This window comes from Lactuca saligna, chromosome 5 (assembly GCF_052625555.1).
Source record: "Lactuca saligna cultivar CGN05327 chromosome 5, ASM5262555v1, whole genome shotgun sequence".
NCBI lineage: Eukaryota > Viridiplantae > Streptophyta > Magnoliopsida > Asterales > Asteraceae > Lactuca > Lactuca saligna.
This window is the reverse complement of record NC_136421.1, coordinates 318320777-318392865: the sequence shown is the minus strand read 5'-3', so window position 1 is coordinate 318392865 and position 72089 is coordinate 318320777. Positions and strand designations below refer to the sequence as shown.

At 39.0% G+C, this 72089-nt stretch overlaps 1 protein-coding gene and 1 long non-coding RNA gene across 2 annotated transcripts; both read right to left on the bottom strand.

The window, feature by feature from the left end:
* Positions 1 to 40899: 40899 nt before the first annotated feature.
* Positions 40900 to 41664, bottom strand: LOC145045656 (uncharacterized). The gene is made up of 3 exons (XR_013681867.1): positions 41561 to 41664; positions 41367 to 41421; positions 40900 to 41281 (listed from the first exon to the last, which is right to left on the bottom strand). It is a non-coding gene; the product is annotated as an uncharacterized LOC145045656 (long non-coding RNA).
* A 6393-nt stretch (positions 41665 to 48057) lies between these two features.
* Positions 48058 to 54864, bottom strand: ABCC4 (multidrug resistance-associated protein 4). The gene is made up of 12 exons (XM_078997336.1): positions 54712 to 54864; positions 51795 to 54030; positions 51391 to 51711; positions 51115 to 51201; positions 50393 to 51019; positions 50126 to 50290; positions 49757 to 50051; positions 49454 to 49668; positions 49056 to 49361; positions 48879 to 48942; positions 48544 to 48783; positions 48058 to 48437 (listed from the first exon to the last, which is right to left on the bottom strand). Exons 2-12 carry the CDS (start codon positions 53922 to 53924, stop codon positions 48337 to 48339), a joined length of 4551 nt encoding a protein of 1516 aa, XP_078853462.1. The 5' UTR covers positions 53925 to 54030; positions 54712 to 54864; the 3' UTR covers positions 48058 to 48336.
* Between the last annotated feature and the right edge of the window lie 17225 nt (positions 54865 to 72089).

Genomic DNA, 72089 nt, shown 5'->3' with positions numbered 1-72089 from the left:
TCAGTTACAACAACAAGTTGTCTCTTAACATGATCATAATTTTCACATTTGTTGCTATACTCTTCCCGAAGTTTCCTAAAGTCCTTGGTTTTTGCTTCTAATTCAGCCTTCAGGGGTTTTTGTCATTTCCTGAGTTGATATCCTTCATATCTCAGGTCCTCAACTTCTCTTTTTAATAAATCAGTTTGTTCCCGAAGAAATTTAATCGTAGCTTCACAAGCTGGAGTACATGTAACTTCAGTGACCGAAATGTTTTCAGAACTCATTGTTTCTCTACACTTCAAAGCATCAAGTTCTTGAATTACATCAGCAAGACTAAGATGATTGAGATCTTTTGTCTTCTTGATGATAACCACGTTCATATCCCACAATTTCGGAAGTGAATTTAGTAGCTTTTTGTTTATCTCAAACTTAGACAAGAAGATCCCAACTATATTTATCTCAGTAGTAAGTGTAGTAAATCGCTGCAACTGAGTTTCGAGGGTTTCTCCAGGAATATAATCGAAAATGTTGAAATTTTGTCTTAACATATCCTGACGACTCTCTTTCATATGTTCAACTCCCTCGTAGACTTCAAAAACTATTAAAAGCACAACTAGAACTTAAAAGTCAAACTTAAATTTAAAAATGCCCTTTGATTATAAACCTCAAAAATCAACCTTAAAAGTCAAATTTAAAAAGTCAAACCGAAAAACTAAATTTGAAAATTTAAAAGTTAAACGAAAAAGTCAAAGTTTAAAATCAAAGGTCAAACCTGAAAGTCAAAATCAAAATTTGAAATCAAAATTCAAAAATAAAAACAATTATGAAATGTGCCTGAGGGAGATGTTTTAGGAAGTGATATTATCAAGTGATAACAGGCAACCTGAGTCTGCATAACGTACCTGAAATTGAAGGGTCTATGCTCTGGTTTGATGCGTCAGTAGGCACGAAAGATTCTAAATGGACTTGACTAGGCAGAGTTGAACTTAGGAAATTTATAGACTTGACAAATTTTGACCTAGTTAGATCCACTGACAATACGACGCTCATATAGGTTGAGCAGGGAGATATATATGGGAATCTACTCGTCACATTAATTAAACCCGTACTTGGAACCGTGGTTTAACTTTTCCTCGATGTGCGGATTCTGTCCTTAATTCCGGTTAGATGGGGCGACTGGTAAATTCCGATAAATTAGGTCTGTAGAATATCATTTTCTTTCTTTCCGTCTGTTAGTCATATGTTGCACCCTTTGCGTGATTGGAAGAGATCCGGCCTGGATTGAAACATATGCAACTCTATTTCTCTGCATGTTACATCTATGAAACTCCTCCTATCTGTTAGTCATATGTTGTCTCCTTTGCGTGACCTCAAATCCGGCCTGGTACACAGCATATGCAACTTTCTACTTCTCACCCCTCTAAAGTGATAAGTTATTAAATTCTGAATCTATCTTCTCTCTGAATGGTTGTCTGCTCACCCGGTGTAAGGAGTACTCTGGAAGTTCTTGATGGCTGGGGCGTATCTGGAAGCGGGAAACACGTTCCAGTACACTTAAAATTGAACACATACATATTGTCTGTAGATCTCGCTGCTCGATTTAGGTGGACAACAATATCCCTGGTTGTAGTCAGTTAAATAGTCATAAGAAAAATCTATTTAAGAATTAGGGCCAATCATGATAATAAAGTTATAATTAGATATATGCATGTATCATGTCATTGGTAAATTGTCCAAATATTGTCACAAATTTTTCGTGTTTAAGTGGACCACAATACTGGCGATCGATCAGACGAAGATGTGAAGATAAGGGTACCGACAAGTGGAATAAGGTTGTCCAACAACTTTGATCCCAAATCACTCTTAAAGTTAGCTATTATTTTTGTTTTTGTTAAGTTTGTTTATAGTGTTTTTCTAATTTAAATATTAGGGGAGAATTAAAAAAAAAAAATCAGAAAAATTCAAAAATCAAAGAAAAATAAAAAAAAATTAAAAAAAAAATCCAAAAATAGTGTTATTTCTGTTTTATTTATTTTTCAGAAAATATGAAAAATCCAAAAAATATTGTGCGCTAAAATTTTCTTTTAGTTTTGTTTTGTCTTGAAAAGTGATTTCAGGTGTAGATAAGACTCATGGAGTTTGTGTTGAAGATTTCTAAGTCAATGCTTCGTCCGTGAGCATCGAAGAATTCACATTCGAAGGACCAAGAAATGAATATTATTCTTTCGACATTCCATCCTTCAACCCAGAAGCAAGGTGAAGTTGCAATTGAAGATTATGTAATAGATTGCATTGAAGCCTCCTCAATCAGTCTGCTGTTGTCGTTGTACCTACTGAAGTGATCCAGAAGATTTGTTCTCTCTGAAGATTCTCAAGCTAAAAGCGCCATCTTTCAAGAATCAGTACGTCAAGCCTCCTCACCCAATGTGCGTTCAATGCCAAATTCTGAAGAAAACCTCAAGTGCTCAAGATGAAGTCATTCACTGAAGATTAATATGTTCATCCTGATGCTGTGAAGAAATCGAAGGTTAAAGCTAAGCCAAGCTCCCATTGAAGATTGACAAGAAGAGCTAGCTACCTTTTAGGGGGAGCTTGTTGGGTCATTAAGAAAATAAAGCTATAAACCAAGGGGGAGATTGTTGGGTCAAGATATGGTTTATACTTTGCTTTTCTGGGAAATTATATTTTTCTGTAATATTTCTGGAGTATACGGCCCATGTTTACGGTTGAGTTTACGGCCGTAAACACCTTATGGCCGTAAACCCATTTACGGCCCATGTGTTATCCAGCCCATATTCCTAGTATAAATATAGGTATTAGGGTGTGAGGAATAGATTGATGAACCCTAGAGAGTTGACGGCCAGAAAGAGAGAAAGGAACGTTTGTGTGTGTGAATCTTATGTAAGGAACTTAATTCATATTATCAACACATACAAAGATTCATATTATTCTTCTTCTCCTTCTCTTCTATTTGATCTAACATCATCCGTTTGATTGGGATTCCACACCATCAAACGGATCTGATTGATACACAGGCAAATTAGGGACTTACACACACTCTCTCTAAGCTCCCTAAGCCCCCCCTAAAGTCTAGGTAAACGCCCTAGCATCCGAAGGAAGCCCCGAGGCTCCCAGAGTCCCGAGAAAAGAGCCTTCCGGATCGGAAATGTTGCTCCAGCAAAGTCCTGTTTTGCGAAAAACCCGTTGTAAGTAAGCTATGCCTAGCTTATCTTTAGTATAGCTTATGTTTTAATATAGTAACGTTATTAAGAACTTATAATGAGTATTTGGACTATTATTGTGAGTTATATAAGAGTGTTTTTTAATGCTTATATAATAGTAATAATATCTAGACTATTAATTACTCGCGATTAACGTTAGACTAAACTCTAGTGGTAATGATACTAGGTTTTGTCCGAGGGAAATTGTTTTAACAGTAATGAAGTGTTGTCCGGGTACCAAGTCATCACCTTCTCAGGTGAGTGCATGGTCCCTTTCATCTTACACATAGATATGAAGTATTTTATATAAACTACGTGCTATGTGTGCATATTATCTGTATACATGCTATCTATGCTGGATGAACGATTTTATACAAGTTTTAAATGATTTAAACTGTATATGTATTTTATATCTACGATAATGTTGGGGTAAAACATGGGTAGATGTAATAGATGGGGTATGAGCTGGATGATGAGTTGAGAGGTGAAATATACCGTGAGGTGAGGGTGAGAGGTGGACGATGTGAGAAGCCTTTTTCCCAAATGATGGCCCCATCTTTCAGCAGAGTATGGATGACAACCACGAACTATTCTAGACAGTCCAGTGGAACACTAGCAGGCTCGCAACCTGTAGGTGTTGTGAACGATGTGTTCACCGGTGTACTCTAAAAACCCATTGACATGTATTGCGAGTGGATATTGTCGATAAACGAAATAGCCCTGGCAGCTATGGATTTAGTGCCTGTTGAGTAAACCCTGGCAACGATAGATTTCGTGCCAATTCCTTAGGATGATCCTTAGGAATGAATTAACGAGGAGTAGCTGATTCTTAGGGTAGACCCTTAAGAGTAAAGAAGATAATGGGGATGGGTAATTAGGTTAACTGTTTGATGATTAAACATAATAATTATATTACTGTGGGTTGGAAACCTTATGTAATCACCAGGTTTCCCAACCTGACCCATTGAGTTTATTTATATCACAGGTGATGATATGAAATCATATTACACTAAGAGATTAAGGAGATATAGATCACTAGTGTAAATGAATGTAAGTTCTATTTATGCTTATGTTTCTGTATTGACGATGACATCCCGAATGTTTTAAAATGAATAAAATACATTACTTTGGAAATGCTTTGATGATGAAATTATCGTGTTTTTCTGGGAACAAATTCCGCAACATTTTCATTAAAAAGAGGTACCCTGATTTTCATAAAGCATAAACAAAATCGGTCTTTTCTGGCCGTAAAAATGGGAATGTTACATAAAAAATTATTCATTTATTAGAGAGGATTAGAATAGGGATATATATCTCCATTCTTAATAAAAAGCTCTCCTAGAAGCCACACGTCCATCTTTTAGACCTGCCTTCTACCACATGTCCATCTCTCCAGCAATTCTCTTTATTTTCTCCCGCCCAATTCATCATTCAATATAAATATAAAATCTATAATCAAATATGTATCCATATAATTCAGCTACCAAATTTGGTGCAATTTCGGTTTTCATCATCTATATTCCTAAACATCATCGATTAATTTTTAAATAAATGATTCCATACCAATTCATCTTTTAGACCTTCCTTTTGAAGTTGTTATTCCTTAAATATCGCCAATCCCTTATTTTTCTTCGTTATTTCATTTTTTTCAACCATAATCTTCTTTTTTCCTCTCTATTAATGGCTACGATTGCAAGAAACCTTAGGTATCGTCGCTGCTCTGAATGGTTTCCATTATAGGTTTTCCTTGATTTGTTGTTGATTTTTCTAATACACGTGAATGGTGTTGCTGCAACTTAGGTTTTGTATGAAATCTAAGATTCAACTGATTAATGATCTGCTTATTTCAAGATTTATAATTTTTCAAGTTCGTATTAATCTTCTTGATAGCAACTATTTCTTCTTTGAATTTTAATTCAAAATTTGAAGCTTTCGATATGTTTAGATCGAAAAAACTGAATGATAGTACGAATAAGGAAAAAAACCAACGATAAATTGTTAAAACGTGACAAGTTTGATTATGCACACCAAGTGCTCGATGAAATGCTTAAACAAGATCTTATTTTTAATTCCATTTAAATACTATTAGATAGGAAGAAACTAATTCAACCATTTATCTTCTTGAGGCCCCTATTTGTTGTTTCAGGTTAAGAGATATGACAGTGTTGGCAATTGGTAATATGTCAAATGACCATCTGAAGGACAATTAAAAAAGATTATATGACAGTGTTGGCAATTGGTAATATGTTAAATGACCATTGGAAGGACAATTTAAAAAGATTATAAAAACATGATGATGTTTGGAATCATTTTATGATAATAACAACCAATAAAGAAGTATTTTAAAAAGAATATTTCTTAACAAATTTAAATGAGGTTGTCATAATCACTTATAAAGTATGTAACCAAATTCAAAGGTTTTCACCTTATTGTGTTTTTTTAGTTCATAACTTCTCAAACGATAAAACTTATAAAATTAGTAATGATTGGTAAAAAATAACCAACTTAAAAGAAAAGTTTTCAATTCTGCAACTGTTAACCAGTGCCATCTTGACCAATAACAAAAGGGCATTTTGGTCAGTATAGTATTATTTTAGTAGGTACTGTTATATTTTTTACGAAAAGTTATGTATAAAAGTTGCAATTCATTTAATTTTATTTTGAAAAATAAATGCTATAAAATCCATTTATTAAAAAGTTAATATCGTTGCATTAACATGAAATACTAAAAAGGGTTGATGTCTTTATCACACGAGGCAAATTAAAATGAAAATTATAACTTCGAAAAATAGATCAAATATATGTAACATTCAAATTTTAAAAATTTAAATGCTTGAAAAGAGTAGCATACTTTCATTTAATTGTCTAATATAACATCACAATTTAGTTTATTCTTGTGAATTCCCAGATGAACATGGGTTGCTTCTGATTGGACCACTTCTGATTTTTATTATTATTATTTTAAAAACGTTTGTGCAGGCTAATAAGAATAAGATCGGTGTCCATACATGTGTTAAGCATCGCTTTTTTCATCGATTTTTGAGTCGGCTGATCTTATACGTGTTTCTGTTTGAATATTATCATCGATTATCTGTCTCCAATTACATCTTACACCCATGATTCTTCCAGTTTCTTCTCCACCGCCACTATCTCAATTCGTCTTCCCCAAACCCACACCACTTCACTTCACCTACGATATTGCACCACAAAACCTCTGATTCTACCCTTTTCTCCTTCAGTCGCTATCCATCGCTTATGTATTTCATTCACCGCCACTCAATTTAATCCAGGTATCGGTCCCACCACCTCTAATCGATCGTGGCTTTCTTTGGTTCAATACTTCAATTGATTTTTTTTACATGAGGAGGCCTACATCGGTTAAATCCTTTCCTCCAATTAGAAGTAGTCCCCCTACGCTTTTCATTCAGACTGTTTGTCTTCATAGGGCCGTTTAGGTTTAGAATAAAAATCGTTGTCACCGTTTACTGAAGCTATGACGGTGTCCGCTTTCCCCACCCCGGCTCTATCGGCTACATTGATTTTTCTTACTTCACACTCCTAGGTCTCAGATGTTTTTATCCGATACGGTTTCCATACCACCGATGTTGTCTTTTTCCGTTCCATCAAGTCCATAGGTTTAGAGATACTGATGAGCTTAAACACCAGGGAGAGAAAGAAAGCTTACCCTCATCCGTAATTTGTCCAGGTCATATGAAAATTGCTTTGTAGGTTTCCAGTATTTGCACAAACCCCTGTTAAGCTCGACATGATTGTAGATTGTTCAAAACTTCAATAAGCAAACAGATTACCCATGGAAGCGACCCCAACAACATCTGATGTGGTTTTTATTTTTGGTTGGTTTATTCGATTATGTAACATCCCCATTTTCACAGTCAAAAAAGACCGATTTTTTGTTTATGCTTTATAAAAATCAGAGTACCTCTTTTAATAAAAATGTTGTGAAATTTGTTCCCAGTAAAACATGATAAATACGTTATCAAAGCATTTCCGAAGAAAAGTATTTTTATTCATTTTAAAACATTTGGGATGCCATCGTCAATATAGAAACATAAGCATAAACAGAACTTACATTCATTATCACTAGTGATTTATATCTCCTTAATCTCTCAGTGTAATGTGACTTCATATTAATACCTGTGATATAAATAAGCTTGAGTGGGTCAGGTTGGGAAACCTAGTGAGTACATAAGGTTTTCAACCCACAATAATATAATTATTATGTTTAATTATCAAACAGTTAACCCAATTACCCATCCCCATTATCTTCTTTACTCTTAAGGATCTACCTTAAGAATCATCTATTTCTCATTACTTCATTCCTAAGGATTATCCTAAGGAATAGGTACGAAGTCCATCGTTGTCAATGACACAACTGTCAAGCACAACTACTAGTTCTATCACTTAGGCGCAGCTGCCAGAATTGTGAAATTCTCTATGAGGCGCAACTACCGGTATTGTCCTTCGGGCACAACTACTAGGGTTATCTCGTTTATTGACAATATCATTTTCTAGAGTCCACTCGTAATACATGTCAATAGGTTTTTAGAGTACACCGATAAACACATCGTTCACAACACCTACAAGTTGCGAGCCTGCTAGTGTTCCACTGGACTATTTAGAATAGTCTGTGGTTGTCATCGATACTCTGCTAGATGATGGGGCCAGCATTTGGGAACAAGGCTTCTCACATCGTCCACCTCTCACCCTTACCTCATGGTTTATATCATCTCTCAACTCATAATCCAACTCACATTTCATCTACCCATGTTTTACCCAACATATTATGTAGATATAAATACATATACATTTTAAATCATATAAAACTTGTATAAAATCGTTCATCCAGCATACGCTTCCAAGCTTGTGAGAAATATTGGACTTTCCTGAGAATTTTACACTGTGTCTAATGTTACTTTTCTAAATTAAATTAAGAGCTTATTTAGTTAATTCAGTAAACAGTAAGGTTTAATTCAAAGAGTTTGTTTTGGTTAAATGTTTAACAAGCACATACAACAGGCACATAAGACATCCTCCTAGATACTTAGCCCTAATCTAACATGCAATTTTCATACACATACAATAGGCATATAAGGCATCCTTCCTAGATCCTTAGCCCTAATCTAGCATGCAATTCTCATAATCATAGCATATATCATAGCAAACTTGTATGGGTATCTTGGTGAAAACTTATTTGAGCTCGACCGATTGCACGCATCACACTTCTTGTTCTTTCTCAAACCATTAATTTTTAATTTTTTGAAAAATTGTTTTCATTGTAAAAATTTCTCAAGCCCTCGACTTGAGTCCAAACATCCCCAAAGGTATGTCTTAATCCCTCAAACCAAGGCTCTGATACCAACTTGTAACATCCCAAAATTTTGGTCCAATAATTTCATTTTAAATTAAACAATAATAAAATCATTTGTATGAAACAATCAAAGTATCACTCATATCAAAAGCCAATGTATCAATAGTCAAATAATGTCACAATAAAACATCATCAGACTAATAATCCCAAAGATCTCTAGCGCAGAAAATGCAGTGTGATGCGCTGCGATCATGCCGACTCCTTTCCCTTCGAAGAGGAAGTACCTGAAACCAAAACTGAAAAGTGTAAGCACAAATCTTAGTGAGTTCCCCCCATCATACCACATATCATACAATAACATACTGCCTAACATATCTAGGTGCTGGCCTACCCCTTCGGTCTCTTTCAATCAGTAACTTCCTAGCATATCAGGGTGTTGGCCTACCCCTTCGGTCTCTTTCAACCGGTAACTGCCTAGCATAACTAGGTAATGGCCTACCCCTTCAGTCTCTTTCAACCGGTAATCGGGGACTATTTCACCCTACCATTACCACATAATACCCTAGCATATACATATAAATCACATACTACCTAGCCTATCTAGGTGCTGGCTTCCCCTTCGGTCTCTTTCAACCGGTAACAGGGTATATCCTACCCTTCCTACCACTATCGCATAACATAACATAGTAGCACATAAATCTTAATAGATAGTGGCGTACCAGACAATTATCACAAAGAAAATCATCTCAACTATAATCAAATACTTGTGGGCCGACATTAATGCCTTCGACCCGCTCCTACTGGAAGCTAACTCACCTCAATTGTCGTGAAGTAGATGAACTGTCCTCAGATCTGAAATCAACTCCACTCAATGTAACGACCCAAAAATTCAAAGAAAATTTTCACTTTTAATTAATAAAATATAAATTCATAAACCATGAAATTCCCATATAATTGTTTTCAAATCAACGGTTCATTACAACTTATTCAAAACATCAGAGTGTCCCCAGTTCCTAATAGTGAAAAAGAGATATAGAGTGCACGTCGCGCCATCATGCCTTGCCCTTGCCATTGGGCTCAGATGTACCTGAAACAAATCAACAACCTCTAAGCGAAATGCTTAGTGAGTTCCCTAGAGCATACCACACACCATACATGCACATATCCTGTTAGCTAATTAAAGTTACATACATATCACATAAACCATGCATACATAAAACCTGTAATAGTGGCATGTGCTACCCCACATGGTCTTTACCTAGGACTGCTATGAGCTACCCAACATGGTCTTACATCTAATTTCATGGGCTACCCCACATGGTCTTTACCTAGGACGGCCATGGGCTACCCCATATGGTCTTACATCTAATGACATGGGCTCCCCCCGGGGTCTTCATGAAAAACATGTAAAGCCCCGTTTATTTATTAAATCACTAAATAAAATGCTGAGCGAATAGTAGCCCTAAAATCGATAATTATATAGCAAGGTGTTGATCTCGAGAAGCTAGTTGTTATAATTTTAGAGATTTGGTGGTTAAAATGTAAGTTTCGATTTTATTTTGTAAGTAATTGAGAAGGCAGGGATCGCTTGTTATATTATTGGGATTTATTTTTTATGAAAATATTATAAAGTCAGGGTCCCCGTAGTAATTAGTGGAATTTAATTTAAAAGGATATAAGGTTGAGGGGCTGAAATTGCCATTATGGAAAATAAGTTAAAGGGACCGGGTATATAACCCATCCCTTCTTCTGGAACCCTAGAACACATTGCAGCCACCACCTTCCTCCTCACCTTCAACCGTCGCTTTGAGATCTTCGAGCCACCATCGAAGTCAGTCGTCGGAGTCCATCCTCCCCCACGTTGGAGCGAGAGCACGTCCCTCGGAGGATTGCTTGCCGACGTGAGACACCGGACCTCGGTCGCCATCTCCTTCATCATTCTCTTCCTCCCATATTTTCTCCGATCGCTGCTCCTTTGCCGCTGTACTCGTTGCTGCTGCCTTGCGCAGTCGTCGATGAAGCTGGAACCGACGCCATCAATCGTCGTTTGCATTGTTGAACTCGACTGTGATCGTCTCCGACGCTGCAATGCTTCTGTGAAGAAGACGAAGTCAGTGCCCTTCGCCACCTTCGTTCGCCGCCGTTAGCCATCGCTGGTGCCGCCTTCTCAAATCTGTGTTGTCGCATTTAGCCACCAGGTGGGTGGTTGGGTTCTTTTTCGAGCAGGAGATATGGGTGTGTGTGGTTCGTATGCTGTCATGGCGTGTGAATCACCGTTCCATCGTGTTTGTGTGTAGGTGATGTCGATTGGTTGCTGTGAAGAACCACCATGGCAGTCGGCCATGGTGGCTGCCACCTCAAGGACCGACATAGCGGTTGTGCATGCTAATGTATGGGTTATTTTCGTGTGTGTGTTCGTTTAGTATAGTGTGTGTGTTTTTAGTGAGTTCCTTGTAAATTGTAAAAGAAAATGGAATAATGAGAAAGAAACCATAACCACCACCGTGAGGTGGTGGCTGCCGCCACCGACCGTCGTGTCGGGTGGCGGTGCGCTTTGCCTCTTGTGATTGATTCGTTTGGGCTTAGTGAAACCCTAATGGGCTCAAAGGAGCTCTAATGGACATAATGAAGCTTAATGGACTCTATTGGACCCAATAAAACCCTTATGGGCTTAATAATATTTTAGTGGGATTAATAGGCCCATAAAGCCCTAATTGACATAAAAGGCCAATAAATTAATAAATGAGCTAGTATTTGGGTTGGAAACCTTAATGCCATCAAAACCCTAATTTTGGGGAAATTAATCGAGACACACGAGAATTATGTAATAACTTGGAATATTAAATAATAAACCTTGGCAGAAATTAATCTAAGCAATAATGGACTTAATGGATTAAGTCCTTAATTGATTAAGTCCCTAGTGTGTTAAGTCCTTAGTGGGTTAAGTAAGAAACACTTAACCTTAGTTATCATTTGATGTGAAACCCTAATTTCACTTGGGCCTTGTATTGGGCCATCCGAGAATAATCAAATGGACTAGAGTAATTAGTTGGGCGTTAGGGTAAGGCCCATATGAAGAATGGGGCCCAATTTGGAAAATTGGGCCATAGATGGGCCACAGTTGGGGCCGAGAGGATTGTATGATATTGGGCCCTTAGAATGGGACATGTTGGACTAAACTGGACATTTGGGCCTTAAGGGAAGTCCACGTAGAGGTTTGGGCCCAATTTGGAAAATTGGGCCATATGTTGGGCTTTAATCCCTAGTTGACTTTGGGCCTATGGATTGGGCCTTGGGCTTGGGTAAGCCAAGCTAGGGGTAATGTAGTAATTACCCAAAGCATGTATTTTTAGTTGTGTGTTAGAACCCAATTATTAATTGGGTGTTATTTGGTGTTGACAGTTCGGGAATCTGTCAGCCAGCAGCTGGGGTGGAGTCTGCGGGACATCAGCAGTTTGGGATTGTGTCAACGGGACTTCAGCAGTGTGAGGTGAGTTTCCTTCCAGTAGGGACGGGTCTAAGGCCACAATGCCGGTCCATCCAGTTAGTAGTAGTTTCCGGACTTCGGTCCGATGTAGTAGTTAGTATGTTTGATGCCTTCGTGGTTCAGACAGGATTTATGCGCTATGTGTTATGTGTTTTATGTTATATGTTCTGGGCTACGGCCCGATGCAATATGCAGTATATTTGTGATGTTAGATGATATGCTATGCTATGCTCAGTCAGTTCCGGACTTCGGTCCGATGCAGGGGACACAGTCCCAGTCAGTTCCGGACTTCGGTCCGATGCAGGGGACATGGTCCCAGTCAGTTCCGGACTTCGGTCCGATGCAGTCAGTTCCGGACTTCGGTCCGATGCAGTCAGTTCCGGACCTCGGTCCGATGCAGTCAGTTCCGGACTTTGGTCCGATGCAGTTAGTTCCGGACTTCGGTCCGATGCAGGGGACAAGGTCCCAGTCAGTTCTGGACTTCGGTCCGATGCAGTTTCCGGGCTTCGGCCCGATGCAGTGGGCAAGGCCCAATATGTGTTCATATGTTATTGTATGGTATGTGGTAATTTGGGGGAGCTCACTAAGCTTCGTGCTTACAGTTTCAGTTTTGGTTTCAGGTACTTCCGCAAGCAAAGGGAAGAGCTCGGGGTGACGGCATCGCATACACCACAGCTTTAGCTTTTAGCCTGGGATTGATTTAGTTTGTTTTGATTTGACGTAGTATGATACAGTTTTCCGCACAGTGTTTTTTTTATTATGTTGGAATACATCACGCATGGTTTCATTATATGACACTCTGATTATGGTTCTGGTTATATCGAAAAACGAAATTTTTGGGTCGTATTTTTGGGTCGTTTCAAGTTGGTATCAGAGCCTTGGTTTGAGAGATTCGGATACACTTTCGGGTGTATCTGAACTCAAACTAAGGGAAATAAAAGATTTTAATAAAATAAAAATGTGTTACAAAAAGAATTTTGAAAACACTTGGAAAGAAAGAATTGTTTTAACAAAGATAGAGGTGTGTGCATGCGGTCAGCCGAGCTCAAGTAAGTACTCCCAATTTACCCATACAAGTTATGTTATGATCATCATTATCAGTTTCAGTTTCAGTTTCAGCTTCAGTAGAACAGCACGCTAGAATAAGACTAAGGATCTAGGATGATGCCTTATGTGCCTGTTTTATGTGTTTCAGCTGATAAGAATTGCATGCTAGTATTGAGTAAACAGTAGTAGGATAGCCTGTGTAGGTTATGCCTGATAGCATGAGCTTAGCATTGAATGCTAGTGCAGTTTCTTGTTATAAGAATTGTTTTGCCTAAGTATGTTTCCTTTATCCGAATGCTGCTTGCTTTGTGCTTTGTGGGACTCTGAGTGATGGGAGTTAGCCATTAGGTGAATACGTCACATCACATGTGATTAGGGTTGGATAATCTAAGAGTGCTAGATTTGGCCCTACTGCGCAGCTCTTGTCTAAGTCCAACCGTTGTAGGGACAAGACTTTTACTCGAAGGATTATCCGAGCCTCATCACATGTGATGGTATTCAGGTGGTGGCTAATTGGCATTACAAGGAGGCCTTCAGCAGCTGAGGATTGTTTGGGTAGAGTCATAGGTTCCCTAGGGCAAGCCTAGGATGAGAGTAGCAGAGATCAGTAGAAGAGTAAAAGGGGACATGGTGGAGTTGAGGTAACTCTTGAGGAAAGTACGGATAGATGTGGAAGGTAGTAGGGGCCCATACTACTGAAAGCAGAGGATCCGTACTCGATTCAAGAGGGGCCGAGGCGAAACCAAGGAACTAGTAGAGTATGTGAGAGATCCCTCAGCAGTAGTATGTAATTGGTCAGGGATTGTTATATTTTCAGCATGGTGGCGTTGCGCGAGACATCAGTTGGCAGTTCAGGTGCAGGGGAGGGGTCTGGCTCGGGCTTTAGAGCCGGACAGCTTGTCGATCAGATGAGGGATTCATTTCTGCAGAGATTATGCACAACATCATCGATCAGACTCCAATGATTTCCGGTTCAGTTAGAGAGGCTATTGTGGAGTTTATGGACAGTCATCTTGAGGCCGTAGGGGCCGGGTTAGTTTCAGGACAGACTGGGGCTCGTCTAGGCCCCGATTCTTATGGAGTTCTGGGATCCATCAGGGAAGGAGATCCCATTTCTAGTTCTGCTATTAGGAGGCAGGGGTGAGTGGGGCATTCTATCTCCAAGAGAAACCATTGTATGATTGGATAGTTGAGGAAGTTTCGCGAGCCATTCGCGAGGGTCTGCCAGACATGGTCGTGAGGATCATTGATAGATTGATAGCGAGGCTTCAGGATCAGACATCTGTTGTTCAGACAACAGACATGGTCGTTGGGGTAACGCAGGAGCGAGAGTCGAGCAAGGAGTCGGAAGGGAAGAGGAAAATGGATGAGACACAGGTTGCCACAGGTTCGAGTAAGAGGCCCAAGAGTTCATATTTAAGGACGAGGAACTATCAGAGCCGCAGTCGACGCGGGAAGTGCGGAAGGACGCACATGGGTGCGTGTAGGCGTAGAAGTGGGGGCAATGTTGGATGTTTCAAGTGCGGCCAGATTGGTCATTTTAGCAGAGACTGTGTTGTCACCATCACCCAGAGACTTGATCCGTTGTGTTTCCATTGCAGTCAGGGGGCCACAAGAAGGCCCACTGTCCGAGTTGTATTCAGCAGGGCGGGCGCCAGCTCCTGCCCTTAGAGCTTCGAGTACCGTCAGTGGTTGTCAAGGCCGGGCAAGGGTGCCTACGGCTTGGATCCGAGTTTCTCCGGTAGATTTCAGCAGGGATTCGAGCAGCACTGAGTAATGGAGGTATAAAACTTTGTTTTTTCAGCTTACGTTATGATATATTGTTATGGTTCTGCATCATTATCGGTATGAGTATTTCATTTTGAGCGGTTTGATTGTGATCGAGTTATATGCCATCTGCATACCTTGGATTTTTGGTTAGTAGTCAAGGGTTGGGTTTTATCGAAAAGGGTACTTAGGGTGCAGTAAGTGTAGTATGCCTTGGAGGGACTCGGTATGTTCGCTAGTTCGGAGTCGTATAAGTTTTAGAATGGACAGGTTAGATCCCTAGCTATGGTAAGCCTGGGATTTCTCTTTTCTGAGCATCGAAGTGTAAGCAGGATCGAAGTGGGGGAGAATTCTTCGAGTGTACAAGGGTAAGAGCACGCAAATCTAGAACAAGTACGTGATTTCTGAGAAGGAAAAGAAATGGTTCAGAGTTTGATGGATTGAATAGTTCAGGGTTGGGAGTTTGAGAAACTCCCCATCAGTCCGTGCGTGTAGATGGTAATGGTGAGAATGTGGTTCGGATTGCGGTGAAAGGGCCGCCTGTAAGACCCGTGTGAGTCGGAAAGGAGGATCTTGAGAACGGTTAGCAAGAGATGTTTCTGTGCTAGCAGTCAGATAGTAGTAGAGTGTTGTAAGCCTGCGGGGTAGCCGTAGCATTCACTAGCAGTCAGATAGTAGTGGAGTGTTGTAAGTCTGCGGGGGTAGCCGTAGCATTCACTAGTAGTCAGATAGTAATAGAGTGTTGTAGGCCTGCGGGGGTAGTCGTAGCGTTCATTAGCAGCCAGATAGTATTTGGGAGTTGTGAATCCGCGGGTGTAGCCGTGGCTCTTATCAGATTGGTAGCAGCATGAGCGCGTTGTTGAACGCGGGAACGTAGTAATACCCACCCGTTCGGGTGCAGCAGTGGGAATATGGGAATCCACGGGTTAGATTCGGATTTCCCAAATGGTTCAGTTAGGGCTAAGTCAGCAAATTTTTTGCCATAGATCGTCACATCAGTTATGAGATCAGAGTAGCAGTGGACCGTTGGGACTCGGGTATGTTAAGGGCTACCGTCAGTCTGGGAACCATCATGTGTTAGCCATGGAATGGATGACGTCAGGATGTGATGTAAGGACCCGATCGGTTGGATCGGAAGGTTGTTAGAGCCACAGTGACAGGATAACTAGTGGAAACTAGTCCTTGAGGAAGATTTCATTCAGAAGTCGTGGAAGCAACTAAGTGAGGAGTCCCTTGACTCCACAGTTGGACTTGAGTTTAGTGTTTCAGGCAGTTCAAGTGTTTCAGGTAGTTCAGTATTTCAGGCATTTCAGTGTTCAGGCAGTTCAGTATTTCAGGCAGTTCAGTGTTTCAGAAATTTCAGTGCTTTAAACAGTTCAGTGCCTCAAGAAGTAATGGTATTTTGAGATTTCATGTATGGATAGAGTCACAGATAGCTTGGGCTATGCTAAGTCACTCACAGCGGGATTATCAGGACGTTGGCTAGGTATAAGTGAATTACAGGGATAAGTAGATTTGTGATTCTGTTTCTAGTGCGAGTTACCAGGAGCTGAGTAGGCAGCTGAGAAATAAGTGGATTGAATTTAGCAATCATGAATCAGTAGAGCGGTCTGTCAGGGGTTCGGACCATCTCAAGACATCAGAATTTAGATGGAGTGCATGTAATCTTGTTGCGAAAAGTTCGTTCACGTGAGGGTTTTAGGGCCTTGCGAAGATTGGTCATGGCTACCCTAGGAGGGCTAGGGTATGCCAAGGATGGTGACCATTTTACTAGAGTGGTTAGGCATGAAGGGTATGGTAAGGAATGATTTCGAGGACGAAATCTAATTTAAGTGGGGAAGAGTTGTAAAGCCCCGTTTATTTATTAAATCACTAAATAAAATGTTGAGCGAATAGTAGCCCTAAAATCGATAATTATATAGCAAGGTGTTGATCTCGAGAAGCTAGTTGTTATAATTTTAGAGATTTGGGGGTTAAAATGTAAGTTTCGATTTTATTTTGTAAGTAATTAAGAAGGCAGGGATCGCTTGTTATATTATTGGGATTTATTTTTTATGAAAATATTATAAAGTCAGGGTCCCCGTAGTAATTAGTGGAATTTAATTTAAAAGGATATAAGGTTGAGGGGCTGAAATTGCCATTATGGAAAATAAGTTAAAGGGACCGGGTATATAACCCATCCCTTCTTCTGGAACCCTAGAACACATTGCAGCCGCCACCTTCCTCCTCACCTTCAACCGTCGCTTTGAGATCTTCGAGCCACCATCGAAGTCAGTCGTCGGAGTCCATCCTCCCCCACGTTGGAGCGAGAGCACGTCCCTCGGAGGATTGCTTGCCGACGTGAGACACCGGACCTCGGTCGCCATCTCCTTCATCATTCTCTTCCTCCCATATTTTCTCCGATCGCCGCTCCTTTGCCGCTGTACTCGTTGCTGCTGCCTTGCGCAGTCGTCGATGAAGCTGGAACCGACGCCATCAATCGTCGTTTGCATTGTTGAACTCGACTGTGATCGTCTCCGCCGCTGCAATGCTTCTGTGAAGAAGACGAAGTCAGTGCCCTTCGCCACCTTCGTTCGCCGCCGTTAGCCATCGCTGGTGCCGCCTTCTCAAATCTGTGTTGTCGCATTTAGCCACCAGGTGGGTGGTTGGGTTCTTTTTCGAGCAGGAGATATGGGTGTGTGTGGTTCGTATGCTGTCATGGCGTGTGAATCACCGTTCCATCGTGTTTGTGTGTAGGTGATGTCGATTGGTTGCTGTGAAGAACCACCATGGCAGTCGGCCATGGTGGCTGCCACCTCAAGGACCGACATAGCGGTTGTGCATGCTAATGTATGGGTTATTTTCGTGTGTGTGTTCGTTTAGTATAGTGTGTGTGTTTTTAGTGAGTTCCTTGTAAATTGTAAAAGAAAATGGAATAATGAGAAAGAAACCATAACCACCACCGTGAGGTGGTGGCTGCCGCCACCGACCGTCGTGTCGGGTGGCGGTGCGCTTTGCCTCTTGTGATTGATTCGTTTGGGCTTAGTGAAACCCTAATGGGCTCAAAGGAGCTCTAATGGACATAATGAAGCTTAATGGACTCTATTGGACCCAATAAAACCCTTATGGGCTTAATAATATTTTAGTGGGATTAATAGGCCCATAAAGCCCTAATTGACATAAAAGGCCAATAAATTAATAAATGAGCTAGTATTTGGGTTGGAAACCTTAATGCCATCAAAACCTTAATTTTGGGGAAATTAATCGAGACACACGAGAATTATGTAATAACTTGGAATATTAAATAATAAACCTTGGCAGAAATTAATCTAAGCAATAATGGACTTAATGGATTAAGTCCTTAATTGATTAAGTCCCTAGTGTGTTAAGTCCTTAGTGGGTTAAGTAAGAAACACTTAACCTTAGTTATCATTTGATGTGAAACCCTAATTTCACTTGGGCCTTGTATTGGGCCATCCGAGAATAATCAAATGGACTAGAGTAATTAGTTGGGCGTTAGGGTAAGGCCCATATGAAGAATGGGGCCCAATTTGGAAAATTGGGCCATAGATGGGCCACAGTTGGGGCCGAGAGGATTGTATGATATTGGGCCCTTAGAATGGGACATGTTGGACTAAACTGGACATTTGGGCCTTAAGGGAAGTCCACGTAGAGGTTTGGGCCCAATTTGGAAAATTGGGCCATATGTTGGGCTTTAATCCCTAGTTGACTTTGGGCCTATGGATTGGGCCTTGGGCTTGGGTAAGCCAAGCTAGGGGTAATGTAGTAATTACCCAAAGCATGTATTTTTAGTTGCGTTAGAACCCAATTATTAATTGGGTGTTATTTGGTGTTGACAGTTCGGGAATCTGTCAGCCAGCAGCTGGGGTGGAGTCTGCGGGACATCAGCAGTTTGGGATTGTGTCAACGGGACTTCAGCAGTGTGAGGTGAGTTTCCTTCCAGTAGGGACGGGTCTAAGGCCACAATGCCGGCCCGTCCAGTTAGTAGTAGTTTCCGGACTTCGGTCCGATGTAGTAGTTAGTATGTTTGATGCCTTCGTGGTTCAGACAGGATTTATGCGCTATGTGTTATGTGTTTTATGTTATGTGTTCCGGGCTACGGCCCGATGCAGTATGCAGTATATTTGTTATGTTAGATGATATGCTATGCTATGCTTAGTCAGTTCCGAACTTCGGTCCGATGCAGGGGACACAGTCCCAGTCAGTTCCGGACTTCGGTCCGATGCAGGGGACACGGTCCCAGTCAGTTCCGGACTTCGGTCCGATGCAGTCAGTTCCGGACTTCGGTCCGATGCAGTCAGTTCCGGACCTCGGTCCGATGCAGTCAGTTCCGGACTTTGGTCTGATGCAGTTAGTTCCGGACTTCGGTCCGATGCAGGGGACAAGGTCCCAGTCAGTTCTGGACTTCGGTCCGATGCAGTTTCCGGGCTTCGGCCCGATGCAGTGGGCAAGGCCCAATATGTGTTCATATGTTATTGTATGGTATGTGGTAATTTGGGGGAGCTCACTAAGCTTCGTGCTTACAGTTTCAGTTTTGGTTTCAGGTACTTCCGCAAGCAAAGGGAAGAGCTCGGGGTGACGGCATCGCATACACCACAGCTTTAGCTTTTAGCCTGGGATTGATTTAGTTTGTTTTGATTTGACGTAGTATGATACAGTTTTCCGCACAGTGTTTTTTTTTATTATGTTGGAATACATCACGCATGGTTTCATTATATGACACTCTGATTATGGTTTTGGTTATATCGAAAAACGAAATTTTTGGGTCGTATTTTTGGGTCGTTTCAAAACACATAATCACATATCATATAAAAGCACATAATGGCTAACACATATACCATAAACACATAATGGTCCGGCCTTGGTGCCTTAGGCTCATGGGTATGGTGAGAAGACTCACCTCTATCTGATGAAATACAATAACTGCTCTTCTAACAGTCCAAAACCTCCCAAGCTGAATGTTAATAATAATCCATGTTAGAACTTTGGTTAACCAAGGGAACCCAGATCCCCAACCCCTCTATAAGGCCCAAATATCCATCCTTTGCTAATGGGCCTAAAGCCTAAGTCCAAAATCCTTAAGGGGTTTCTTGGCCCAATAAGGCCCAACACTAATTCCATGGCCCACAACAATTATATGGCTCATAATTCCCAGATTATACCTGACCCAATAATCAAATGAGGCCCAATTTGCTTAAGGGCCCAAAATAGGTTCGGCCCATCTGCATTGCGTATGCTCAGCATACAATCTTGGTACACGCCGCGTACTAGGACATGGGACTACGCCCCGCGTACACTAAGTTACGCCCAGCGTACCCTCAGTTTAAGCACTTTCCCCATAAAGTGCTTAATTGTAGTGACAAAAGAACATGGTTTGGCATGCGGAATTAAAGTTTGCACAATGAACATGGTGATTTAGGTGCTAAAAGATATATTTGACCATAGTAAATGAGTACAAAAAGGGATCTAGTCTAGTACTTCATAAATATCTCATTCACTAATCACTATGACTACATCTCTCAAGCACACCTCTACAAGTGGTATGAACCCACCTTATATAAATGTGTTTACATATCTCTCTCTCTCTCTCTCTCTCACCCTCACTCTCAAATAGTCATTAGTCATAAGGCTAATGCACCACATGCAAGTGGGTCTACAAAATTCAAACCATCTACAAAGTTATACATGAAGAACATTGCACCATAACATTCTCCCCCTCAAAGTTAGGAATGCATGACCCACTTCAAATCTTCCAAAGTTGAGCAACTACGCGGTTCGAACCTCAAAGGTGACACATATTGAAATGAACTTCAATCTTCAATTCTTCCATGATTCTTCGATTTGGGCTCTAGGATGTGAGACCATACAATCCAAGCATCAACGAATGATCACGATCTTCTCAAACTCTAAATCGATCACCCTAAAGTTGAGCATAAAAACACACCCCAAAAATCTTCAATAATTCCAAACCCATTTCGAAAATAAATCATTTTCGAACTTCCAATTGCACCATTCCGTAGGCTTCAAAACTTCAAGATCACTTCGGTCTTCAAATCCGCGTAATATGAAAAATTCAAGTTCGAATTTCCATATAAACTTCTCCCCATTTTTATAATCGAAATTTGATTATAAAACCTTCAAGGAAAAAGAACGTGCTCTATTCGGAATTTTTCGTGTCAAAACTCCCCCTTAACTTGTGGCATAATCTTTGTGCTTCAATCCGGAAAACCCAAAAAATATTCAACTTTTAGCTTCGTTCACGGATCGCTTTTGACAAAATTTCTCAAAAATGGGTAGAAATTGTCAATTTCAAAATTCTGTAGTGACCTGTAACACCTCGAGATTTAGGTATTATTCTTTCACCCTTGTTCTTTGTGTTTGACCATGTTTGGCCCTTGAGTGGATTTTGTTGAGCAAGTGAGTACGCTGGGCGTACCATAGGGGTACGTTGCGCGTACTCAAGCACTTAAAAATGACGCGTCTTCGCCTAGGTACGCTGGGCGTACCAAGGGTTACGTCGGGCGTACCCGACCCAGGTGCAAAACCCTAATGTTGTGTTGTGCACTATTTAAAGGATGCTAAGGCTCACTTCTCAGCCTCCATATCAGTGAGTAAAACCCTAAGAGAGATCCTTCCATCGTCCTTAGTGAGTGTGTGTGTTCTTGGAGCTAATAGTGCCTTGGTGTGTTAGTAAAGAAGGAAGAAAGGAGCTTGTGGAGACTAGAAGCTTGAAGTGCAAGTTTGGATCTGAGATCTACAGAGAAAGGAGCTGCATTTAGAGGTATAAAGTTCAAAACTTTCCTCTTCATTTTGGTTTCATGTTGTATGTGCCATTTCTAGGGTTAAAAACCCTAAAAGGTGGAGACTTTATGAGTGTAGGGTGCTTCATGGTCCGAGATCTGTCCCTTTTCAGTGGTCATTGTTAGGAGTTCATGCTTGAGTTCCCATCTTGGTCATTGTTAGGAGGTCATGCTTGAGTTCTATGCTTCCTAGGGTTAGAGAATGAAATGTTTTGGGTGCTAGTGACTTATTCAGCCATGCAAAGGCTTAAAGTCATCGACTTTATGGTTTAAGAGGATTAGAAATGGTCCGATCTAAAAGTTGGACGTGGGTCGTAACCGTTTAAGACCTAAAAGAGTTAAGTGCTGAAACTGAGAGTACGTCGAGTGTAAATCCCAGTACGCAGGATGGCACCGCGTACTGGGTAGCGTCCCCCGTTTCTGAGAGGCAGCCGGGTACGCCCAGCGTACATATCTGGTACGCGCAGCGTAACCCGGAAAGTTAACTTTTGAGTTGACTTTTAGGGTATGGTCTATTGTGGGGCCTTTGAGATATGAGAGGTGTAAAATGGTCTTTTACCCTTCTGAGAGTATCATAAGAGGACATAGTCTAGCCTTTGAGAGTTATAATAATTAGGGTATTTATTTTGATTAGGCGGAGGTTAGACCAACGTTACCGAGTCAGAGATTACCGAGATACCCGAGGTGAGTTTTCTCACTATACTTTACCTAGTGTGGTAACAGAGTTATGTGATAGATTATTTTAGAGATTATATGCTAGTGTAATTGCATGTTATTTATGTGCTATGGTTTATTGTGATATGTTTTATGTATGATTCAGAGTTACATAGTTAGGACCTTCGGGTCCACAGAGTTAGGACTTTCGGGTCCACAGAGTTAGGGCCAAAGGGCCCACAGAGAGTTGGGGCTGGAGGGCCCCACTGAGACACATAGACCAGAGGGTCAATAGAGTTACAGCCTCGAGTGGCTATTATGTGTTAGAGTGGTATTTTGGGGAACTCACTAAGCATTTATGCTTACAGTGTTATGTGTTATGTGTTTCAGGTACTAGTGATGATCGCGGAAAGGCGTCGGCATGATTCGTACACACGCACATCGGAGATTTTATATATACATTGATCTTGGGTTTTGTACTAATACAATGTTGATACAGTGTTTTATTTATGATTTCAAATGATATTTTATGGGTTACAAAAGTGAAAAATTGTTCAAATTTTTACGGTGTTACAAGTTGGTATCAGAGCCTTGGTTTGAGGGATTCGGATATATCTTCGGGCGTATCTGAACTCAAACTTGGGATTTGAGGAAATTTTTAATAATAAAAAAATACTAATATTTTTGAAAAAGAGTAAAAAGAGTTTTGAGGTAAACAGAGCAGAGTCGTGTGTACAATCAGCCTGCGCCCGAACGGTGATTTCCCAAAATACCCTCATAATAAGTGATTATCAGATATGTTATGTATGCTATATGATGAGTTGCGATATGCATGCTAGAGTAGACTAGGTATTCTTATTAGGACAAGAGTGGCCTGATACATGATGCCTTAGTCTAGGGGTTTTGCTGCTAGAAATGCTTAAGAGCGATTTAGATAGCAGCGAGGTGCTGATGAGAGTTTTGTTAGTGAGTAGCACATGATAGAGAGAGTAGAGTACTTGGGATTTGTGGCTCAAGGAGGAGGACTTGGGAGTAATTACAATGCGGTATGGATGGTAGTATTGGGCCCGTACTACTGAAGATACCAGGATGGTACGCAGTCCAAGCAAAAATCCTTTGGGCACCAAGGAACGAGTAGGGTGGATTTATCGAGTGTGATTATACTCGAAAAGGGTCTCTAATATTCTTATGTTGTATTTCAGAGGGAGACCATGGTTGGGACGTGCCACAAACCAATGATCGGCAGTTCGGGTGATGAGGAGATCCGTAGGATCATCCAGGAGGAGGTGGCTGCGGCCATCAGGGCAGAGATACCAGAGATGTTCGGGCCTATCAAGACCACTCTGATGGAGACATTTGATGTGAGATATGCTGCTCTTTCTGAGGCTGCTGTTGCTGTGGCCACTGCAGCTATAGCTGTGACTAGGCCGCAGGGTGGTGATGTGTTATTGTTCTGAGAGTTCAGCAACACAAAACCACCAGAGTTTGACGGGACCTAGGACCCGATCACGACGATGAGATGGATTTCAGACATAGAGGGGTGTTTCTTTACTTGCTCATCTCGAGAGCATTTGAGAGTCCGGTTCGCGCTGAACCAGCTTCGCTTGGGAGCGAAGGACTGGTGGAAGTTTGTGACTGCACATTTTACGTTTGCTGAGCTTGCTGCGGTGACCTAGGAGAGGTTCACCACTATGTTCCGAGATGAGTACGCTCCCCAGGTGGAGAGGGAGCGTTTGGCCCAAGAGTTTCTGACCCTCAAGCGGGGTACTAAGTCTGTTACGGTGATTACGAGGATGTTCCATGAGCAGGCGATGTTCTGCCCAGAGCACGTGTCCTCCGAGCAGGCATGTATGAGTCGATTTTTGAGCATTCTGAGGAGGGATATACGTGAGTTCGTGGCGAACTCGACGTACCGAACATTTGTCGAGCTTCAGGCAAATACCCGGAAGAGGGAGATAGAGCTGGAGACTCAAGCCAGGGAGGAGGCTGAGTCTCAGGGAAGGGATCGGCGGCTGGCTCAGTCTCAGCCGGCAGCCAAGCGGGCCAAAACCGCTGATTCGAGATCTGGGAACCAGAAGGCCTGCACTTGTGGAAAGTGTGGCAAGGGTCACGATGGGATATGCAGAGCAGGGTCTTGCTACAAGTGTGGCAAGGAGGGGCACATGGCCAAGGATTGCCCCAAGGGTTTTTCAGTCTGTTTTCATTGCAACCAGATTGGACACCGGAAGGCAGAGTGTCCACAGTTGCGAGGGGCAGTGCAGGGAGCATTTCCGGGATCAGCCCCTGCTGCGGTGAGAGCTGCGAATGTTCAACCTGCGAAGGTTGAGACACCGAAGGCATGCGGGAGAGCCTTCCAGTTGACTACGGAGGAGGTTCGAGCAACACCCGATGTCGTGGCCGGTATGTACTCTTTCATGTATTATTTTATATTCTGTGATGATTGTGCTTATATATTGTTATGCGTAGGTACCTTCCTTGTGAATTTTGTACCTGATCTAGTGTTATTTGACTCGCGTGCGAGTCGATCTTTTGTATCGTTGGCCTTTTGCCGACACATCAGTATTAGTAGAGAGGCGATGAGTCGACATCTGAGAGTTTCCATAGCGGATGAGAGAGCGGTGTATGCCACCGAGGTGATTCGTGGTTGTGTACTCGAGATTTTCGGGGTTGAGTTTCCGATAGATTTGGTCCCTATTGCGATGGGGGATGTCTGTGTCATCGTGGGCATGGACTGGTTGAGCAGATTTGGAGCAATCATCGACTGCGAGCGGTAGTTGGTGACCATGCGAGACCCTAGTGGGGGGTTCTTACGGTATACGGTGAGGGTACACGTTCCGGTTTAGCATTTTGCTCAGCCGCCAGGGCGAGGCAGAGCCTTCAGTAGGGAAGTAAGGGATTCATAGCATATGTTATGGACACGAGGGTTGAGTCGGAGAGACCGAGGTCTGTGGGAGAGGTTCCGATAGTGCGTGTGTTCCCGGATGTATTTCCGGAGGAGTTGTCGGACGTACCCCCTGTGAGACAGGTGGAGTTCAGTATTGATTTGGTTCCGGGGGCCGCGCCTATCGCCAAGGCGCCCTATCGCCTTGCGCCTCCAGAGATGCAGGAGTTATCCTCGCAGCTGCAGGAACTGCTAGGAAAGGGATTTATTCGGCCGAGTAGTTCACCGTGGGGAGCTCCTATCCTTTTAGTCAAGAAAAAGGTCGGATGTGCATTGACTACCGGGAGTTGAACAAATTAACGGTCAAGAACCATTACCCGTTGTCGAGGATTGACGATTTGTTCGATCAGTTACAAGGAGCATCTTGGTTTTCCAAGATCGACTTGAGGTCTGGATATCATCAGGTGAGGGTTCGAGATGAGGATATTCAGAAGACAACATTTAGGACTCGTTACGGGCATTACAGGTTCGTGGTGATGCCTTTCGGGCTCACCAACGCACCAGCGGTGTTCATGGACCTCATGAACAGGGTGTGCAGACCGATGTTGGATCGCTCGGTGATCGTATTCATCGACGACATTTTGGTGTATTCGAGATCTAGAGAGCAGCATGAGGGAGATACTATGCGTTTTGAGATCGGAGAGGCTTTATGCCAAGTTCTCCAAGTGTGATTTTTGGTTACGAGAGGTCCAGTTCCTGGGACATCTCATTAACCAGAAAGGGATATTGGTCGACCCGGCCAAAATTGAGGCAGTGATGAGTTGGAAGGTGTCGAGGTCACCTACGGAGATCAGGAGTTTTCTAGGTCTGGCAGGCTATTATTGGAGATTCGTCAGGGATTTCTCCAATGTCGTTGTGCCGCTCACTAAGTTGACCCGGAAGGGTGTAGTTTTTGCTTGGGGCCCAGAGTAGCAGGCCTCCTTCGAGACACTTCGCCAGAGATTATGCGAAGCCCCGGTGTTAGCCCTTTCGGAGGGAATGGAGGATTTTGTGGTATACTGTGACGCGTCGATATCAGGGTTGGGAGCAGTACTTATGCAGAGGGGTCATGTGATAGCGTATGCATCGAGGCAGCTGAAGCCTCATGAGGCGAGGTATCCTACCCATGATTTAGAGTTGGGGGCAGTAGTGTTCGCCCTCAAGATTTGGCGTCACTATTTATATAGGGTCCAATGTACCATTTACACGGATCACAAGAGCCTGAAGTACATGATGGATCAGCCCAACCTGAATATGCGACAAAGGAGATGTCTGGATGTGGTAAAGGATTATGATTGCGAGATCCTGTATCACCCGGGAAAAGCCAACGTGGTGGCTGATGCCTTGAGTCGTAGGGCGGAGAGTGTTCCGATGCATGACATTTGTATGAGATTGACGTTGATGACTCCGGTGTTGGATACCATTCGAGGAGCTCAGACCGAGGCCGTTAGGCCAGAAAACCATAAGAGAGAGCGGGTTGTCGGGCAAGTATCAGAGTTCGTGACCGATGGTCGGGGGCTTATGACGTTTCAGGGTCGAATCTGGGTGCCGCATGTGGGCGGAACGCGTACCATTTTGATGGAAGAGACTCATCAATCAAAGTTCTCGATCCATCCCGGGGACACTAAGATGTATTTGGATCTGAAAAGGGGGTATTGGTGGCCCTGCATGAATAGGGATGTTGCATGGTTCGTGGAGAGGTGTCTAACATGTCGCAGGGTTAAAGCCGAGCATCAGAGACCGCACGGCAAGTTGCAGCCGTTGGAGATTCCCGAGTGGGAGTGGGAACAGATTACCATGGACTTTATCACCAAATTGCCAAGGACTGCGAGGGGCGTCGATGCAATTTGGGTGATTGTAGACCGGTTGACGAAGAGCACTCATTTCCTCGCTATTAGCGAGAGCTCTTTCGCACAGAGGTTGGCAGAGATGTATGTGAGGGAAGTGGTAACATGACATGGAGTACCCATCTCGATTGTTTCAGACCGAGATGTGCGTTTCACCTCTAGATTATGTAAGAAATTCCATGAGGAATTGGGTACTAGACTGCATTTCAGTACCGCGTACCACCCCCAGACTGACGGACAGAGTGAGTGGACGATTCAGACGCTCGAGGATATGCTCCGGGCATGTGTGTTGGACTTCGGCGGGAGTTGGGACACGTACTTACCCTTGGCGGAGTTTTCCTACAACAGCAGCCATCATTCGAGCATTGATATGCCACCCTATGAGCTTTTGTTGTTGGATAAGGTGTCTAAGTCCATAACTTATTTGGTATATACTTGACCCGACCGGTATGGTCCGTTTGGGTTGCATCTCATCCAAACTATTATGGATAATTTTATGAGAGTTATACACATATGTTTATTAATATATTATGAGTTATAATATATTAATATGAAGTTACGTTATTTAATTAGTTTTAGTCTTAAATTAATTATGAATTAATTTAGAGATTAAAAGGAAGACTAATTAGATTATGGGCTATTTGTTTTATATAGTGTGGGCTAATACTCATTTGTTAATGGGCTAGGCTTATGTGGAAGTCCATGGATGATCCATGGAGCTTTTAACCCATGGATCCTTGGAAAGGAAAAGACATGGGTTATTAGGGTTTCACCCTAACCATGCATACTATATAAGCATGCTTATGGAGCATGAAATGGAGCCTAAGAGAAAACTAGTGAACTAGTGTGTGTGTGCATGTGTGTGGCCGATTTTATACAAGGTGTATACTCTCTCAAAGTTTTCCAAGAGTTTGTGGTGTTTGTGATTCCATTTGAGGCATTCACACTATTGGTGCTTGGCCCTCAAACTCCTTAGAACCAAACTCACCAAAAGGTATGTAATCTCTTCTAACTCTTTTATGTTGAAATGTTCCCCATGCCATGTTAGATAGGTTATAAACCTTGGAAAATTATTATTTTGCATGTATTTAGACAAACATAGATCCAAGGTTTATTAGGGTTGCATGCACACTTAGGAAGTGTTAGATTGCTCAAAACCCAACAGTGGTACCAGAGCCTAGGCTTGCTTGTTTGATACTTGATGCAAAATAGTGAAAAAAGTTGAAATCGTTGCTGTCTGCATGGTGGACTCACCGAGTCCATTGGGGGGACTCGACGAGTCCAAGGCAAACTTCAACCTACTCGACGAGTCAGTTCATGCACTCGACGAGTAGGATCGAAAGAGTGCAGATTCTCGACTTTTTCTGCTGGAAATGGAATAGAAACATTACCCTAAATTGTTTTGGTGTTATAAAACTTATTTTAGTTGGTGTAATGGTTGTTCTAATCCATTTACAATAGCATATATCAAAATTCCATGATTTTATGTGTTCATATAATTCTTGAATTTTTGATGATCATGTTCATGTTCTTATGAATTTAGAAAATGATAGGAATTATTTGCTGAATTGTTTAGGATTAATTATTTATCATTTATGTGTTTTAATGGAGTCCATAATTTGTCCTCAAATTATGGATTTCCAAAGGTCACTCTTATTTAACACACACTTAAAACACATAAGTTACATGAAAATGAACAGTCTTCATTTTTTATGAACCTTTAATTCATAAGTTATGAAATGAAGAGTTTTGCAAAGTTACAAAACTTGCCCTCAAGTTTTGGAATTTGTAAAGTTTCACACACTTTAATAAACTTTAATTCCAACACTTAGAGTTTTAATAGTTAAAATTCAACCCTTATACTATTTATAACATTAATGGTTAATTATTATATATATGTATAAGAATAAGTCGTTTTACCGTTAGTAGGCCTCATTCACGAAGCCGGTCTATAAGGTGGGTATAAGGTTGTTGCCTATAAAATGGCGACTTAATGGGTGTATACTCTCACCCACCGCTTGCTTGATCGGTGGAGGGTCGTTAGCCGAACGGGTAGAACAATGACTTTAAATCCTCATTAAAAGTATAATGAATATTATAAAATAACTAAACTCTTTTAATTCCCAATCTTAGTTATTTTAGGAAAAATGTGAACATGGTGCTAGTCCATGGAATTCACACTTTGTACCTTACCAAGTCGTTGGTGGAGCGTGTGTGGTTAACCGGCACACTAACTAGGACTAGTAAGGATCACGAAGGGTGACTTAATGTTTGTCATAGATCAATGGAGCGTGTGTGGTTAACCGGCACATTGATTAGGTGATAATATTAAGGGTACCAAGTGAATTAGCATGGTTATTCACACCTTGTTTTGTGATCCTCGACATCCCAATCACAAAACTTGAAGGGTACAATCGAGATTGAAACATGCCATTGAAAAGTTCAATGAATCTCAAAAGAATCTAGGAATTTCAAATCCAATTAAACCTAATAAATCATTTCGTTTTCATGGTGGAAATTGGTGAATCGTCATTCACCTACCTTTCAAATATATTATTACTTAGATTACGACATCCCTCTTCTAAGTGTAATATATTGTGATTGGATCCTAGCCTTAATATTACATTTGGGTGTCTTATTAAGGATCCTTAATATCTAATCTAAACTCACTTTGTTCTTTCAGATGTCTTCCAACACTAATGCTTCAGGCTCTAACCCAACTGGTTTTTTCTCTCTCATGAATCTTTGTGGGAGGGTCATCTTTGATGGTTCCAACTTCATGGATTGGATTAGGAACATCAGGATGGTTACTCGTTACGAGGACAAGGAATATGTCCTCGATAAGGAGTTAAAGGAACTTGATGAGTCTACTACTACTCCTGAGGAGATCCCTGAATTCAGGACTCATGAGAGAGATGCTACTAAGGTGGCATGTATCATGATGGCCACGATGACAGCCGAGCTCCAAAAGTCATATGAAGATTTCTACCCTTTTGAGATGCACCAAGACCTGATGGAAAGGTACCATCAGAGTGCTCGTCAGGAACGGTATGAAATAATCTCCTCCATAATAACTACCCGCATGAAGGATGGTGAGTCCGTTACGGGCCACATGCAAAAGATGCAAAGGTATGTGGACCGTTTGCTGAAGCTGAATGTTAACATCCCTGAGGAGTTGGCAATTGACATCATTTTGCACTCCTTGCCTTCTTGTTATGATCATTTTCGAATGACATATCATATGAACAAGGAGGAAGTTACCCTCAGCCAAGCTTCAAGGACTCTTGAAGACCGCGGAATCCGGTCTTAAGGGTAAAGCGGTTGTTACCTCTACTACTCCTACTCCAACATCTACCCCTGTTTTAGCTATTGGGCAAGGCAAAGGGAAGAAAAGGAAGCACCCTTCAAAGGGTACCAAGGGAAAGTCTCTTGAAGGCTCCTCATCAAAGACCAAGAGCGGTTCTGCCACTCCTTCTTCCATTCCCAAGGATGTTGAATGCTTTTATTGCCATGAAAAGGCACACTGGAAGCGAAACTGCCCTAAGTACTTGCAGGATTTAAAGGATGCGAAAGTGAAACCCACCCATGCAGGTATTTACACTATATTGTCTAATTACTCAACATATTCTAACTCTTGGGTGCTTGATACAGGATGTGGTATTCACATATGTTCTGATTTGCAGGGCCTAAGAAGAAGTGAGGATGTGGAGCACGGAAAGATAAACTTAATCATGGGGAATAGGAAGGCTTCACCTGTTTCCAAGATTGGAGTTTATACTTTGTTGCTTAATAATGGGTTAAAATTAGATTTGAATAAATGTGTGTACTCATCTGAAATGGCGAGGAATATTATTTCTTTTCATGCTTTGTACAAACAAGGTTTTACCTTTTCGTTTGATAATGAATGTGGTGGTATTAATGCTTTCTATAATAATGTATTTTATTTTAAAGCATTACCTTGTGATGGTGTGTATGAAACTGTGTCGATTGTAGACAACTTAGGAAATAATGTGTTGTATATTGATTCTTCTACTAGCCTAGATAAAGCATCATTGTGGCATTGTCGTCTTGGACATGTAAATAAGAAACACATAGGCCAACTCCAAAAGAGGGGAGTCTTGGAATCATTCGACCTTAAATCGGATGATAATTGTGAATCTTGTCTACTTGGAAAGATGACAAAATCACCCTTCACTGGAACTTGTGAGAGGGGTGAGGGTTTGTTGGACCAAATACATACTGATGTATATGGACCATTCAAAACCGCCACAAGGGATGCTAATCGGTATTATGTGACTTTTATTGATGATTTTAGTAGATATGGGTATGTCTACTTAATCAAACATAAGTCAGAAACCTTTGAAAGGTTTAAGGAATTCAAACAGGAAGTAGAAAATCAATTGGGCAGGAACATTAAGATACTTTGATCCGATCGAGGTGGTGAGTATCTTAGTACCGAGTTCCTTGACTATCTTAAGGAGTGTGGGATTGTCTCACAATTGACTCCTCCCAGGACACCACAACTGAATGGTGTAGCTGAGAGGCGTAATCAAACTTTGTTGGACAAGGTTCGCTCTATGATGAGTTGAGTTTCGTTACCAATCTCTTTTTGGGGGTATGCCTTAGAGACTGCCGCCCATATCCTTAATCTAGTCCCTACAAAGAAGGTTACCAAAACACCTCATGAGATGTGGACTGGGAAGGTTCCCAATTTGGACCACATCAAAATTTGGGGTTGCGAAGCTTTCGTGAGGCGTGAAACTCATGATAAGCTTGAACCCCGAAGCGAAAGGTGTATTTTCATCGGCTACCCACAGAAATCCTTCGGTTACCTCTTCTACAGACCCAGTGAGAATGTGGTCTTTGTAGCACGAAGAGGGATCTTTCGCGAGAAAGAATTTATAAGCCAAGGAGACAGTGGGAGGCAGATTGATCTTGAAGAAATTCAAGAATCAATTGGTGAAGGAACCTCAGACACTAGCAATCAACCTGAGGAGGAAACTCCTGTTGATCCAGCTGACGAGTCTGTACCTCCAAGGCGTTCCACACGGGTTAGGAACACACCTTCATTTTATTATGGCTTCCATATTACTACGGAAGGTGATACGTTTATTAGTGATAGTACACTGGTAAATTTGGATGAACCCAGCAGTGTTAAGGAAGCCATGGCAGGCCTGGAGGTTGCTAAATGGAAGGAGGCTATGGACAGTGAGATACAGTCCATGTATCACAATCAAGTTTGGAACTTGGTTAACAATGTACCAGGCCGTAAAACAGTCGGGTGCAAGTGGATCTTCAAGAAGAAGACAGACATGGAAGGAAAAGTGCATACTTATAAGGCTCGACTGGTTGCGAAGGGTTTTACTCAAACTCAAGGTATTGATTATGATGAAACCTTCTCGCCGGTAGCAAAGATTAAGTCTATTAGGATTATGTTAGCCATCGTAGCATTTCATGATTATGAAATATGGCAAATGGATGTCAAAACCGCTTTCCTTAATGGAAAGTTGGCTGAGGATGTGTACATGAATCAGCCAGAGGGTTTTGTCAGTGCAGAGTACCCTAATAGAGTATGCAAGCTTGAGAAATCCATTTATGGATTAAAACAAGCATCTCGTAGCTGGAATCTTTGTTTTGATGAGAAGGTAAAAGAGTTTGGCTTCTCGAGAAGTGAAGATGAGTCTTGCGTCTATGTCAGAGCTAGTGGGAGTATAGTTAGCTTCTTGGTACTGTATGTGGATGACATACTACTCATAGGAAATGACATCCCAACCTTGCAGGAGGTTAAGTCCTGGCTTGGGAAGTGCTTTGCTATGAAGGACCTAGGGGAGGCTACTTATATCCTAGGGATAAGGATATTAAGAGAAAGGAGTAGAAGACTAATTGGACTTAGTCAGAGTACCTACTTGGATAAGGTGTTGAAAAGGTTCAACATGGAGAATTCCAAGAAAGGAGATTTACCGATCCAAAGCAATACCAAACTGAGTAAGACTCAGAGTCCGAGTACAGAGGCAGATATAGCTGAGATGAGCCAATTACCATATGCTTCCGCAGTTGGCTCGAACATGTATGCTATGACTTGTACCTGTCCTGATGTGGCATTTGCTTTGAGCATGGTCAGCAGGTTTCAGGGGAACCCTGGCAAGGCTCATTGGACAGCGGTAAAGAACATTCTCAAGTACCTGCGGAGGACTAAGGATTGGGTCCTTACCCTTTGGTGGCAGTAATGACTTGAAAGTATTAGGATATAGTGATGCTGGTTTTCAGACTGATAGGGATAATTTCTGCTCTCATTCGGGCTGGATCTTTACCTTAAATGGAGGGGCAATCTCTTGGAAGAGTTCCAAGCAGGAGACGGTGGCTGATTCGACTTGTGAATCAGAGTATATAGCAGCGAGTGAAGCAGCGAAGGAGGCGATATGGCTAAAGAACTTCATCGGAGACCTTGGAGTTGTACCAGCTATTAAGGAACCTATAGAGATTTTCTGTGACAACAATGGTGCGGTTACCTTAGCCAAGGAACCAAGAGATCATGGCAGATCCCGACACATTGACAGAAAATATCACTTCATAAGACACAAGATTGAAGAAGGACTCCTTGTGACAAGGAGGATATCGTCGGATGAGAATCCTGCAGATCCCCTTACGAAGGGACTGACGAGGGTTAAGCATTTTCAGCATGCGAGACGCATCGGGCTGAGGGACGATATTAGTTTTACAGATTAGATAGTTTTCCTGAAACTTGTAAAATGTAATCGACGTTTGATGATGAATAAAATTTGTGATTTATTTATGAGTAAAGTGTTACTATCATTGTCAATTATTTACTATTGTTTCAGTTTTGCATGTTTTGACTTCCAGAATAATTAATTTATTCAAACCTCCACAATCGATCATACGTTGGAAGTAGGTATGAATCAAGATTGTCATGAATTGGGTTTGTAGATGCCTTAAAGGTGTTTAGACGTGGCAATGGTTGCTGCAACATTCATGAGTACTCATAAGTTATGAGTATTGGTATAAACCCACGCTCACTTGTATCACTTCATGGAATTTATCTCGAGTGATCGTGAGACGATAACATCATATAAATCTTTAAACCTAGAGATATGAGTTGTTACCTATGAGTTGGTTGTGCATTGATTGCACTTAAACACATCAGTAACTTGATGTTATAAAACGTGCCTTTGTGTACAATTCAATAAGTAGTAGAACAAGCATATCAGTCGAAGTTTCTCTGTTCCTTCTAGAAATAGAAGCGATATCTGGGCCCCTCGATGATTTTGTGTTGACCCATGTACCAGGCCTGGTCAGAACTAAACCGATGTGTTCAGTGAAGTTCTTCGTCAAACAAATCGGAAAATCGAGAAACAACTGCTAGACAATAAGCAAGACATAGTTCCATGTGTTTGTCCGACTGATATCATGAGAACAGAGGATTATGTGATCACTTATCTAAAATGGCGCTTCATAGTTCGACAGAGTCTTCATAGTTCGAGGGAGTTTTCGAGAGCTACGATTGCTGGTTGGTTCCTGAAGTTATAGGCAAATATAGTTATTATACTTATCCAAGTGGGAGTCTGTTGGATAAGGTGTCTAAGTCCATAACTTATTTGGTATATACTTGACCCGACCGGTATGGTCCATTTGGGTTGCATCTCATCCAAACTATTATGGATAATTTTATGAGAGTTATACACATATGTTTATTAATATATTATGAGTTATAATATATTAATATGAAGTTACGTTATTTAATTAGTTTTAGTCTTAAATTAATTTAGAGATTAAAAGGAAGACTAATTAGATTATGGGCTATTTGTTTTATATAGTGTGGGCTAATACTCATTTGTTAATGGGCTAGGCTTATGTGGAAGTCCATGGATGATCCATGGAGCTTTTAACCCATGGATCCTTGGAAAGGAAAAGACATGGGTTATTAGGGTTTCACCCTAACCATGCATACTATATAAGCATGCTTATGGAGCATGAAATGGAGCCTAAGAGAAAACTAGTGAACTAGTGTGTGTGTGCATGTGTGGGAGGAGGTGTTGGACCCCCATTTGTTGGGGAGAAGTGGGGCAGCATGTGATGGGTAGTACGGAGATAGTGCTTCAGACGTCTGAGCAGATCCAACAGGTTAGGCAGAGGTTGTTGACCGCTCAGAGTCGCCAGAAGAGTTATGTTGATAGGCGACGATCCGAGCTCGAATTTCAGGTCAGCGATTTAGTGCTTCTGAAGGTATCTCCTTGGAAAGGAGTGATCCGATTCAGGAAAAGGGGCAAGCTGGGACCCCAGTATATTGGGCCGTTTTAAGTGATCGCGAGGGTGGGCAGGGTAGCGTATCGCTTAGAGCTACTTGCAGAGTTGGGTCAGATTCATGACACTTTCCACGTGTCGCAGTTGCGAAAGTGTATAGCAGACGAGTCGGTAGTGGTGCCTTTGGAGGATGTTCAGGTGGATGCGAGCCTGAATTATGCTGAGAGACCGGTGGCGATCAGGGATCGGAAGATCAAGGTTTTGAGGAACAAGGAAGTGTCTCTGGTTTTGGTACAGTGGCAGCGCCGGAAGGGGTCCGAGATGACTTAGGAGTCAGAGTCGGAGATGCGGGGGAAACATCCAGAGTTGTTCGAGGAATGAGACTTCGGGGGTGAAGTGTGGTTCGAGTGGGGGAGAATTGTAACACCCCGAGATTCAGGTATTATTCTTTCACCCTTGTTCTTTGTGTTTGGCCATGTTTGGCCCTTGAGAGAATTATGAAAAAGTTTGAAGAATTTTGGAGCAAATAAAGTGAAGATCAAAAGATCAAAATTCCAAGAAATTCAAAAAGTTGAAGATACCAAGAAATCAAATCAAATAAGGTGGTGAATTCAAAGAAATCAAAGATCAAATTGTTAGGAAAGTGCAGAATTCCTAAAAGCTCCATAGTGGTATCATAAATTGTAATTCTAGATTATGTATGCTTAGGTTGCTCAACTAAAAATACCTTGAGGTTAGGAGGTTTTCTGCAGATGGATTCGGAGGGTTGCATAAAATGAGCATTGTTCGGAAAAAGTGGGCAACTGTTTATGAAGATTGTGAGTATTTAAAGTATGGGGGGGTACTTTAGGAAAATTTTAGACACAAATGCATGCGTTGAGGTCTTGGCATAATGGCTGAGTTTTAAATGGATTGTTTAGTGCAATATTGGTAAAATAAAAGTAAATTTGCTTGAGGGCAAGCAAAGGCTAAGTGTGGCGTATTTTGATATGTGTATTTTTATATATATTTATGTATAACATATCTTAATATTTTAGCATTTATTATTATTATTTATAACTAAAATAAACTTAATATGCTTTGAAATATTTAACTACAGTTAAAATGGGAGATGGAATGCAAAAGAAAGAGAATGGAGCTGAAAAGATGCAAAAAGGATATTGCTGGCAGATTGACCCCTCTTCAGTGTTTCGGGCATATCTGATGACTCATAAGTCCAATTTACGAGGTTCAAACTGTTCTGAAAACTAGACGGAATTTCCTACGACTTATGTGAGAGGGACTTTTGGCTAATTCGACACTTATCTTATCCAAAATCAGCCTTGAAGATGAAGCATAAAAGCTGGACGGAAATTCCCTCCAAGTTACTTATTCCCCAAGCACCACTTTCCTTATCTTTATTTGCTTAATCCCTAAGCCACATTAGTTTCCTTATTCCAATCCAACTCTAATATTCCATATAATCCATCTCCATCAACTATAAATACCCCATATCATTCCACCAATTTGAATAATCTATGATATTCCACTTCGACTTGTGCGACAAGAAAACTTCATAATTGCCGTTTTGAGGGTCTAGAAGGCGGCCGGAAGGCCGTTAAGCTAACGGGAGCGGAGATCGGAAGGGTTGGAGAGCGGATACATGTCGGTAATCATATGGGTTGTTAACGTGACCATGTTTAGCATTCCATTGTGTTGCTATTATGTAATTAGTTTCTGACTTGGGTGTAAAAACCTTTTACTTTGTGTTTATGATTGAATGAAGCTTTGATTATTAGACTAATTGCTATATTAAATAGTTTGTTTGTGTTTAATTTATCTTGCCAAGCTTGTTAAAAGATCCTTACGTATTAATGATATTTATTTGCTGTTAATTGTTAAGTGAATTGAGTTGTATGAACATCTGCTTGATTGCTTGTCTTTTATGATTTTGATGACCATCGAGATTATAAGTCTAGGAATAACGAATGTGAAACTAGGATTAACTTGAGAATAAGTAAGTTAATGTGTGAGCCTTGTTTGATGACCATCAACAAGAGGTTAATTGAATGCCTAATTTGATTAACTATATTTGCAAGTCTTGCTTGATACGAACTGAACACTAGGAAGCATGTTAGTTTAACCAATTGATCGATGTTTGAATTGACTTGTTTGCTAAAGGATTAGTTATAGTGAACGCGAATCTAATCATTTTAGGAATTGGTGAACATGAATAAATGAATTTGTGTATGCAATTGTCTATGTTTTTAAGGTGGAATTTGTCTAAACCAAAGTACCCGAAGAGATTTGTTTCCCTGTTAGTTTATCGAGAATGGTTAATTAATTATTAGTTTAAGATTTATTAATCTATTTCTTTTATTCTTTTCGTGTGACCTGTAACCTATAATCAAATATATTAAATTAATCCACCGTTCCCTGTGATCGACACCCGACTTACCTAAGTTATACTATAATCTGACTAGGTACACTGCCTATAAGTGCATAGTTAGTCTAAGTTTGTTAGATTATAAATATTAAAATTAATGGGTACTTTCGTGCACATCATTGTGCACTATTTAAAGGATGCTAAGGCTCATTTCTCAGCCTCCATATTAGTGAGTAAAACCCTAAGAGAGAGCCTTCCATCATCCTTAGTGAGTGTGTGTGTTCTTGGAGCTAATAGTGCCTTGGTGTGTTAGTGAAGAAGGAAGAAAGGAGCTTGTGGAGACTAGAAGCTTGAAGTGCAAGTTTGGATCTGAGATCTAAAGAGAAAGGAGCTGCATTTAGAGGTATAAAGTTCAAAACTTTCCTCTTCATTTTGGTTTGATGTTGCATGTGCCATTTCTAGGGTTAAAAACCTTAAAAGGTGGAGACTTTATGAGTGTAGGGTGCTTCATGGTCCGAGATCTGTCCCTTTTCAGTGGTATTTGAGGTCTAGATCCATAAAGTTCTCATCTTGGTCGTTGTTAGGAGGTCATGCTTGATTTCTATGCTTCCTAGGGTTAGAGAATGAAATGTTTTGGGTGCTAGTGACTTATTCAGCCATGCAAAGGCTTAAAGTCATCGACTTTATGGTTTAAGAGGATTGGAAATGGTCAGATCTAAAAGTTGGACATGGGTCTTAACCGTTTAAGACCTAAAAGAGTTAAGTGCTGAAACTAGGAGTACGACGGGCATAAATCCCAGTATGCGCCGCGTACTGGGTAGCGTCCCCCGTTTCTGAGAGGGAGCCGAGTACGCCCAGCGTACACATCTGGTACGCGCAGCGTAACCCGAAAAGTTGACTTTTGAGTTGACTTTTAGGGTATGGTCTATTGTGGGGCCTTTGAGATATGAGAGGGGTAAAATGGTCTTTTACCCTTCTGAGAGTATCATAAGAGGACATTGTCTAGCCTTTGAGAGTTATAAGAATTAGGGTATTTATTTTGATTAGGTCGAGGTTAGACCAGCGTTACCGAGTCAGAGATTACCGAGATACCTAAGGTGAGTTTTCTCACTATACTCTACCTAGTGTGGTAACAGAGTTATGTGATAGAGTATTTTAGAGATTATATGCCAGTGTAATTGCATGTTATTTATGTGCTATGATTTATTGTGATATGTGTTATGTATGATTCAGAGTTACAGAGTTAGGACCTTCGGGTCCACAGAGTTAGGACTTTCGGGTCCACAGAGTTAGGGCTAGAGGGCCCACAGAGAGTTGGGGCTGGAGGGCCCCACTAAGACACATAGACCAGAGGGTCAATAGAGTTACAGCCTCGAGTGGCTATTATGTGTTAGAGTGGTATTTTGGGGAACTCACTAAGCATTTATGCTTACAGTGTTATGTGTTATGTGTTTCAGGTACTAGTGATGATCGGGGAAAGGCGCAGGCATGATTCGTACACACGCACATCGGAGATTTTATATATATATATATATATATATATATATATATATATTGATCTTGGGTTTTGTACTAATACAATGTTGATACAATGTTTTATTTATGATTTCAAATGATATTTTATGGGTTACAAAAGTGAAAAATTATTCAAATTTTTACGGTGTTACATGACCCGTTGCGCCCAAAACAGCAAAGTATGCAAAACTCTCCCCCTTTTCCAAAGCAGGGTAGAAAGCATCAATTTGCACAAATTGCAGGGGCTTGAAATCCACTTTCTTCAATTTCAGCAAAAACAGTCCTTTTTCAAATTTGGGTACGAACCGCCAAACATTCGAAACATCAGGGACTATTTTCTACAATTCTACCTTTTCTTCTCAAATCATACGAAGAATCCTCCAAACATACGAAGCTTCAAATAATTTTCGAAATTGGGTGAAAAATGTCAAACATTCAAAACTTCAATTAATTTTCGAAGTGTCAAATATTCGAAGGTTCAGCGGCTGAATTCAAAACATTGTCATTTGTTTAAATCATACGAAGCTTTCATCAAACATACGAAGGTTTTGAAAATTCATCAAACTTTCGAAATTTTGAGGACCATTTTCGAAACTTTTTATACCCTTCGTTTGAATTTCCAAATAAACCCTTCGTATAAAATCCCAAACATCCCTTTGTTCAAATAAACACAATTTTACCCCCCTTCGTATGAATTTAACTAAATCATCTACAACACAGAGACCATTCGACCTTCGTTAACCCACACTCTTCGATCAATAACCTAAACTATTTGACTATGATTACCCGAGCATCACCAAAAACAATTCCATCAATCTTAAATCATCTACCCATTTGTTCGTTAATTCAAAACGATCATTCATTCGAATCCAGATTCCAAAAACCATTCATTCACCAAATTCAATCGACAACTACAATCAATCATCAACAACGAAAGAAAACACCAATCAGTCGAATAACAAAACTAACACAATGATTTAACTTCCAAACAAATCTATCAAAATTAGCGTTGACTATTGACTCCATAATTGACTTCCCAAACGAGGTTTCATTACTTCAACAATCAAGCCTTCGATTCACAATAATCTTCACCAGTCGTTTTTCACAAATAACCTTGACTTTGATACATCGATTCCATCTTTATTAGACTAATCTTATACCGATTCTTAATAGAAATTAAAATTAGGGACGAGCATAACCGGGTACCCGCCTATTTTAGCTGGAACCGGAACCGCTCCCGGAACCGGCGGTTCCGAAATTATTGGTATTGGAACCGGAACCGCTTACACCGGTTCCTAGAAATTTGGAACCGCTCCCGGAACCGCCAAGACCGGTTCCGGTTCCGGGTACCCGGGTTTTTGAATATTAATTTTTTTTTATTTTATACATGCCATTGAAATTAACTTTTATAAGTAATAGGAATTCAAGATGTAAACTAAAACAATTAAAAAAAAACTTGATCTCAAAACAACAAAACAACAACAAATGGAATTTAACAAGTCCACAACAAACTACAAAACATAAACAGTCACAAAATAACAAAAAAGAAAGCAAAACAACACAAAATAGCAAAATAGAAACAACAACATCATCGAACTTTGCAATCAGAAAACCAGTCACATTCCTAACTCGAATCAACTTTGCTGCAATCATAAAAAAAAATATTGCCAAAATAAATCAAAACCATATAACAAGAGGGGTGGCAACTAAACAGTAACAGATGTAATAATCGAAACAAGAATGACACTATCAACATCTTTTCCCAAGATACAAATGCAAGAACACCATCTACATCTTCCATGTCATCATCTGGAAAACAAGCCACAACAGCAACATTTATAGATGGATCACACAATTTTTCTACAACTCTTATTAGGGAATCAAGATGTTTTATCCTCCTTGTTGACTGTCCATTCTTTGGATTGATCCACTTTTCCACCTGCAAGTTCTTAAAAGCAAGATATCCATGGAAACTTGATTTCTATACTCAAGAACTGGTAAACCAAGTGATGCTATTGTTGCATCAGCTACTTGGAGATGATGAATGTGTAGTTGTTCCTCAATTCCTACATCAAGAACTAATCCCACCTGATTACACGAACAAAATCATGACAATGTAACCATATATTACGTAATGACGTATGTATTAACTCAAATTAATATAGGGGATAACCTTCTATGTACATGACATTTGGCATTGGCCAGTAGATCATTGTTGCATTATGAACCTGTGAATTTTCAATTATTAAAGAAAATCTAGGTTTTGGAGGGAAGGGATAACTTAAATTCTAGCTGCTGTGAACAGAATCATCACACCACAACATTATCACAATTTGAAAAAGAAATACAGAGAAGCAGAAAACATACATTGGGATGAGAAATGACGCAGTCGGCTACTGAAGCTAGGGTTCGAGCAACAGGTAAAGCATCACCGGCGTAACCTCTAATCGAAGCACCAACTCCTGTTGGTACAATCAAAATGCCAGTGTATTATCTCTTCCACTACAACAAAATACAATATCTGAATATCAATCACAAACACAAATGAAAATTCACACACATACTACGACGACATATAAGAGGAAAAAGTGAGTATCCGGTGAAAGCTTCTACATACCTTGTTAGACAAATAAGAATTCGAACACGATGAGTGTGGTATAGGGTGTTGCCGGAGCTTTCTTCGGAGCCGGCGCTGCTTTCTTCTTCACGACAACCCTAATCACAAATCGGAAAACCATAATTAATCAAAACTATCAACAAATTATGTTACATAAAACGAAAACAACATAAAAATTCAGATGGTGAACACAGATGAAGCTTCGATTGAGCCAACTGACTAAGAAAGTAGTTGCGATTGAGCCTTCGACATTGACGAGAGTGACAACAAGAAGAAGAGAGTGTAGTGTGGGGTGTCGGTGTTTTTTTGGTAAGAATGACTCACTAAAACCCTAAAACCGACTAAGGTGTAATCAGATATAAGTTCTTTTTCTATTTTTTAAAAACAAAATCACAATAATATAAAAATTAAATATATATATTTTTAGAATAGGCGGGTACCCGTCGGTTCCGGTTCCGGTTAACCGTCGGTTTCGGGTACCCGGTATTGGAACCGGAACCGGCGGGTATCCAGCGGGTATCGGTTTTATAAAAATGAGAATTGGAATCGGAACCATTTAAGGCGGTTCCGCAACTTTAAGAACCGGAACCGGAACCACTTAAGGCAGTTCCAGTTCCAGAACCGGCAGTTCTGAGGCGGTTCCGGTTCCAAAAGCAGGTACCCGCTTCCGCTGCTCATCCCTAATTAAAATTATGATAAAGTAACCCAAACACAGATTCTGAGAGAACGAACAAATCCAAGAAAGATGGATTTTGATCCCAAACCACTGATTTGCTTTCGTTTCTCATTCTCATTCCTCTTCTCAAACGAACTCACACAACCTTATACTTTACTGTTAACAGATATAAATCAACTGTTTGTTCATAGATGGCGTACCCTTGACCATTGATTTAGAATATGAAGAACCAAAATCAAAAATCGAAATCAAAAGTTGACCCGAAATCGATTTCGTTTTTCAAAATCATAAACCATTTCGATGTAACCTGAACTCAATTTCAACTTACAAACAATCAATTTTGACTTTCTTAGTTTGACCTTTCGTTCAACTCTCTCTATCTGTTCTAACGATCTTCGCAAAAAATGAACAAAAAAAAAACTTGACTCCAAGAACAAAAATCATTCGAATCCAAAATTTCTTTGAATCAAGTCTTAATACATTCAATTTTGAATGTATCGGATGTGTGGCGTCATTGCGAATGAAAGATGAACACAGTTATTTACAATTTAATTGTGGATTGTGGATTAGGCTCATGAAGTAAAGATGAACAGTAACCATTTGGGCTCAAAAACAGATTTGTGAATAATAATGAATTTGAAAATTTAGATGATAAAAGAATTTTCGACTTGAAACTCAATTCGAAGGAACACTAACAATTTGAAAATTGAATCGAACAAACAGGATTGGATTTGGACATGATCAACAAAAAATTTATTGGATCATAACAAACGGGTTTTTCAAAAAAAAAATTGATCCAATGAGTCAAACGATCAAAAATTATGAACGCAACGCACGATTCAATGAGATTAAGAGAGATCATAGAGAGAGACTCACTAAAAATTGTTCAAATTGTGACAAAAGTTGCCAAACCGAGAATCGTTCTTCAAAAATCACATTGATCTTGAAGACCCGCACTGATACCAATTGTAGTGACAAAAGAACATGGTTTGGCATGCATAATTAAAGTTTTCACAATGAACATGGTGATTTGGGTGCGAAAATATATATTCAATCATAGTAATTGAGTACCAAAAGGGATCTAGTCTAGAACTTCATAAATATCTCATTCACTAATCACTATGACTACATCTCTCAAGCACACCTCTACAAGTGGTATGAACCCACCTTATATAGAGGTGTTTACATGTCTCTCTCTCTCTCACTCTCAAATACTCATTAATCATAAGGCTAATGCACCACATGCAAGTGGGCCTACAAAAGTCAAACCATCTACAAAGTCATATATGAAGAACTTTGCACCCTAACATTAATACTCATTTCCTTTACGTCCAAAATCTAGATCTAAGTCTGTAAAGATGTCCTAAGGCATAAAGTTTGCAACTTTATGCCTTTGCATGACTCAAACACCCCCAACTTCTCCATTAAGACCTTTCTAAGGTCTTTAACCCATGCATGAGGCCAAAGCTCTCATCAAGCTTCCATTTTTATGGTACTAAAGGACCAAAGGACCTCAGATTTGCCTATCCCTTCTCCTGGAAATGCTTAACTCACAAAGGAGGTACAAAATCATCCAAAAAGAGACCAAACAAGAAACCCTAGCTAGATCTAGAGATTAATATGGAAAGGTGCAAGCTTTATACCTCCAGAAGCTTTGCAAGATGACTAAGATGCAGGATCTTGAAGCACCAACTCGTTCCAAGCTTATAAAACCACCTCTTCTTCTTGGAATGGATACTAAAAGAGTCACATAGCACTTTTATAAGCTCAAAATGGTCTCACACAAGATCTCTGGAGTATATGGGCGTTCTAAGGCAGTGGAGGCTCTCCAGGGCTAAGTCCAAGGGACTTAAGGTTGCTTAAATAGGTCTCATGACCGACAATTAGGGTTTTGACTCTCTGACACATACGCCCGGCGTACCCTCACGTACGCCCAACGTACGTGGGGCTCCTCCGCGATCAATCACATAGAGTACGCTAAGCGTACTCATAGGTACGCCCAGCATACTCGAGGGACCAATTATGCTCATAAGTAAAATCTTGAAGGTTTCAAGACGTACCAGGTTTTTGGGTGTTACACTCAAACTCCTAATCATAAAACATCTCCTTTAATTACCCTTTCATACTCATAACCCCTTAAGGGTCAACTTTGGTTAAAGTCAAGGTCAACACGCTGGTCAAAATCAGCCTTCTAGTCAAAGTCAGCATTTTGGGTTGACTCAACTCGTCGAATTGGTCCATCAACTCGTCGAGTTCCATGAATCATAAACCCTCAAATCATGATCCAACTCGTCGAGTTCTTTCACAACTTGTAGAGTTTCTCTTATCCACAGAATCGGGACTTCTCCACTCAACTCGTCGAGTTTTGTCCATTACGGAATTGGGACAATTTTGACCCAACTCGTCGAGTTCCTCTATGGACTCGATGAATTCTTCAGTCAGTTAAGCCATCTTAATAGGTTAAGCCCCTATCCTTTTGATCTAAGCTCCATGCTTCATCTACATATTGAAAATGTCCTTTTAAGGGTAAAGTTTCCAACTTTACCCGTTAATAGCCTTCCTTAATGGGTTTAGCTCAAACCCTAACTCTTTAAGACCTAGATCTTGATCTAAAAGCCATTAATACTTCAAGTTAAGGCATACAAACTAAGATCTAGAACCTAGACACTACATGAACATGTAAAGTCTCCGACCTTCTCTCCATGCATGGCCTTTTGGAGCTTAAAAGGCCAAAATGACATCCTAAAGTTTGCATGTGGCTTCAATAGCCATAAAGTTTGCACCTTTATGCCATGAAGGCCCTCCAAGGTCCTAGATCTGGAAGTATACTCACTTGGGACGTCTATTCCCCAAGGACCATGCTACTTGGACCAAAAACTGAATAAAAGTGAAGATGAAGAGATCTAAGTAATTATTAAGCAAGTTTGAGACTTACTTACCAGAAAATGCTACAAACAGAGTGAAGTTTCTGGATCTACTCACTTCTTCTTGAGTCCTCAACGTTCTTCTTCTTCCACAAGCTTCAAATGCATAAGTTTTCTCTAAAAAATGACTCACAAGCTCACACAAGGCATTAGGGGTTCGAGATTTGGGGTTTGGGACTTGGAGACTGTAAATGAGGCCAGCCTTTGGAGGTTAAGGTGTTTAAATAGGGTGTTAAATCCTGAAAGTTAGGGTTTCACTCTGTCAATCATACTTGTCGAGTTGGAGCTCTCAACTCCTCAAGTAGACTTTACATCCCGCGTCCAAATTCCATTCATACTCGACGAGTTTGGGGCCTCAAACTCGTCGAGTTTCTATACAAAAGCGAATAAATTTTGATTTAAAATACATACGAGGAACCGGGTGTTACATTAAAACTGTCAAGATTTGTCAGTTTTACCATAATTACTCACTGGAATTCGAATTTTCCACTATGGGGCACTGCCCCTAGGGCCCTGGAAGGGGTTGTGGCCCCCTTGACCCCAACCAGTTTGTCGCACTAGCTTATAATTTGATCTTCTATATATGTGCACTCCGCATACACTAAACATATAATATAGAGTACAAATCATAAGCCCATTATCTCATATATTTAGTTCCAATTACACAAAATGTCTAGTGACACTAAAATCACCAACAAAGAGTACAATCATCCTCCACAATGTAGATACATACAAAGGTAAAGTAAGGTACATCACATGTGTGGACATTATCGGGTTTTCCATTCACGAGTTAAATACAATGCTTTAAGAGTTAGGGTATGTGCTCCTGAATGGAGAAACCATCTTATATTATATTCTTATACCCAAAGCTCATTTAGATTATGGACTGTAATGTCTTGGTAATACCAAGATATGGTAGTCATTTAAATGTATGTTATTAAGAATAAAGAGATACACATTTACATTGAAGTGGGCATCGAAAGAAAAGTTGTCAAAAAAAAAAGTATATGAATTATGATTTATGATAGCGGCTTATAGAAAGTGTCACAATCATTGTTGCAGAAATTGACCTTGGTGACAGATTAATCACTTGACGGCCTAGAACTAAGAATGATTAGGGTGTTTAGCGGATATTGGTCAAAATCTATCAAACTCGGCTTGACGGACCTTAGCGGTCATAGACAGGAAATATTTAAAAAATTGAAAAAAAATTAATTTTCAAATACTACACCATACTTTAAATTTTTAAACTTTTAAGTTTTCAAATTTTAAAATATTATACTAAATTTTCAAATTTTAGAAATTTTAAATTTTCAAATATTTATTTTTTTAGGATATATTAATTTTTAAAATTATTTAATTAATAATTTAGGGTCCCCGATTAATCCTCGCTCGGTCCAATTAATCATTTAACGTCAGTCAACCGCAAAGCGATTTTCATAACTTTGATCACAATTGAGTTAACAACTCCAGGAGTTAGGAGTTATAAGGGACATTGTGGACTAGGTGAGAGTTCAAAGAAGCTTGGGAAGAAGGCACATGTGGTTTAAGTGATTGATCTCATACTTGGTAAATACCAGTGTTGGTTTGGTAGTTTGGTAGTCTGAAAACAATAACGAGTGATTTGGTAGTTTATGCTTTTGGTTTGGTACTTCAGTTATCCTTGTTTTCAAACAATAATTTGGTTTGGTATTTTGTAAACAATGTCTTACTTTTTGAACATGTTATGGTAGATTTAACTTAATGATCATGTTATTGTTATTATTATTATTATTATTATGGTTTTGAAGAGCTTATGTTATGGCCATTGTGGAAAATTACATATGTTTTGTTATTGAAATGATAATGATATGGTAAATGTGGAAAAGTACTAGTCTTTTGTAAGGATGACATGAACTTCAATGCAACAACAAAAATTAGTAAAACAGGGTAACACAACCAAGACAATTTTCATTTCACTATTACATTACAACTTTTGCATATATACATAACCTTTAAAAGATCAATCCTGTTACAAAATAGTAGATAACTAACATTTCATACCCTACAATAGGTAGAAAGAAATCCAAAAGAAGACCACACAAAAACAAGGTCAAAAAAAAAAAAAAAAAAAAAAAAAAAAAAAAAAAAAAACATAATCCAGAAAAAAAAAATCCAACTAGCTATGAACATAATCTTGTACTTCCTTGCTTCAAAACTTCTTTTAGCGACTATTCAATTACACGACAACAAGTATGAGATGATATCCGTTATGCACATTATTGGGTCTACCCTACCTATGAATGAGAACTTTGATCCTTGTTTTGAACACAAGCATATCCTTAGACATAGGTTGTTGTTTGTCTAAGAAGTCACAATGATGGCTCTTCGACCACACACAAACAACCATTGTTGGATTCAATTTTAAGGAAAAGAAAAGAAAGGAGACAGTATTTGTAGGTCTTAATGAAGAGGACGGTAGATAGAGGGGTTTTCAAAATTAACAAAGAGATGGGAGATTAAGAAAAGAAAATGGTAGGCACGTGAAGGGGATTAAAAATTTAAACATCAGAAGATAAACAGTGTCGATGGACGCTACAATAAGCTTAACACAGGGACCACCGATGTAACAAAAAAAAAAGTTGGACCAAAGTTGTCTATTTCACAGTACAATGGAATCTTTTATGTAATTTTTTACTCTAAAAAATTTATCAGAAATTATATAACTAGCATTTTGCGCTCTAACGTCCCATCCTTGGGCATTAACCGACAACCTTGCAGTCAAATTGCATTTTTTAGATGCATCTAAATTACACTAAATAATAGAAACACATATTAAACCATTTTTATATTATACGACGAGCTTAATATTCTCTAAAAATTAAGGACATAAACCCAACCCAGTGTCATCACCAAAACTTCAAGCCAGCCAGAAGCATTCAAGTGTTCATACACCAGAGGAGCGGTTAGCATACTCCTGAACCAATGCCCCAAAGAGTGAAGGCCTCTCGATCAAGCGTGAAGGTTTGTCAAATTCTTTAGCATAACCTGTTTCCAGCAACAACCACATGATCATGTTTTGTTTAAGGGTTACTCCATCAACAACAAGTATTATTAATTAATTAATTAATTAATTAATTAATGGTAGGATTACCTGCATCGATGACAAGAACACGGTCACAGTCCATGACGGTGGGAATTCTGTGAGCAATGCTAATGATGGTACAGTCGGCAAAGTCTTCTCGTATGATCTTCTGAATGACAGCATCTGTTTGTGAATCCACAGAAGCCGTTGCTTCGTCCATGAACAACAACCTGCTGTGCTTCAGCATCACCCGCCCCAAACAAAGAAGTTGCCTTTGTCCCACGCTCCAGTTATCCCCATTATCCACAACTACAAACAATTAAAACCAATACATATTCAATCGACCTTTTGCTTGTGTATTAACCAAGAAATCAAGTCTTCGGATCAGTTTAATTTTCTAGTACCTGCAGAATCTAGTTTACCAGGTTTTGAAGATACAACATCACTAAGTTGGCATCGTTCAAGACTCTGCAAAAAAAAAAATGCCAATGTCAATGCATAGGATTTTAAGCTTAAGATGGATATATAAAAGTTGTCGTTGTCATGCATGGTCCATAGAAAAATAAAAATTACATACGTACCCTCCAAATCTCTTCATCAGAATGTTGGCCAATAGGGTCGATATTGCTTCTCACAGTGCCTTCAAAAAGGATTGGTTCCTGAGGAATGATCCCAAACCGAGACCTGAGATCATGGAGTCCGAGGGTGGAGATGTTGATGCCATCAATGATTATGCTTCCACCAGAAGGCTCCACCAACCTAAACAGAACCTGGATTAGAGTTGATTTCCCACCTCCGGTTCTACCAACCACACCAATCTTTTCACCTCCTCTAATGCTCAGCGTGATCCCTTTGATCACCAAGGGCGTGTTTGGACGATATCTAACCTGTGCTCACAACCAAACATACAGCTAGCTACTTCAAATCAAATCATATCATATTTACTCTTAAAAATGGCCATAAGTTTTAAGTAAGTTACCTGCAGATCTTTGACCTCCACATTGCCATGTGAAGGCCAATTTGAAGGAGGAGCGCTGTCTTTCTTCACCCATTCAGCTTCTGATGGTATGTTGGTGAACTGTTTAATCCTCTCAACAGAAACCATACGGTTTTCCACAAAGCAGCTCATGTATAAAGCCCAAAACAGCACCCCATTGAGTGACAATCCGTATGATAGTGATAATCCGACATTTTCTGTGATCAAGATCACTTATATATTTAAATAAAATAACAACACTAGCTATATATAGCTATGGGGTTTGGTTGTGACTTGTGAATATACCTGGTTTAACGATACTGCTAGGCAAGATGATCATAAACACAGTCGAAACACATAAAAATAAGCTTCCGATGAACTCCAAACGGAAACCTAACCACCCGTTGGATCCATTGTTGTGGAAATCCATTCTCAGGTTTCCATTCACACGATCAACATTTTCTTGAACAAACCTGTCCTGCTTTCTGAAACACCGAATTGTCATAACCCCAGAGATGCTCTCCGAGAAATGGTGAATAACGGGTGCCTTTGTGATCGAGTCAAGCCGCGTTATTTCACGAGATGTTGCAAGATAGTACGCCTGAAACAATCAAAACATTAATTTATTGTACGCATGCTAACTTGTTATGGTCAACACATGCAGATGAAACATACCCGATACGAGAAATTGAGCCAACCCAATGGAACCAGTAGGAACACGGTTGGCCAAGCATACTGACAAGTGATGATGATAATGCTAATCACTGTTATGTACATAGCAAGAGTCAGGCTCATCATAAATGGAAGGAACACATCGATGTTTGTTTGATCACTTGATGCCTGAAAAGATTGAACAGATAAGCTGCATAAGAATGGTCTGTGTACATGTTGGCAGTTAGTCCAACAGAAATAGGAATGTACGCATTAATTAAGAAACTTTACCCTACTAAGAATCCTTCCTGAAGGTGTAGTGTCGAAAAACGACATTGGAGCATGAAGGATGCTGTGAAGTATCTGTTTAAAGAAACTCTGGGAGGTTTTCAGCCCGAGGATTGTTGAAGAAATGACTCTGCCAAATACCAAAAGAAAGGACAGACCGGCTATCGCTGTATAAACTTGTATAAACAATGAGGGGTTGAAAGAGGCTGCTCGGTCCTCAGAAGTTTCATAGGCCAACCAGTAGTCACTTGACATCTGTGCGCCTTGCCATAAGAATGAGAAAAACAAAACAGCAATCACACCCCACCATCCAAAAGCCTCAGTCAGGTACACTTTATAGACACTTAAGCTGATCCTTCCGGTTTCCCTCTCCTCTTCTTCGATCAGTTTTGATGTGCCTATGACAGAACTAGACTTGGATCTTTCTAAAGCCTTGTCATCTTCTTCCCTTGGGTTATGGCTAGGAGACTTCTGAATAGGTCTTGGGGAGGGGCTTTCAGATGTTGTAGCCTCCATTTCTACCAGTTGCATAGAGGTGTCGTGGGCGGATACTAGAGCCTTAAAATCCAGGCCAGATTCTAGTAGCTCGTCGTACTTTCCTGATTGAACAATCATGCCATCTCGCATCACCTGATATATATATATATATATAGTTAAATTCAATACTCAATCAATACCCGTGTCTCTAAACATTTAAAACAGACTCGTGGTGTACAGTTACTTACCAATATTTGATCAACATTATGGAGGAAATCAACTTGGTGGGTAACGAGCAAGATTGTCTTGTTTCTCAGGGCTCCCCTCACACACTCCTGCACCATCAAAAACAAAAATAAATCTGAGAATTTGTATAGCAAAACAAATATATATATATATATATATATATATATATATATATATATATATATATATATATATATATATATATATATATATATATATATATATATATATATATATATATATGCATGAACTTTCATATTCCACTATGTATCAATCACCTTGAATATTGAGGAACCAGTGTGAGCATCTACGGCACTAAAGACATCATCAAGAAGATAGATGTCACAATCTTGATAAACGGCTCGGGCAAGTTGAATCCTCTGCTTCTGACCGCCACTCAGGTTAATCCCACGCTCTCCGATTTCAGTCTGATCTCCGAATTCCATCATTTCCAAGTCTTTCTCCAAGCAGCAAGTCTTGATTACTTCCTTGTATTTCTGTTTATCCATTGGCAGACCGAACAGAATGTTTTCTTGGATTGTCCCATTCTGTATCCATGCCGTTTGTGCAACATATGCAGTGCTTCCACACACCCTCACCTGTTTCGTATATATACATATCAACAACAAATTAAGTTTATGAATTTTATTAACTAGTGTCTCACGTCCTAAAGATTAGCTACCTTCCCGGAGATTTTGTGCATTTCGCCAATAACGGATGAAAGAAGAGATGATTTCCCAGAACCTACAGTCCCAACAATTGCTGCAAGTTCACCTTTTTTAATGGTAAAGTTCAAATTCTTGACAACCCCTCCTTCGGCAGCTTCATCGTCCCAGCTAAAAGACCCATCTTCAACCTCAACTGCTGTCGGGCCACTGCAACCCTCCTGTCTCTCCACCGCCCCCTCATCCAACTCCTTACTCAACATGAACCCATCCAATCTCCCCAACGAGATCATGGCCTGAGAGAGGGAGATCATTGACTGAGGGAAAGTTCGAATCGGCTCCTGCAAGTTCTTGAACAGTGATGTGGCAGTGAACACCGTCCCTGCATCAAGTGGGATCCCAAGCAAAATTGCAGTCCCAAAGGTGAGCGAAGAGATAAACAAAGGGGAGCTCCACAAAACGATCATGTTTCCACCAATGGAGATCATGAACTTGGTAAGCCACCCGTATTCAGACTCACGAAACGCCTGAATCCTCTTGTTGAAATGTTCCTCCCATGCTTGGAACTTGATCACCCTCATGTAGTTAAGCATCTCGTTGGTGGCTTTCATCCTCGAGTCACGGTTTTGCATTATATTGAACTGAAACCTGTTATTCCTTTTGGTTCCCAGAACCACGTAAATGATAACTGCCACCAGGCCGACCAAAGCTACCAAGGAGGGCGTACCAAGGTAGGAGTAAAGAATGGCTAATGCCACCGACACTTGGAGTGGCATAAGCCAGATAGCATGCAATTGAAGCATCATATCTGACAGCTGTTGAGCATCTACTGCCATGTAGTTCACAATCTGTCCAACACCATGAGACTGTCGAGCCGAGCAAGAGAGCCGTAACCCCTTTTTGTAAAGCGAAGTTATAAGGGTGGACCGGATTAACATGCCCAGCTTCTGAGAATTGAAATTGAACTGGTGGGATGACAAAACCTCAATGAATTTCGCAACAAGAAGGATTAGTATCAAATAGTACCCCTCGTATGGGGAGGTGCTCTTCCCTGAGGTGAAATCCACGAATCTTTGGATCAACAGAGGTCCGACATACATAACACAGAGCCTTATAATGGCAAGAAACGCAGTGAAGGCAACATGTTTCCAGAAACAACGAAGCAATGTGACTCGAACAGGATGTTTACAATTTTCGTGAGGCTTAGGCCAATTCTGTTCAAAAAGCTTGGCCATTTTCTCTGCCCGGTGTTCGGGTGAAAGTGTTGGGATGTCCTCCAGTTTTAGGGGGCTCTTGTACCCTTTCTGCAACAATGGGTTCATCCACAGCCAAAAGATTTTTGATGGGATTGAAGCGGATGCCCATCCACTCACTTTTATCGACTTGCTCAGCTCATCACCCTCTGAAACTTTACCATTGCCATTGCCATTTCCATTTCCGTTCAGTGATTCTGATTCTGTTTTCACTATGATTCCGGTTGAGCCAGTTATGGAAAGAATTAAGAGGAAAATCGAAAATGGTAGAGATGTCAATGAAACTATGTCTTCGGATTTCAAAGGTGTAGTGTTTCTGGTGCCAGAAACTAGGCGGGCGATACCAGAAGCAGCCATTAAAGTAACGATGATGAAATTTACTACCCAGAAAACACGGAGGGAGAGCGGATGCGTTGAGGCTTGAAATCTCTTCTCGTGGATGATCAACACTGTGATTACAAGGAAAGTTACAGCTTGGATTACCCAACAGATTCCATCCACTAGCTTCCATGGCACCAGGGGATTTCGTGTGAATGCCAAAATAGACGAAACAATAGATAGAACCACCAAAATGGATGTCACGAGCAGAGATATCTTAAACCAAACATTGGTATTGACAAGTACTCTACTTTTAGGAATAAGAGGTTCTTCGTTGGCGGAGTGGCCATTGCTGGCGGAGGTGAATCTTGAATACAGCTTTTGAATAGCAAAAACGAAGAGGATAAACAAGAACAGGACATCAATGGAGGATAAAAGCGCCCTTTGAGGGCAGGGAGTGAGGAAGATGAACCTCAGCCATTGGAGTACGAATGAAATTCCTGAGGCGTCCTCCGCCACAACAGAGTTTGAAGAACACGAAAGAGAAGTCATCCAATATGAAGCACCAGAAACCATCTCTATTAATAAATCAAAATTGATTTCCGCTCGAACCCACCAAAGATTCAGCGCCAACCCGTGGAGAACTTACGAATTTTATTCTACGCTTCCACCCATTTGCATCCTGTAAATATAAAAAATTTAAAATTTAAAATTAAAAAAAAAAAAAAACAAAACAAAAAAAAAAAAAAACAAAACAAAAAAAAAAAGTGTTAAACCAGCCAAAAGAAGAGTCCCACCACAATATGTCAATATGACCAGTAATCCAAGTATGTACAGTACAAGAGATGAGACAAATTTCCTAGGTTCATGAAATCAGATTAAGATCAAAACTGATGTTTGCAACACGTGAAAATTCTGATAAGCAGAAGATAATATTAATATGTTAGACATCTGAGCTAGGGATGATGAATTCGATGTATGTGTTCCTCGTTAAATTTTGAAAAGAAAGATAAATTAATATCTCATTTATTAAAATACACCGACATATTGTTTAAAATCATGTTGCATATGATGAAATTATCAAATACCCAGAAGATAGGAAAAGAACTATGAAGACTGTGAAAAGGTACAGATTTTGATGGTGGAGAAGAATTTTTTTAAAGAGATTTTAACCCACGTCCCAATGAACTTAAATCAATGATTTCATAAAAAAAATAAAAATGAAAAGTCAAAAAGATCGTAGACTTTTGTAAAGAGATGACCCAGCAACCAGCTTCTGGTGACCGGAGACTACAGACGCTGATACAATGGATGGAAATACGAGTTGTACACGACGCATACATGGTGGTAACATCTTTCTCACCTTTTTCTTGGTGTGGGAGCGTGGTGATGCAGCGGCGGGTGTATTTAATGGTGTTTCAAATATATATATTCACAAAAGGGTTACGTAGAGGAAGGTAGATTTTGTGGTCGACGTTGAGCCGATGAAAATTGAAAGGCAAAACAGAAAAGAATCTATAAGCGGATTAATGGCATTTTTAGGTGAAATTTTAGTTGACTTCATTGCTTACGTAGGTAGGTATTGTATAGTGATATGGATACATGATTTAAATCCACTCGTTGGCCATACCTACTCCCTCACGGAAACCCGATACAATAATAGCCAGATAATTTGCGTGATTTACATATTTGCCCTTCGTTTTTCCTTTGTCTTACTTTTTAGACAAAACTATAAAAATGGTTACAAATTCAATCACTCTTAAATTTTTTTTTTATAAACAATGTTCTTTATCATTTCCAAAACTTGTATGAATGATTTTTTTGCTGATGTCGTTACTATTCATCTATTATATTGAGAATATTTTGGTTTTTTTAAGGTAACTATCACTGAGTTTGTGAGTATGGGTAACCATAAGAACCATTTATATAATTTTTTTGTATACTTTATGTTTATTTGTGACTTTTCCATCATTTAAAAAATAAAATATCACTTTGAACCTTTTGTTTTGAACTTTGAAAATGTTACGTTCACTTTTTTATTTTCTAAATTTTTGCGTTTAATCTCGTATTATATATAATTTGATTTTTATTAATAACTTTCGTTCGTTTACCTAAAAAAAGCTATTTTTACGTGTTTATTTTTATATATTTATCGTTATAATTCAAAATGATCAATGTTTCGATTTTAATTTAGAACTTTCTTTAGTTTTTTTAGTTACATGATTTTTTTTTATAAAATTATCAGTTTAAATGCGAATTTGTTTATGTTTCTGTGTTGCTTTTTTTTACGTTTGTGTGTTTAACTTTATATACGTTTCTTACGTATGAGGCGGATGATATAAATTTTAAAAAACATATTATATTCGAGTTTGTCTACATTTCGATGTTTTTTTATACATTTTATGCTTAATTGTATATACATTCCAATGTATTATTCGGGTCACATGTAATAACCTTAATTCATTAGCTTAAAAAATGTATTATATCTGAGTTTGTCTACACTTCAACATAACTTTTTTTATGTATCAGTATAGATTCGAGTTCATTTGCATTCAATATAATTTTTTTATGTTTCGTGCTTATTTTTATGTACATATCTTTTTTTGTTCGTGTTTTATTTACATCGAAACGTAATTTTTATCAATATAATCATCAAAATTCCACTTATACAATTCAGTGGTTATAATTACGCTTTTATCTATTATATGTGAACAACCCCATATACAGAAACATACATAAAATAAGCACCAAAATGTACAAAAAAAATTACATCAAAACATTAAAAAAACAACACAAATTTATATCCACACGTACATAAAAATAAGTAAGATATTTCTTAGTTAACAAACAAAAGCTTAAATAATAATAATAATAATAATAAAAAAAGATATTACATGTGACCCGAGTCAGACGTATGAAACATACATAAAATTAAGCACGGTCACGTTAAAAAAATAGTTTGGCGAAATGATGACAAGCTCGATGATAATACAGTTTTTTAAGTTAGCGAACAAAAGTTATTATATATGACACAAATGATATATAGGAATGTACATAAAATTAAGCACAAAAATTTAATATATATATATATATATATATATATATATATATATATATATATATATATATATATATATATATATATAAACTTGAATTTAATACGTTTTTTAAAATCAACAAACAAAAGTTATTATATGTGAACCATCTCATACGTAAGAAACGTACATAAACTTAAACACAAAAACGTTTAAAAAAAACTACGTTGAAACATAGATAAGCTAAAATTTAAACTGACAATTTTATAAAAAAAACACCATGTAATTTTTTTAAAAAAAATTAACAAATTAAGTTTTAAATTAGAGTGAAAACGTTGATCATGTTGAATTATACCGACAAATATATAAAAATAAACATATAAAAATAGTTTTTTAGGTTACCGAACGAAAGTTATTAATAAAAATCAAATTATATATAATATGGGGTTAAACACAAAATTTAAAAAATAGATGGGTGAAAGTAACATTTTTCAAAGTTCAAATTAAAGGGTTCAAAGTAATATTTTAAAAAGTAAAGGTGTAGAAAAGTTACAAACTCATAAACATAATATATATATATATATATATATATATATATATATATATATATATATATATATATATATATATATATATATATATATATATATATATGTAAATTACATAAATAGTCTTTATAGTTTATCTATTGTAACAAACTCAATCTTTGCTACTTGAAAAGACTAAAATACCCTTACATTAATTGATGAACAGTAACAACATCAGGAAAAAAGGTCATTTAAAAAGTAAAGGTGTGGAAAAGTTACTACTTCGGGTTTGTTTGTTAACTCTTTATATGAAAATTTAAGAGGCAACCTCTTAAAAATGGAGATGTACCATATTTGATAGCCTCTTATAGAATACCTCATAATTAGTTAAGTGTCTCCTAAAAATTCAGACATACACTCAAGTCTGAAAAAGAAAAAAAAAAGATGTTTGTGCCCTGATAAAAAACACGCCTCCTTTTTTTCTTCTCATACACACGATCCTTCTTCTTTTCTTCTCATCAGCGAAATCCCTTCTCTTTGATTGTTTTTTTTTTCTGAAAGTGATGATAAATGATGGAGATTATTACTAATAGTCATAACAAAGCCAGGTAATATTACTATAAATAGTAATGTCATTTTGAACATGCAAGAACAAAAATGAAGCAGATTTGAAAAGATATTCATTTGAGGAACTTGTTTCGTTAATTAATTAATAGTAAATAAACAAAATGTTAAAGATTCCATAATGATTTGAATACCATAGATAATTACTATTATGTTTTGTATTTATCTCTAGGATTTTAAATTGCCTCCTTATAAATAGAGGATTCCAAATTTGGTTTTGAAACTTGAGAAAAATACATCTAAGCTACCAAAGTTCAGAATCCTCAAAACCCTAAAGAATCTCAAATTGTCGTTCCCACGTTGTGATCAAAGAATAAAATCAAGATGTTGATTATGTTTAAGCTCGAAGTTCGAGGATTGCTTGGATCTGTTTCTTGTTTGCGTCTTGGTGCGATCACATAAGATGAACTCTCCTTTGGGTTCTCTATTCCAATCACTGGCTCGACAAAAGAAGAAACCAACTAAAAATTCAAAGGTACTTTTTCTATCTATAAAGTTCTAATAAGTTGCATAGATCAGTGAGTTTAGATTATTCATATTTTGAGTTTAGATTAGATTTGTTTATCATTTCCGATATCCTATGTTTTATCTGATGAGGCTCGAAAGTCATCAGTGGTATCAGAGCATGGTCAACTCAATTTTAATGCATTTAGACATTGTCTTTTGAGTATGTTAAGGTTTGTATGTGTAGGATTTTTGTTTTAAATTGTTTTGAAAGTCTATAAATTTGCCTTTGATTGAAATTAAATTTATTTTTTGCTTTAGAAAAATAGGGTTTACTCATTCTATCTCTTCGCCACAATGTGGATGGTCCTCCACCACATCATGGTATCTACATATATCACGGTTATCTTCGTCTCCGTATCATGGTCAACTCTTGACCACTTCGTGGTTTGCAGCTGAGAACCTAGAGTAACAATTTAATTAAATCATGTGTTTTCTGTGTGCCACGATCTGGCAGATCTTTCCTCGCATCGTGGAACTTGAAGTTCCGGATTCTTCTAAATTCGTTTTTATTTATTGTTGCTTTTCTTTTCCAATTTTAATCACATATAGTCTTTATACTAAAAAATAAAGTTACATTTGATTTAATTATAATATGAGTTAAAGGACAAAAAGATTAGTACTCTTATAATCTAATTGATGACTTTGAGTGATAAGAATTTCAAGACACATAAACCTCAAAATGTGTATATGTATTAAAATAGTATCTATATATATAACACTAAAATAAGCATTGTGTTTCTCGCATGTTTCTTAATGTTCATTGTTAGTCTTATGACGACTAGGGTCATCCATTTTATCGTTATAAGATATGTCTTTTTGATTTCTAATGAGGTTGGCTTTTAAGAGACATTCATTGCTCACCACCCTCACGATATTCTTGTGTTTGAAGTGGAGTTACCAAAAGGGTTTGATATGACAATCATGCAAAGTTAAAACTATTAACTTATCAACTCTAATAAATGAAATCTTTTTGCCACATGTCACACTCTCATTGATTTAGCTATATGTCATTTTATTGTTATTTTTAATTAATTTTTTTTACATATGATATTTTGTGGTTGTTTCATTTTTATTAAATTTGATATAATATTTAATTAAATGTATTAATTGCAATAAATATAATAATAAATGTATTTTAATTTCATTAATTGACTTTCCTTCTAATTTTAAATTTTCTAAATTAAAGTCTATTAGTTTCCTTTATTTATTTATCTAATTTAGTTGTTAAAATTTAAAAAAGAAAAACATTTTAATTTTAATAATTTAATATTTTTCCTAATTTTTCTTATAGATTCAAACTTCTCAAATATTTATAATTTCATATTTAATTTTCTTTCTAAATGAACCCATGTAATACATGGATCTTACACATAGTTAAGTAATAAAATAAAATCACGTTATATATATATATATATATATATATATATATATATATATATATATATATATATATATATATATATATATATAATGTGAATCTTATGCTTCCCATGGAAAGTACGCCTTATGGTATGTTCTTGTTGACGTAAGCGTGTGTGGTTTATCGACTCATCAACAGAAGAACATAGTCAAAGAAAGGTATATGGTGATTGCGATTCTCAAGCGTTACTTGAGTCGAATCTCATTGTAATTTAGCATGGTCAGGTCACCATTTAGACTCATGATCATTGGCTAATCCAATCATGAATGATAAATGGGCATTAGAAGTGATTAATATGTTATTGACGTAAGTCAGTAATTATTGCTTTCTAGGAATCTCTTATAGATTGAGACCGGCAATTGTTTGTCCACCTAAATAACTTCATTTTGTAATTTTCGGCTAGTCCACTTTACATTGTGAAGCCAAATTTGGGTCCTAGCCTTTTGATTAATAATTTGTTATCGGGTAATTATAATATAAGGATTCTTGATTAAACTAATTGTGTTTCTTTTCTTAATAGATGAAGAATGGTCAGGTGCTTCTCTTCATCCTCCTCCTGCACCATCCACTTCATTAAAACTCCCCTTTACTCCAACTCCTCTCGCAAAGTAAGCTCACGGGTCCAAACTACCTAGATTCAATTCATAACCTAAGGATGACTTTAAGGTACGAAAAGTAGGAGTATGTCTTGGACGAGTATCTTGAAGAGGAGCTTCCTGACGATGCTACTGAAGAAGAATCAGCCAAACACGAAAAGCATTGCTAACACTCGATTGAAGTCTTGTGTCTAATGTTGGCGACCATGTCTTTTGAACTCCAAAATAGTTGTGAGAACCTTGGGGCGTAAGACATGAACGAGCAACTCAAATGTCACACCCCCAAACCAAGGATGGCGGAAACGTCTGGGGGTGGAGGACTTCATGTACAGTATCACAACAACGCGTATAATAGTGCTCAAAGTAAATACAACCAACACAAATATAATTGCAAAAGTTACACCAAAGTATATGTTTACATGTTTCAAAAGCAATTACATTATGATGACAAAATAAATTGTTGACGGTTTAGCGCCCCATCCTCAAAGCGATGAAGTTTTCCTGTTTCACTGATTTCCTGAGAATACAAGTAGTTTTAAAGAGTGTCAACACAAAGGTTGGTGAGTTCATAAGAGTTTTGTTTGAAGAAGAAACCGTTTTTCCTTGTAAAATCGATTTAGTTTGATTTCCGGAAAATCCAATATTTTCTTAGTTAAGTATGAATAGAAATAATCCTACATGATGCTGTAATGAACCCTAGAGTAATCCGTAGAGTTCCTCTATAATCGTCCAACATATAAAGTTATATAAGGCTTAACTTAGATAAAACGTTGAATATAGTGGGTCTGCCCTAGGTCCACAACCCAACGAGGAACAGGAGATGAGGCGGGCACCACCAATTCTAGGCCAATCAAGACTAAATTCTTATATGACTCAACATATACGCTCAGCGACTATAGTTGAAGTCTAACAATTTTAGAGGATGTGTAGTTTTAATATCATAATAGCTTTGTATAGAGACCCGGTACTTCGTATTTGTACCCATAGAGATAAAAGGTGATTTTAAATCGACATAAAACTCATTTAGGTTTTAAAAATAAAATCCCGTAAACTTATGGATTGTTCCCTATGTGAGCCGTTATAATCATACTATGACTATGTGAACCTGCCACGACGTTCTCAGTGTCGCGAAAAATGAAATGACATTTGTCACCCGTAGACCTGCAGGTCCAACTGTAGCTAGCAGCAAGGTGTGGGGTGTCAATCCCAATATAGATCTATATACAAGTATCACGTTCTCCCTCAAGGAGATTCTGATTATAACTACCAGGAATTATATCCCGCACTCGGACGTACGGGGAGAGATAGAGAAACTCACAATATAGGATAACAAGTTTACGTTAAATGTTTGTGAATATAAATATTTCTTGTATGAATGTACCCTTTTTGTACGAGTGCGCAGAGTGATGTATCATAAACTATACCTATTATAGTTTATCTAAAATGTATGTAATATGTATGAATCCTTTTATGGAGATGTATTAGTGTTGTGAATTTATCCAAACTATACTTTTTATAGTTAAATAATACGTGTTCCAAAATGAATGGATAATATTTAATATGAATGTCTTAGTTTCAGTTCATAATGATAAACTAACTAGGAAACACATTCAAACATTAAAACTTATGATTATACACTTTGCTCAACATAATACAAAGTGTTATGATATTTACATGCTGTTGGTAAAATTTAGCAATTCTGCCCTGTTTTGGAAAAATCCTAGAAAAATCATACAAAGTCGAAAACTAGATCCGTAAATTCTGAGAGTTCGCAAAATGTGTCTAGTTTGCTCATAATTTTTATCACAATTTATAATGACCTCTAACTTGGGTGAAAAAGTCCATAATCACAGACTGGTCCGGATTGTTGTTTGAAATGATAGGCAGTTTTGTAAAAATCGCCATAAATTGTAGAAAAATCGTATGGAGATGTGCAAGTAGCCATTTTAAAGCTAAAAACTTGAACTATTTGCACCTTGTACAGTTTTGAAAACAAAAATGTGTAAGATGCCCAAAACAGTCCGTGAATGGAGTTGAACTTTTCTGATGAAGGCTGTTAGAAAAATCTAGTTATGTTCTTAGTGTCTTAACTTGTATTCCCCCCCTGAAAACTTGAGAAAACATGAAAATGTAGGGGTATGAACTCACCTTGAGTGATTTCAGTAGATGATTGTTGAAGAATGGAAGTGTTTAATTCAAGAACGCTTGGAGATGCCTTGAAGGTTTTCGAGAATCTAACATCATAGTTAGGGAGTTTGTGTAAGCAACCAAAGATTTGAGTAGAATGAAGTGAAATAATAATAGGGAGGATGAATTTTTACTTACTAAGTGTGGAAGAACACTTGAATCCAGCCTTGGATCTCGAAAATTTGTGTAGAAGAGTTTGAGAGAAAAAGTGATGTTTGTTACTTAGTGGAATGAGAGAAATGAGAGAAAATGAGGAGTGTGGTTGATTGTTCCAGCTCAAAAACGTGGGAGTGAGTGAAATTTGAGTGTAAGGGAACATTGAAGTGACATAGGTAAGGTGGGGAGGTATGGCTGGTCATAGAGTGGGTGTGGGGTGGTTGCTTGTGATCATACGTCTTTGGACTCAAAAGTCAAGAACAATGTCTTATAATAGTCTATATCCCATTTTTAGTTTAATTTTCTAAATATATGTGTGGTTGTCTATGTGTGTGCATCTCTTTAAAAATTCTGCAATTTCATCATTTTATGACCCCCATTTGCGAAGTTGAGTATTTATTTCCAAAAATGCGAAACTCCAGGGACAATATTTGAAATCTTCTGTTTTCTTCCCCAATTCGCATTCTACTGTGAAATACTTCGCATCTTCATTCTTACACCCTTCGCATCCCTTCGCATTAATCACCTTCGCATTTTCATTCTTACACCCTTCGCATCCCTTCGCATTAATCACCTTCGCATTTTCATTCTTACACCATTCGCATCCCTTCGCATTAATCACCTTCGCATTTTCATTCTTACACCATTCGCATCCCTTCGCATTAATCACCTTCGCATTTTCATTCTTACACCATTCGCATCCCTTCGCATTAATCACCTTCGCATTTTCATTCTTACACCCTTCGCATTTTAACCTTCGCATTTTCATTCTTACACCCTTCGCATCCCTTCGCATTTTAACCTAATTAATCAAATGCGATTTACAAAATTTTTCATTCCAGATGCGAACACAGTTTAGTTCTTGAACTCTAAACTTGCGAAATCAAAATTTTCATATGTTGAACCCATATGCGAATATTAACCCAATTGACTTCAAATTGATTCATAGATGCGAACACTCGATTGTTTTACTTTCGCAAAATGAGCATCAACAACTCCACAATCGAGTTTTTAAATTCTTGCAACTAACAATTTCATAGTCCTTGACTTCGCGTTTTTCTTCACGAATCATCCCTCAATCATCAATCCAAATGCGAATCAAAAACTCATATGTTCTTGCTTTATCGATTCATCGACCTAATACACAAGGTTAGTTGAGCTGACCGGTTTGACTCGTTGACTTTATTTGACTTTGAATTGACCAGAATTTGACGGTTGTCACATCATCCCCCCGTTAAAGGGAATTTCGTCCCGAAATTTGCACTTCGAATGGGGATCCAGGAATTTAGAGGAAAGATGGGGATGACTTTTCGTAGTACTAGAATTTGATTATGGCGAGGAATAACTCGCCCGATGTCACATGATTACTACTATGCATGCTTTAATCGATGCTAGATTTATCATATAAAGAAATTTGGGATTTAAATGTCGATGTTAGAAACACGTACTGATATTTGCGGGCAGTTCCGGAGTGGTTTCTCCCTCGGTGATTGCAAACACCCTCCCGCCACCACCAGCATCTCTTGTTCTTGGGCATTCCCTTTTAAAGTGCCCTGTTTCTCCACACTCGTAACAGGTTGGGCTTACTCTAGAGCCGGGTACCTGGTTGATAGGTCGTGCTGGTGCCTTACAGAAACGAGCAGTGTGCCCCTCTCTGTCGCAGTTTTTGCAATGCATCTTTCGGCAAGCCCCAGTGTGATGGAAGTTACACTTGTTGCATTTTGGAAGTGTTCCTGCGTATGGTTTCATGGGAGTTGGTGTGGTGAGGGTTGTGGCAGCATGAACAGCAAGGATCTGTTGCTTCCTAGCGAGGCCTTGGGTTGATTGGTCCTTCTTGTTGTCCCAAAACTTTCTTTCGTTGTACCCTCCTCTTGCTTGGGTAAGGGTGGTTGTCATAGTGTCATGGTGGGCATGATGGTCAATGAGTTTGCAAGAAGGAAAACTGATCAGATGGTAAGTTCCTACTAGTAAGGACAAGTCAGTTGTTATAGAATTTGATTTTTCCTGCATTTTTCTTCGATTTAAGAATTCCTTATATATAGTTCATAAAGGAAGTCCATATGAATGAACTTCACGAGTTAGTGGGTTTTGTGGTCTCTCTTAGATTTTTCACGAGTGTGCTCAAGGCGATTGGTGCGGATCGTATGTATTCTCGTTATTTGCATCAACCTCTGCGATACTATGGAGAGTTGTTCTACCCTGAATCTCGTTTCGGGCAACTCTATAGACTAAGATTGGAAAAATTTTATCTGCTGAGTTTCCTTCGTTTATGTTGTAGAAGCTTCGTTCTCTATTAAACGACATATGTTGGTCTTGTTCTTTGCTTCAGGTTTCCAAGCACTCTACCCAAGGAGGCATCGGGCCTTGAAAGCCGGTCAAGGGTTGGGATTCGGAACAAGAGTCATCGGGGTTAAGTTCTCCACTTCAGGGTCGGAGTCAGAACCATCAGCATAGCCTTCAACTTGGTGACCATCTACAGGGGTTGGGTAATCATTCTCTGGCTCCTCTCCGAGCCATTTGGTATTGTAGCGGTTAGGGTAGTACGGGTCGTCGTGTGGGTGGAATCCAGCCATGATATCTTCGCGAGAAATGGGGATATAAGAAATGATTAAGCAAACGTACTAATTGGCTAATTATACGATGATCTTTATCAGGTACTTCAACAAATTGTTTAGTGCATACTAATTATATGTATTCGGGACAGGATAGACCTTCGAATAAGCGACCCTAACTCTAAATCCCCAATCCAACGAGAACAGGAAGTAGAGCAAAGATCCACAGATTCTAAGTCTATGACGTCCTGGATACATAAAATTTTAATGTATCCACTAAGCAACTATTGACCTATTGATAAAGATCTATTTAGTTCTCGCAGATGTAATTTTAATAATGCCAAAATACCCCTATGGTATTCCATTGTGGTAGTGTTGGTAAGTTTTTAGACTTGTTGCCACATCACAACCATTCTTGGGCATATGCTAATCACTCCTCGGACCAGCATAGTTGATCAGGCTATGCTATTCCCAAGACTGATCATACATCCCCAGGCTTAACTGTGATATCCAACAATCATTACTTTTGTTTTGTCCTAAAATGATGCTGACCTTAGTATGTATGCATGCATGTATACTTTTAACAAAAGTTATTTATTCTTAAAGGTATAGTGGTTTTGAAATCTTAAAATCAGAGACCTTAGTCCCAATGCATTTATAGTTTGTATATCTTATGTGGTTCGATATACTTAGTTCACTATAAACAATGCTCTGATACCAATCTGTCACACCCCCAAACCAAGGATGGCGGAAACGTCTGGGGGTGGAGGACTTCATGTACAGTATCACAACAACGCGTATAATAGTGCTCAAAGTAAATACAACCAACACAAATATAATTGCAAAAGTTACACCAAAGTATATGTTTACATGTTTCAAAAGCAATTACATTATGATGACAAAATAAATTGTTGACGGTTTAGCGCCCCATCCTCAAAGCGATGAAGTTTTCCTGTTTCACTGATTTCCTGAGAATACAAGTAGTTTTAAAGAGTGTCAACACAAAGGTTGGTGAGTTCATAAGAGTTTTGTTTGAAGAAGAAACCGTTTTTCCTTGTAAAATCGATTTAGTTTGATTTCCGGAAAATCCAATATTTTCTTAGTTAAGTATGAATAGAAATAATCCTACATGATGCTGTAATGAACCCTAGAGTAATCCGTAGAGTTCCTCTATAATCGTCCAACATATAAAGTTATATAAGGCTTAACTTAGATAAAACGTTGAATATAGTGGGTCTGCCCTAGGTCCACAACCCAACGAGGAACAGGAGATGAGGCGGGCACCACCAATTCTAGGCCAATCAAGACTAAATTCTTATATGACTCAACATATACGCTCAGCGACTATAGTTGAAGTCTAACAATTTTAGAGGATGTGTAGTTTTAATATCATAATAGCTTTGTATAGAGACCCGGTACTTCGTATTTGTACCCATAGAGATAAAAGGTGATTTTAAATCGACATAAAACTCATTTAGGTTTTAAAAATAAAATCCCGTAAACTTATGGATTGTTCCCTATGTGAGCCGTTATAATCATACTATGACTATGTGAACCTGCCACGACGTTCTCAGTGTCGCGAAAAATGAAATGACATTTGTCACCCGTAGACCTGCAGGTCCAACTGTAGCTAGCAGCAAGGTGTGGGGTGTCAATCCCAATATAGATCTATATACAAGTATCACGTTCTCCCTCAAGGAGATTCTGATTATAACTACCAGGAATTATATCCCGCACTCGGACGTACGGGGAGAGATAGAGAAACTCACAATATAGGATAACAAGTTTACGTTAAATGTTTGTGAATATAAATATTTCTTGTATGAATGTACCCTTTTTGTACGAGTGCGCAGAGTGATGTATCATAAACTATACCTATTATAGTTTATCTAAAATGTATGTAATATGTATGAATCCTTTTATGGAGATGTATTAGTGTTGTGAATTTATCCAAACTATACTTTTTATAGTTAAATAATACGTGTTCCAAAATGAATGGATAATATTTAATATGAATGTCTTAGTTTCAGTTCATAATGATAAACTAACTAGGAAACACATTCAAACATTAAAACTTATGATTATACACTTTGCTCAACATAATACAAAGTGTTATGATATTTACATGCTGTTGGTAAAATTTAGCAATTCTGCCCTGTTTTGGAAAAATCCTAGAAAAATCATACAAAGTCGAAAACTAGATCCGTAAATTCTGAGAGTTCGCAAAATGTGTCTAGTTTGCTCATAATTTTTATCACAATTTATAATGACCTCTAACTTGGGTGAAAAAGTCCATAATCACAGACTGGTCCGGATTGTTGTTTGAAATGATAGGCAGTTTTGTAAAAATCGCCATAAATTGTAGAAAAATCGTATGGAGATGTGCAAGTAGCCATTTTAAAGCTAAAAACTTGAACTATTTGCACCTTGTACAGTTTTGAAAACAAAAATGTGTAAGATGCCCAAAACAGTCCGTGAATGGAGTTGAACTTTTCTGATGAAGGCTGTTAGAAAAATCTAGTTATGTTCTTAGTGTCTTAACTTGTATTCCCCCCCTGAAAACTTGAGAAAACATGAAAATGTAGGGGTATGAACTCACCTTGAGTGATTTCAGTAGATGATTGTTGAAGAATGGAAGTGTTTAATTCAAGAACGCTTGGAGATGCCTTGAAGGTTTTCGAGAATCTAACATCATAGTTAGGGAGTTTGTGTAAGCAACCAAAGATTTGAGTAGAATGAAGTGAAATAATAATAGGGAGGATGAATTTTTACTTACTAAGTGTGGAAGAACACTTGAATCCAGCCTTGGATCTCGAAAATTTGTGTAGAAGAGTTTGAGAGAAAAAGTGATGTTTGTTACTTAGTGGAATGAGAGAAATGAGAGAAAATGAGGAGTGTGGTTGATTGTTCCAGCTCAAAAACGTGGGAGTGAGTGAAATTTGAGTGTAAGGGAACATTGAAGTGACATAGGTAAGGTGGGGAGGTATGGCTGGTCATAGAGTGGGTGTGGGGTGGTTGCTTGTGATCATACGTCTTTGGACTCAAAAGTCAAGAACAATGTCTTATAATAGTCTATATCCCATTTTTAGTTTAATTTTCTAAATATATGTGTGGTTGTCTATGTGTGTGCATCTCTTTAAAAATTCTGCAATTTCATCATTTTATGACCCCCATTTGCGAAGTTGAGTATTTATTTCCAAAAATGCGAAACTCCAGGGACAATATTTGAAATCTTCTGTTTTCTTCCCCAATTCGCATTCTACTGTGAAATACTTCGCATCTTCATTCTTACACCCTTCGCATCCCTTCGCATTAATCACCTTCGCATTTTCATTCTTACACCCTTCGCATCCCTTCGCATTAATCACCTTCGCATTTTCATTCTTACACCATTCGCATCCCTTCGCATTAATCACCTTCGCATTTTCATTCTTACACCATTCGCATCCCTTCGCATTAATCACCTTCGCATTTTCATTCTTACACCATTCGCATCCCTTCGCATTAATCACCTTCGCATTTTCATTCTTACACCCTTCGCATTTTAACCTTCGCATTTTCATTCTTACACCCTTCGCATCCCTTCGCATTTTAACCTAATTAATCAAATGCGATTTACAAAATTTTTCATTCCAGATGCGAACACAGTTTAGTTCTTGAACTCTAAACTTGCGAAATCAAAATTTTCATATGTTGAACCCATATGCGAATATTAACCCAATTGACTTCAAATTGATTCATAGATGCGAACACTCGATTGTTTTACTTTCGCAAAATGAGCATCAACAACTCCACAATCGAGTTTTTAAATTCTTGCAACTAACAATTTCATAGTCCTTGACTTCGCGTTTTTCTTCACGAATCATCCCTCAATCATCAATCCAAATGCGAATCAAAAACTCATATGTTCTTGCTTTATCGATTCATCGACCTAATACACAAGGTTAGTTGAGCTGACCGGTTTGACTCGTTGACTTTATTTGACTTTGAATTGACCAGAATTTGACGGTTGTCAGGTTAAAGTTTAACTGTTGACTTGTGTTGACTTTAGGGTTTTGGTCAAGACTGACTTAAGAGAGTTCAGGGAAGGGTAGAATGGTCTTCTACCTGATCTTTAGAGCTGAGACAATGAGAGAGTGTTGATCGGGGATGTTATTTGAATAATAGGAGGAGGCCAGGTCGGGATGTTGAGTACGAGAGTTCATCCGACTTCGTTTGAGGTGAGTCTTCTCACTATACTTTACCTAGAATGGTAACAGAGTTATTGTATGCTATCTATGCGATGTGTGGCACTGCATTATTTCTATGTGATTTATGATGTGTGTATATCAGAGTTAGGACAGGAAGGTCCACAGAGCTAGGACCAGAGGGTCCACAGAGTTAGGTTTAGAGTTATGTGCCAGTGTATTTGCATGCTATTTATTTTATGAGATTTATTATGATATGTGATATGCATGATTCAGAGTTATCAGAGTTAGGACCTTTGGGTCCATAGAGTTAGGGCCAGAGGGTTCACAGAGAGTTGGGACTGGAGGGTCCTACTGAGACACACTGACCAGAGGGTCAACATAGTTATAGCCTTGAGTGGCTAATATGTGTTAGAGTGGTATTTTGGGGAACACACTAAGCTTCGTGCTTACAGTGTTTTGTGTTATATGTTTAAGGTTTTCTCAGGATCACGGGACGACACCGGCTCGATTGTACACACCAAAAGAAGCGTTGGTTTTGAGGATCCTGGTCTATTAATTGATTGAACAAAAGAGTCTTGTATTGTAATTTAAACAAAAGGGAGATTTTTATGAAAAGTGTTAAAGAGATAAACGATTTTAAATGAAAATTTTGTTTTAAAAATTTCGGTGTTACAAGTTGGTATCAGAGCCTTGGTTTGAGGGATTCGGATGCACCTTCGGGTAATCTGGACTCAAACTGAGGAAGTAAGAAGAGTTTTCAAAGAAATGATTTTCTAAAAGTGAATAAGAGTTCAAAGAGAAAGCAAGAAAGAGTAGTGTGTACAATCAGCTAGAGCCCGAACGGTGATTTCCCAAAATACCCTTACTTTTGTATTATGAGATATTATGCATGCTAGAGACAGGCTAGGTATTTCATATCTTAGGACTAGAGTGGCCTGATTTGTGATGCCTTAGCCTAGGAGTTGCTGTTATATGTGATGTGCTTTTGAGAATGTGATGAGTGAGAGTATTCAGTTGGAATCCTTTTATGGAATTTGAGTAGAGGGGTAATCTAGGAGAGATGACTAGATTAGTATTGTGGTGCTTATCGAAAGAATAATTAGAACCCGCGAGGGGTGGAGTTGTAGAGTTTGGTGGTACTTTCGAGAATGAGCAGAGCAAGAGGAGTTACCACCCAAAGTGAGTTCTATGTATTCTTCGATGCCCGAATGTTGCTTGCTTCGTGCTTTGTGGAACTCTCGATGATGGGAGTCAGCTACCAAGTGAATATGACGATATGCAGGAGGTAGATGGTTAGAATCATTAGGAGCTCTTCAGTAGCTGATGGCGGAGAAGTGGGAAGACCAAGGAAGGGCCTAGGGGGTAACCTTAGCCAGATGAGTACGCTGGCAGAGTAGAGCATTTCGCTGAGGAGCGAGCACGCGTGTCAGAATTGGGAAATGAGAAGGTTGAGCAGCTACTTAGGAGCTCTGGGATGGTCCGTGTGGAAAGTATGGGTAGATATGGCAGGTAGTATGGGCCCGTACTACCAAAAGCAGAGGACCTATACTCAATATAGGGAGTATTATGAAGGTTCTAAGGAGCAGATTGAGGAGTGATGTTATGGTTCGAGTACCATACATCGAATCAGATTGAGGAGTGATGTTATGGTTCGAGTACCATACATTGGAGCACATTTAGGAGTGATGTTATGGTTCGTGTACCATGCATCGGAGCAGATTGAGGAGTGATGTTATGGTTCAAGTACCATGCATCGGAGCAGATTGAGGAGTAATGTTATGGTTCGAGTACCATGCATCGGAGAAGATTAAGGAGTGATGTTATGGTTCGAGTACCATATATTGTAGCAGATTGAGAAGAGATGTCATGGGCTGAGTACCATGGTTCTTAGCAAATGATGCTTGTGATTCTCCGGTTGTCTGGTCAAGATTGATTTGTGGAATTTGGATATGATGGGGTTTTAGGCATGAGGGCCATGATTGAGTCCGAAGAGGCATCCCTTGAGAGGGAGGTCGAGAGCATTTCAAAGTAATTTGGTAAGATGTCAGATATAGTCGGAAGACTCAGGGATTAGTAGTGAAGGTATTTATGGGGGATTACGGTCTGAGTGAGCAATCAGCCGATGGAGGAGATGTCACCTTCTGTGACCTGATGGGTGCTATTTATGTTTCCTGTGGGAAGTAGGAGAGGCATGGGATTTCAGTTTTGGGTTTAGGAGTAAACCCTACGGGTTGACATTGATGAACATTTTTCCACCAGAGTATTAGGCAGCTTGTCTGCCGCGAGGAAATGATCTACCATGAGCAGGTAGTTAGTGGGGACTGAGATGGTCAAGGACCACATTACACCTTAATTGAGTGTAGTAGGGCATGTGGTAGCAGTATCAACGAGTAATCCAGTCGAGTATTTGCACTTTGTTTAAGTCGATTAGTGGAGCGTGTGTGGTTAACCGGCACATTAACTCGTATTTAACAAGGTAGGCAAAGGGTAACTTAATGTTTATCATAGTATCGATGGAGCGTATGTGGTTAACCGGCACATCGATTGAGGGGTAAACACTTAAGGGTACCAAGTAATTTGCATGGTTACTTCACACCTTGTTTTGTGATCCTCGAAATCCCAGTCAAAAAAGCTGAAGGGCACACTCGAGATTGAAACATGCCATTGAATAGTTCAATGAATCTCAAAAGATCTAAGAGTTTCAAATCCAATTAAAACCTAATAATATATTTCGTTTATCTTGGTGGAAATGGGTGAATCGTCATTCACCTACCTTCAAATATTTTATAGCTTGGATTACGGCATCCCTCTTCTAAGTTATAAAATAGTTTGTAGGGTCTTAGCCTTAATATTTCATATTGGGTGTCATATTAAGGACTTTAGATCAACTATCTTGAATATCTCCCAAAAAATGTCTGGTTTAGAAATCTATGATCTTCCCAAATCT

Coding starts and splice junctions, on each gene's coding strand:
- ABCC4 (XM_078997336.1), bottom strand. CDS start 53,924: ATGGTTTCTGGTGCTTCATATTGGATGACTTCTCTTTCGTGTTCTTCA. Junction 51,202..51,390: donor CTGGTTCCTCAATATTCAAG/GTGATTGATACA, acceptor TTGATGGTGCAG/GAGTGTGTGAGGGGAGCCCT. Junction 50,052..50,125: donor GGCTCAATTTCTCGTATCGG/GTATGTTTCATC, acceptor TGATTGTTTCAG/GCGTACTATCTTGCAACATC.